Source organism: Magnolia sinica, chromosome 15 (assembly GCF_029962835.1).
Source record: "Magnolia sinica isolate HGM2019 chromosome 15, MsV1, whole genome shotgun sequence".
Classification (NCBI taxonomy): domain Eukaryota; kingdom Viridiplantae; phylum Streptophyta; class Magnoliopsida; order Magnoliales; family Magnoliaceae; genus Magnolia; species Magnolia sinica.
In genome coordinates, this window is record NC_080587.1 from 3,114,340 (window position 1) to 3,176,836 (window position 62,497).

The 62,497-nt window shown below is 40.2% G+C and overlaps 3 protein-coding genes and 2 non-coding genes across 5 annotated transcripts; 2 read left to right on the top strand and 3 right to left on the bottom strand.

Moving 5' to 3' along the window:
• Positions 1-4,011: 4,011 nt before the first annotated feature.
• On the bottom strand, positions 4,012-11,102 carry LOC131228084 (putative disease resistance protein RGA3). The gene is made up of 3 exons (XM_058223915.1): positions 10,469-11,102; positions 7,675-10,423; positions 4,012-4,263 (listed from the first exon to the last, which is right to left on the bottom strand). The coding sequence occupies exons 1-2, from the start codon at positions 10,910-10,912 to the stop codon at positions 7,721-7,723; spliced, it is 3,147 nt and encodes a 1,048-aa protein (XP_058079898.1). The 5' UTR covers positions 10,913-11,102; the 3' UTR covers positions 4,012-4,263; positions 7,675-7,720.
• A 5,342-nt stretch (positions 11,103-16,444) lies between these two features.
• Positions 16,445-17,803, bottom strand: LOC131228085 (uncharacterized). The gene is made up of 2 exons (XM_058223916.1): positions 17,199-17,803; positions 16,445-16,730 (listed from the first exon to the last, which is right to left on the bottom strand). The coding sequence occupies exons 1-2, from the start codon at positions 17,801-17,803 to the stop codon at positions 16,445-16,447; spliced, it is 891 nt and encodes a 296-aa protein (XP_058079899.1).
• Positions 17,804-26,285: 8,482 nt separating this feature from the next.
• On the top strand, positions 26,286-27,931 carry LOC131228086 (putative disease resistance protein RGA3). Its single transcript, XM_058223917.1, has 3 exons — positions 26,286-26,838; positions 27,151-27,560; positions 27,677-27,931. Exons 1-3 carry the CDS (start codon positions 26,286-26,288, stop codon positions 27,929-27,931), a joined length of 1,218 nt encoding a protein of 405 aa, XP_058079900.1.
• An 8,371-nt stretch (positions 27,932-36,302) lies between these two features.
• On the top strand, positions 36,303-36,409 carry LOC131228453 (small nucleolar RNA R71). Its single transcript, XR_009162956.1, has one exon. It is a non-coding gene; the product is annotated as a small nucleolar RNA R71 (small nucleolar RNA).
• A 3,630-nt stretch (positions 36,410-40,039) lies between these two features.
• Positions 40,040-40,146, bottom strand: LOC131228254 (small nucleolar RNA R71). Its single transcript, XR_009162766.1, has one exon. It is a non-coding gene; the product is annotated as a small nucleolar RNA R71 (small nucleolar RNA).
• Between the last annotated feature and the right edge of the window lie 22,351 nt (positions 40,147-62,497).

Below are 62,497 nucleotides of genomic sequence, written 5' to 3' on the forward strand. Positions count from 1 at the left end.
TTTCCGGACAAAATGGGCCTTGGTAGCATTAGGGAGGCATAACTGTCAGCCTAAGTCCGGCCTAAGATTCATAGTTCTATTCTTTTCAGTTTTCTACATGACAGGTTTCCCCCGGGTTTTTTTTTTTTTTTTGTTCCCTTGGCGGTTGAGGTTTCTGTACATGGTTCAACTTCTATGATATAATACTCGAGATTTTAAAATAAAATTATTTAAAAAAAAAAAAAAAAGATTCATAATTCTATTTATGTCAGCATATTTATTATGGTGAGTCCCCAGCATACAGTCCAATTGAACTCTAAACTCTTGTTGTGATACCAACTTGTAATGCTTCAAATTTCAAGGGTCGAGCACGTCCTCTATACCCGCTATTTTGAGAGTCACTTTTGCCTATGGAAGCATAATTTATCTGTATGGTTCATACTAATCAAGCAAAGCAAAGGGCTAAACAAAACTACGTAAAATAATGAAGTACCAATGTGTACAAACCACCAACCAAAAAAAAACAATGCATCCACATGTCCAAAAATCACAGGGTCCACTTAGCTAAAGACCTAATATACACGTTTAAAATGAACACAAAGTGTACTACCCCTGCCTAAAATAATACTACACTAATCTAGCACTCCGAGAAGATAGCACTACAATTGATCGTCTACCACCTGAATATACGAGATTTCCTCAACGACGTCCGCATACTCCTCGTATGCTGCTTACTCGTATATATGTTGCTTCCTCTAAGGTACCTGCATCAATGAAATCTTCTAATTGGAATTTTAAAACACCATCTCAGGTGCGTGTTATCAATCACATCAGGCTTATAGAATAATAGTTATACACCTCAAACAATTCCCTAGGCTAGTTGTTTAAAGCATAAATGCCATGAGGTGTAAATGCATTGCCTGGGATCAACCACAACATAATATCTTTCCACGGTCATTATACCACCACCACAACAACAACCAAGTTGGGAGACAATGATTCAAATACGACACAACTCACAATACATGTCATGGTATGCATGATTAGCTAAGTACTTATTAGTCCAAATTCAAACAGTATTTTATTGAAAACAGGATACCTCTACCATATCACAGACCTCTATCTGAATCACGTGGTTCGAAGCAGCATAAAGCGGCTTCTTACCCGTGCCCCTTGATCCTAATGAAAGTTTATTACTCAACAATCCTCACATGCACGATTAATCACAGTCGACTCATAGCCCTTAGATAATCTCATATATATATATATATATATATATATATATATATATAGAGAGAGAGAGAGAGAGAGAGAGAGAGAGAGAGAGAGAGAGAGTCATGCTCATCTGTGCACCTATGCATGTGCGCACCTTTGCACACATGTCATGGGTGTCTAATCCGAACGGTCCATGTGATGCAGAATCCCATAGGTCCATGTGATGCGGAATCCCATAGAACCCCAAGGGACAAATTTTCACCCCAATCTAAAATTCTACCAAAGAGAAATGCAAATCAAGGGAGGAAATTGTTTTCAATTTCATGGCCCACCAAAGTTTTGGATGAAAGTAAAAATTGCACACGTGAGGTTTCATGAGGTGCCGCTTCAAGTGGACTGTTCAGATTTTGGAGTCACATCACGTATGATGGGTTCTCAAAAAAGTTCGCACTGAGTTACGTGTGCATTTGGCGTGTGCACGCCCCCACGCGCGGGGAGAGAGAGAGAGAGAGAGAGAGAGAGAGAGAGAGAGAGAGAAGCAGATTCATTCATTCAGTGGCACACTTATAAATTGAGTAAATCTGTAGGTTGAATATTCATATGCACTGTCTATCATTTATTTTTCAGTGGGGCCCAACTAATGAATGGATTCACCGATCTTTATGCTAAATAATCTTCAAGGTGGGACATACTATTTAATTAATTTGTATGTCATATATATTTAATTTACATAGTAAAAGAAAAATAAAAATAAATTTAAATTTACTTCTAAATATGCATGAATTAATATAATACATATTCAAAAACATACTTTAATCATAACCTTACTCTTTCTCTTCTCTTTTGCTAGAGCATGATCGGCATCATACATGTGAACATATGCAAGATCCAAGCCATCCATCGAGTTGGTCCCACTGTGAAAATGACATCTACTTGTCAAATCCTCCACAGTTTAGGTTCGCAGCTAAAACCTTAGCAGAGTTTTCAACGCCATTTGCCTGTTCTTAAAACTGTGCCCCACCTAAATAATGGAGCCCTGACTTTTGTAGAAGATCTTCCAGATGGTCAAATCAAATCCATCCAATGGATCTGGATCTGTGCATTTTGCCTCTGTATTTACACTAGCAATGTATTGTAACTTAAAATTTCCATAAAATGTAGGTAGGTATGTATCCAATGTAAAACGCCCACAGTTGAAGGTTGCTGCTACATGACAATCCCATCATGGTAGGGTTGTCAATGGGTACCCAATGGACCCAACCCGATTTAACGGATCTAGGCCCAATTACTCGGACCCATTTAGAAATATAACAGGTTTGGATCCACCACTTTGGATCCGGTTACAAAATTAGCTCTACTCGGTCCCAGTCGGATCCACCGTTTTGGACCCGGTTGAGACCGGGCTTAAGGTGGGTCTGATTAATTTTAATAATATAATACTCTATGTGTGTATGCTCACACACAAGGTTCAGCTAACTTAGAAATTAGGGAGTAATTAATATTAAATTAAAGATTATTTAATGTTAATAAATAATCTATTAACAAGGTCGCATAGACCTAGATTTTACTAGGGCTGTCAATGGGCCGGGCCTAGTGTTGGTCTGGCCAAAATTCTGATTTTACTGACCCGAGCGTGGCCCATTGACACCCCTAGATCTTACCCGAAAAGATGAGAGAGAGAGAGAGAGAGAGAGGCTTTGAAACTCTCGGCAGGATGGTGGACGATACTCAAGCATTTAGAAATTACTTGAATATTGTGTATATAATATATTATAGTTCGTATTAAACCGTCTAGATTATGTATATTAGCTTAATCTTATTATTATCTAAAAATTACTCTTATTTGGTTATCTGGCTATCAGATTAATGGACAGTTATTGGACGGCTGAAAATGAAAAATATCATGCCTTGTTTGAAGAAACTAGGGTCCATGAACCAGAGGTTACGTGATTGGGTTTCCTCAGCTATGCGGCCCACCTCCAAATCAAGGTAAGCAATCATACATTTTATAAGGAAGAAAGATCATCGGCTCACAGCATGTCAATGCGCATGCAGAAAATGGCTATTCAAAAATCTACATTTTGAAGTGCCTCTGAGATTCCCGCCAACCGTTTAGATGATGGGAGATGTGTGTCCTCAACATTCTGGGTGTTCCCTGTGCCAGTACTATTCATGATGCCCCACTTAATTGGCAGGCGTATGCAATGTTGAGATGATCTGGACCATTCATCCGATGGACCTCACTTTGATTAGCCTAGCCTAAAACGTTTGACCAATCCATGGTGGTTCGCACTTTATGAATTTTCAGATTATATTGTGGTCTAGGGTTGGGTCTAAGCACTTGGGTTAACGACAGGATGGGCTAGACAGCAGGGGGTCAAATTCTGGCTTGATTCAGGTGGGCCTAGTTTTCTATAGAGGCCCCTGATTTTGAAGAATGGCTTTGTAATAGAAGCCTTGGGTCGAGCATAGGCCTGGATGTTCGTAAAAATTGCAAGCCTTTGTAGTATCATTGATGGGAGATACTACAAAATATCACACCCTCTTAACTGTCAGAATGGGCCTGTTATGTACACAATTGGCAAGCCAGCAGTCGGATTGGCTACGATCATCCTTTAAAAAAAAAAAATTAAAAAAAAAATTAAAATTATTTGATGCATCTTATATTAATCTAGGGGCCCAAGACATGTACGCAGTAGCTTGCTGAAAAGCAGACCCCACCTGTATCATTTCTGGGCCGAACAAAACCTTTCCACCCACGATCAATCACAACACTTAATTAACAACATATTTAGAATAGTATTTACTCTTCAGACCACTTCCTATATGTGTGAATTGGATTTCTCAGAAATAGAATTTTGAGCACTTGAATTTACATGTTTGGATGGAGAATTTCTATACTGCGGGTACACAGAGAACCATAGAAATCAAGAAGCTAAGAAAATGTAGAAGATCAATGCAGCCCAGCTATCAGTTCAAAAGATTGTAAGCTGGCAAATCCTTAATGCTGGAGACGTCTTCCAATGCTAGCTCACGCTCCAGCTGCGGTAGTGTCGATTTCAAAACCTCCTAGAAAGATGAGGAAGACAGATCAAAGAGAAAAAAAATCAGGTAAACAAAATTTCAAGGGAACCCAATTCCTTTAGGGACACAAGGATGAATGTGATGAGGTCAATCACCGTCTTCCTCAAGGATAACTAATTCGAATCCATGAAGCTTCTTTGGACTCTTTTGGAGACTACTCGAATCCACAAGGAAAAATCAAGAAAATAGAAATAATATTCTAGAAAATTTGTAAATTGGTTAATTCTTGAATAAACAAGTTTACACCCCTTTAAATAGGGATACTAAGCCATGAAATAAGTTCCGGAATTAAATTACAGCTAAAACTCCTAGAAATCATGACTTACTATAAATAGTAATCTTACAATTTACAGACGGTCATGATTCCTACAACTGCGCATGGTTTTTAGCTAAAGATAGTAAGTGTTCTATTTGGCTGAACCCTGATGTTCCCCTAACTATTCTAACCACTTTTCATGTTGACGCAGCTCCTGGAGCCCAACAATGAAGAGTTGTACTTAAACTAAAACTTGCTATAAATAGTAAAAACAAAATTAAATTGGGAATTTAACTGTTGAACTGATGGGCAAATTTGGTGATGGCAAATTCATTAACGCATTCTACCCAAAATTATATATGGTATTTCGCAAATTCGGCATTGGAATTCCACCGTTTGCGATATACGTCATCCAGGCTAGGTTACTCAGGTACATTTTCCAATCTCCAACTGGGCCCTTTCTGATCCATCTTGACCATGAAACTGGCCACGACCCGCTCTACATCATCTAGGCTAGGTTACTAAGGTACATTTTCTGCCTTCTCTTAAATGGGGTGATGGCTCATCTACCGTTCATGTGGGTACTGATCCAAACAATCCAAATTGTGGACCATCCAATGGAGGTCATGGAATGGAGATGATCAGAGGTATAGATTCAACGATTGATATAAGATGGTTAAGATTCATCCTATTGATGTGATTTCCAGGATATGCTCCATCTACAACAGGACCCACGATTTGGATATCTATAGACACAAATGTATGCCATTTGTGTGCCTGATAAGATCAAGCCACTGTCAATGAAATGGAGTGTCACAGCGGTGCTTACATTGAATTCCATATAAGAAGCAAGCTTCACAAGCCACTGAGCATTCATCATCTGAAATGACACAGAGTAGAGGTTATCAAATGCCATTTCATCTTCTCCAAGCATCTCCAGAAGTCGAACACCTGTTAATGAAGTAGTCTTGCCTGCAAGAAAGTTCCAACCATACGTGATTTTCATTTTCAATGAACACAGTCACAGGAAGACATTTTTAATGTGGGTACCCAATCAACCCGACCCGATTTTAATGGGTCAGGCCAGGTTTGGGTATCACTTTTTGGATCCAATTAAAAATCGGTCTAGGCAGGTTTTGGGTTGGGTCGAGGCAGTTTTAATAGTAAAACTATGTATTTTTAACATGCATTGATTATTCCAGTAAGAAATGAGTTTCCCTATGCTGCACACGTGTAAGAGAGACTATTTATACACATCATGCATCCCCCAAAGCAGCATGCTTGTGTGAGATCTAATCCATCCAGTAGGTAGGCCTAATCATATAAATGCTCTTGACTGTCCCAAAGCCAACTCCAAATTTAGATCCAAAGACTCAATGGGTACCTCGAATCCGATAAGATCCAGGTTTTTAAGAACCAAACCAGACATAAAAGGACCCAAACCTGGCAAGAACCGAGCCTGGTAAGCCCAGGCGCAGGTACTACAAGACCCAACCCTTTGACAGCCCTACCTGTTTGGGTGCCACTTAAAAATGAGTTCATTGCATTTTAATAAATAGTAATTATGTATTAGAGATCATGATTGATGCTTATTAAGATTACCTTGCTAGAAAAGAAATGGGGCGTTCGATAGCATTGACATACATCCAATACCTGCCGAATGACATTGAGTGCCATCTCAAAAACAGTCCAGCAATCAATTAGAATTTTTTCAGATTTTCTCGATGTGATTGAGTTGTCGATATCGATGCTATCGACAGATGCTCAATGGAATTGAGTGGATTGTCGATGACATTGACAAACCCTATTACATAAAAAGTTAAGACATCTGACAACATAGAGTGAGCTCAGATGAAAATGGATTTCTTGCCAAAGCCTGTTGTAGGTTTATGTGCTTGGACGCTAAGTGAGGCCCACTGTGATGTTTGTGAGAAATCCACCCTGTCAATCCATTTTTCGAGCTCATTTTAGGATATGAGACCAAAAATAAGGAAGATCTATAACTCAAGGGAGCCACATCGAGAGGAGAGGATAACAATAGGTAAAGAAATTCCAATCATTGAAATCTTACGGGGTCCACCTTGATATTTATATACTATCCAAACCATTCATAAAGTCATACCCATTGGAATGAACTGAAAACACAAAAAACCAAATTCCTAATATGAAACTCTTATGGCCCTACGATTGTCTCAATTTCCTCTCATGTGGCTCACTTGAGTTCCGGATCCTCCTCATTTTTTGTCTTATATTCTAAAATGAGTTGGAAAATCAGATGCATGGAGTGGATTTCGTTCCTCTAAGTGTGGTCTACTTGATCAACAGATAAATTACAAACAATCAAGTGGGAAGTAGGCATTTTGTAAACGGGCTGGGCTGGTGGGGTTGGGTTTCTCTGGGCCTGGGCCAAGCAAACCTATCGAGTTGGGCTTGGGCCTCCTGTGCTAGAATGCATGCTTGATTGCACTGGCCTGGCCCGACCTAACTCTCTCGAGTTGGACTTGGGCCTCCTGTGCAAGATGCATGCTTGGCTTGGGCCGGGCTCAGTCCTTGAACCTTAAAGTGTCAGATTGAGTGGAGCATCGCTTGACTCGACCCTAACCATGAGGCCCACCGTGATTATGTACTTTAATCAACGCCGTTCATCCATTTTGAAAACTCATTTTAGGTGATGATTCCAAAAATGAAGCAGATGCAAATCTCATGTGGACCAAAATATAGGAAACAGTGGTAATCGACCATTAAAAATCTCTCCCGGCCACAAAAGCTTTGGATGAATCTAATATTTGTGTAGTCTCCTCATCAATGTCCTTGTGACCTTCTCAACAGGTTGGATGACAAATAAACATTCCGGTGGCCCCATGATGTCTTTAATGATGGGAAATCAATGATGACTTTTTTTTTTCCCTGGTATGATCCACCTAAAATTTAGATCTGCTTCATTTTTCATTTTTTGGGAACATGTCCTTGGATCGGGGGATCATCTGATGAATGATAGCACGAAAATAGCAGCAACTGAATTATCCAAACTCTTCAATTGGTGGTCATCAAATGGATGAATTATCCAAACTCTTCAATTGGTGGTCATCAAATGTATATCTATATACTCTGTATCTAAGAGAGAGAGAGAGAGAGAGTACCTAGTTGGAACTTGTCCACTTGATGGATCATCTCATCTTCAGTGCCTCATTCGATTCTGTCGGCGTCAATCCAGATGTTTGGGATGTGTGACGCTTTGCTCCGATACTTCCTTGTGCATTTATCCGCCAGCATTGGATTGCCAGAGATGAATAAATCTTGGAGACAGGTAAGGCCCCACAACCCTTGAGGCAATGACCGCAACTCGGGGCAGCCGATGATCTGGAGACTCCTAAGAGACTTGAGTTGTCCCAAATCATCAGGAAGAGACCTCAATTTAGAGCAATACGCGATGGTAAGAGTCTCTAGTGACTCCAATTGTTTCCATCCATAGGGGAGACACGTCGTGTTCTCTAAATTATGGATCTCAAACGTCTTGAGGCTTGGGAGGTTCGGTAATGGCCACGAAATCTCGCCACATCCCGAGATGTCGAGGGACGTTAGACTTTTCGGGAGGTGTGTCAGCAGTGCCTTCAATTTCCAGCAGTCGTAAATTCTTAATGAGTGTAGAGATGGCATTATCTCTCTGTCTTCTAATCTCAACTCCCACTCCTCCAATTCATACATGTCACTGAACTTGAGCTCTTCCAGCTTTAGGAATGCCACCCGGTTTATGTCCCCACCACTGCTATTCCCGTAAAACTCACTTCCCACCCGTTTTACAAGACCTGCCTTTATTTCAAGGTATTTAAGCGAAGGTAGTCTCCCTAGCCCAGGCAACTGTGTACACTTATTGCAATCTATTAATCTCAAGCTGAACAAATTTGAGAAAGATGAATCTCCTATCCAGGTTGGGAACTTGGAACCAATGTATCCCTTAATTTTCAGCTCTTCTAGGTTTGCAAGGGACGGCCGGAGGGCTTCAAGTACATTTTCCATCCTCTCCACCTCACCATTTCCTGACATTTCAAGAGCATCATCTGGTGACATATTTAGAGACAATACGCGAAGTTGTAACTTGTTCTCCAGTTGTGCTTCCTTAGCCTCATCCACGCTCCCTACTCTCTCCAAGTGATCTATTTGTAGCTTTCCTTGGAGAGAGTCAAGTCGCATCAGCTCTCCAATCTTACATCCCCCATTGCCTCCAACGATAAACCTACTCAACGTTCGAAGGGAACTTATTCTCCCCAACCCTTCCGGTAAGTGCTTTAGTTCCTGTGTGTGTTCAATTTCTAGATGTCTCAAGCGGACCATTGCACTCATCCCACTTGGCAGTCTCTGGAGTTTTCTACAAAAATTCAACTTCAAGGTCTGCATATTGCTGAGACTACTCACTGATTCCGGCAACTCAACTATCTCTGAACAAGATAAGTCAAGATATCGTAAATGCTTCAGCAACCCAATTGAGCTTGGCAATTCTTTAATACGGAAATCAAATGCCCTAAGGGACCTGGCGCATTGGAATAAATGATCAGGGATGGTATCAATTTCTGACTGTCCGGTCTGGAGGAGTGTTAGCAATTTTTTTGCATGACATAAAGGGGTAGGAATGTGTGAGGTTTCCCTGGTGGCAATAAATGATGAATGACGGATTGTAAGTACGGAGCTGGTGTTTCCATTCTCAAAGATGCAACATTCATTCTTTGTAATGAATTGGATGAGATCGTGAAGGAGATCATGTATTGTACAGCTGACTTCATAGCTATATCCCACTTTTTGAAACAAAGACTGCGCCAGTAATTCGTCGAAGTACTCTCCTCCAATTGCTTCCATCTCTCTTTTTCCATCGGGCTTGATGAAACCCTGAGCTAACCACAACTTGACCAAAGTATCCTTCTCCATCAGATGATCCTTAGGATATACTGAGCAATATGCAAAACACTGCTTCAAATGGACAGGCAAATTATAATAGCTCAGCAACAAAGCCGGTAAGATACCTTTCGCGATGTCTCGTATTTCCCATGTTTGGCTTTCCAAGATGTCCTTCCAATCTTGTGTGGTCATCTTGGAACGCATGACGCTTCCAATTACCTTTAACGAAAGAGGCACTCCTTTACACTTCTTCACTATCTCTCTTCCGATCTTTTCCAACGCCCGGCAATCTTCCACTTTCCTCCCAGCGAAAGCTCTGGTTCTGAACAGTAACCAGCTATCATCATAGGATAAACCTTTCAATTCATGCATGTAGGCAGACGGCATGCATGTATTTGCAACCTTCTCGCTGCGAGTGGTGACCAAAATTTTACTTCCAGGAGCACCTCTTTGCAAGGAAAGCATTAATTTCTCCCACCTCTCACTATCATCGTTCCACACATCATCAAGCACAATCAAGAATAGCTTGCCCTGTAATGTTTGGATAAGCTGCTTTTGCAATGAGTCTAGCTGAGAATCCGGTGGACTTGTCCCTACGGCTGCTTCTATAATTGCTTTTGTAAGATTTATGACATTAAAATCATCAGAAACACAAACCCATGGAAACACATCGAAATGGCTCCTCACCCTTTTATCATTGTGGATCAATTGAGCAAGAGTCGTCTTGCCCAACCCGCCAACGCCTACTATCGAAATGACATGAATCCCTCCCTCCTCAGAACTGCTCCCGCTGACCAACTTGCTTATTATTTTATCTTTGTCTCTGTCTCTCCCGAGCATCTTCGATTCATCTACGAGCGAACTAGTTTGAAACTCGGCCTTGTCAGGATGACTACCTCCACGGAAACTGTGAATCTCCGTAAAACTGAACTTACTTTTGTCAGCTGCAATCTGATCCAGCTTCGCACTTACTTCTTTTATCTGTTGCGCAAAATTTCGCTGTGATGCAATTTTGTTGGAAATTGTGGGAAAAAAGGTCCGAACCTTATCTCCAATGCTGCGATTATCAGTATCATCACCGTTGGTCCATGATTCATGGGCCAACCTTATCCAATCTTCTAGACCGCAACATGTAAAGAGTGAAAATAACCACCTACATGCCTGGTTTTCCATGCGCTGCCGATCATCACCATCGTTTGTCTCTGATTCAGGTTCTGGCCATGGAATCATCTCATCTAGCAAGTCCTCCACATCGTAAGCCACGTCTTTGAGCTTTTTTAACCAAAGTTGCATGCTTTCGTTGTGAAATTGGATAATTTCTGCATCATTAAGAAGTGCTTGAATGGATTCGAACGTAGAAGATATCTTTTCAAGTTCTGCTTGGGCACCACCAACCGAATCAACCTCTTCCCCGAGTTTCTTCATAACATTTGAAACAAGTGCATCTCGAATTTTCTTCATAACCATCGAAACAAGCGAATCTGCCATTGTTTCAGAACACGCACAGAGAGAGAGAGAGAGAGAGAGAGAGAGAGAGAGAGAGAGAGAGAGAGAGAGCTTTGAAACCCCTGATAAAGCAGAGATAGAGAGAAAACTTTGAAACCCCAGATAAAGCAGAGACAGAGAGAGAGCTTTGAAACCCCAGATGAAGCAGAGACAGAGACACAGCTTTGAAACCCCAGATGAAGCAGAGAGAGAGAGAGAGAGAGAGAGAGAGAGAGAGAGAGAGAGAGAGAGAGAGAGAGAGAGAGAGAGAGAGAGAGAGAGAGAGAGAGAGAGAGAGAGATCAGATTGTAGGAAATTGAGAGTGAGAGAGTGATCAGATCTCAGGAAATTGAGAGGGAGAGTTCGATGATGGAAGAAATGGTGAGAGATAGAGATGAGAGCTAGAGAGAGAGGTATGATTGCAGGAAATGAGGAGAGAGAGAGAGAGAGAGAGAGAGAGAGAGAGAGAGAGATAAGATTACAGGAAATTTAGAGCGAGAGTAGCAGGAAATTGAGAGGGAGAGAGTGATGATCGAAGAAATGAGAGAGATGAGAGATGAGATGGTAGGAAATCTAGAGAAAGAGATATGGGATATGAGATGCCACGAAAATTGAGAGAGAGATAGACAGAGATACTTCAGGAAACTGAGAGAGAGAGAGGGATCAGATCGCAGGAAACTGAGAGGGAAAGCGATGATCGCCGAAGAAACGAGGAGAGAGATGAGAGAGAGGGTTGCGAGTCAAGGATTCTTTGAATACTTAAGAGAGGCTTGATGCATCAATCTACACCGTCCAACAAAACTCCGTGGGACCCGCAGAAATGTCCGTGTAAAATCCACTCTGTCCATCAGTTTCTCCACGTCATGTTACAATTACAGCACAAAAATCAACCAAATCCAAGATTCAAGTGAGCCGCAACATAAGAAACAGTAGTGGTTGTGCGGCCATGTTTGGAACCTTAGTGGGGCCCACATAGGATTTTGAAGAGTCTGATCTTTGTGCTTTCCCCTTCTTTCTAGTGGGAGTCACCTTTTGAACGGGTTGGATTGTACATAAACATCATATTGAGCCCAGAAAAATTCAATGGTGGACGTTGCTATCCGTCACCAAATTTTTAAATAAAATGGGATAATTTTGTAATTTTGCATCCTTGCGCAGGAACTTCCGAAATCCGCGTCCATCAATTTCTAATTAATTGTTTTGTCAAGTGCCAGCGCATCGTCCATCACGCTCTGCCAGAGTATCAAAGTTCACGGGGGAACAACTCCGTCGGTAGTTGTAACACCCAACGTCATTTTGGGCAAACCGATAGAGTCTGTGATAGTTCACCACCGTTTTAAAAACAGAGGAGACTTTGACCGTACACATGGCTTAGTTGCAAAGCAATCCAGATCGTCCAAATCTCTGATCCATCTGGAGATGAAGCCCGAGAACAAGACACTGACAGATGATAGTGCCCATCTTTTTTCCTCTGTTTTTTTTGTTTTTTTTTCTTGATCAGTGATTTTAGAGATATACTCCATCTAAAACATCTAAAACGTACCCCAGCCCAGTTACATGTGGTGGTCAAATGGTGGTGAACTATCATAGGAAACTAGTCGTTTGGTCAAACCATTCCCCTCACCAAGAGAAAGATGCCTTTCAGCCAAAAGGAATTATATTTATATGATTCATCGCATTCACATTTCCACAGTGTACATCGATTTTATGACAATTCGTGCCTATAATCTTGCAATCTAGACCATTGATCTGTTGTGTAAAATCATGGAGAGATTGCTATATTAAATATTTTATTGATAGGAAAATCATAAGGTTTTGATTAGTGGTCCACAAATAAACGCTTAAAAAGAGAAATGCAACAAGGATCTAGAAAGCATCTAGATTCAAATGAAAAAGGCCTTAATATTGATAGTCTGAATCTTTCAAACCTGAAGAATTCTGATTCAAGCAATATCCATAGCTAAAATCAATAGACCAATGGCTTGGATTACCAAAAAATCATTCCTACTTGTGAGATTTGAGAAGCATGTGTACCGTACAAATATGCGGGCCAGGTATCATTTAATTCCTCAACCGATAAAACAGGAAAGCTCACATCTAACAGGTTTCACGGAAAGTTTCTATCCGTCCAGTGGATATCTTATGACCTACTGTATATTTGAGAAATCCATGCCGTCAAATAGGTTGGTCCCACTATTCTAAATGAAATTGAAATATCTATTCTCATTCATTGACTGATGTGGGCCACAACATGGAAAATAATGTCTGGACGCTTGTAAATAATAAGATACAATCATCGCCCAGTAAATTAGTGTATGGGACTGATTTTTCAACAGAGTAATCATGATAATGAGCCAACCTACTGGACAGTTTAGATTTCACACATACATGACATATTGGAAGCTATTATCTTAGTGGACGGAAACTTATCGTCCAGCGGATTGGACGTGAGCTTTTCTCCTAATAAAATACTGCATGTTGACTAGCGAAGAGTTTCCAATGTTAGCTTTGCACCATTTAGACTATATTAATGTGGGCCCCTTTTCCAATGGAGCATATTTCTAATATCACACTGAATCACTATCAAGCAATGCCAACAATCCAACTAATAGCTATCAAATGAATTTAAACCTTGACTAGCCAGTAGTCCGATTTCAAAGGAAAAAAATAATCACACGGCTAATATTATCTTCCTAGTGCAATTTTTCGGTTGAAATAAGTTCAGGTTGGGTGCCTCGCAGAAAGTCTCGAAGGGTCTGTTTGGGCAGTGGGATTAGAAGGGATTAGGTGGCATGGGATTCATATGCTCCTGTGCCAATTCAACTCCATGTTTGGGAAGAAAGGAAAAGCTTGGATTTACATTAAATGGAATTGCATAGGCTCCCGTGCCAATTTCACTCAATGTTAGCAAGTTGTTGTAGGTCCTACCATGATGTGTGGATTATATCCACACCGTCCACCCATTTATTGAGATTATTTTAGAGCATGGGCCAAAAAATCAGGTAAATCCAATGCTCAAGAGGACCCCACTATAGAAAGCAACGGGGATTGAATACTTACCGTTGAAAACTTTTTTGGGGCCACATAAGTTTTGGGTCTACCTCATTTTTAGGCCCATGCCATAAAATGAGGTTATAAAACAAATGAACAGTTTAGATATAACACATGTGTGTTATTCTCAGTAATTTCAAATAATGGTGGGTATATCCATTCAATGTACCACTGTATTATCAACAAAGGAGGGCATTAATCTCATCCCATGGCAACAGGGGACAATCCCTGCCATGGGTAATAATTATGTTTTTTAATCTCATCCCACCCAATCCCATCTAACCCCCACTGGGCTGGGTGGGATGAGATTCATCCGGTCGTCTGCCAATTCCACTCCATATTTGGGGAGAATAGAAAAGCGTGGAATTACATTAAATAGAATTGCATTGGGTCCCGTGTCAATTTCATTCAATGTTAGTAAGTTGCTGTAGGTCCTACCATGATGTGTGGGCTATATCCACACCGTCCACCCATTTATCGAGATTATTTTAGAGCATGGGCCAAAAAATCAGGTAAATCTAATGCTCAAGTGGACCCCACCATAGAAAGCAACGAGGATTGAATACTTACCGTTGAAAACTTCTTTGGGGCCACATAAGTTTTGGATCTACCTCATTTTTAGGCCCATGCCATAAAATGAGGTTACAAAACAAATGAACAGTTTAGATATAACACATGTATGTTATTCTCAGTAATTTCAAATGATGGTATGTATATCCATTCAATGTATCACCGTATTATCAACAAAGCAGGGCATTAATCTTATCCCACGGCAACAGAGGACAATCCCTTCCATGGGTAATAATTATGTTTTTTGAATCTCATTCCACCTAATCCCTTCTAATCCCACCGCCCAACCAGACCCTAAAGCAGATTTATTGTAACCCTCTTGCAAAGTAATTTAAATACTGGTAGGTTGTGAATATCGTCTTATAAACTGTGATATTATAACTCGCCTTAAGTTTATCTTTAAGTGATTAATTTTCTATCTTTCCACATCAATCTTTACAAGTGTAACATAAACCCTAAAATTTTAATCATAATAAGATACATAATTTTTGTTGTTTGCGTGCCTTGAAAATCATATGTGATTAATGTGGGTCCCATTTCCAATGGAGCATATTTCTAATATCACATTGAATCACTGATCAAGCAATGCCAACAATCCAACAGATAGTTATCAAATGAATTTAAACCTTAACTAGCCAGTAGCCGAATTCAAAGGAAAAAAACATTGGAACCTACTCGCTGGTCAACAACTAATATTATCTTTCTAGTGCAATTTTTTGGTTGAACTAAGTCCAGTTGTGTACCTCGCAGAAAGCTTTTAGAGCAGATTTATTGTAACCATCTTGCAAAGTAGTTTAAATATTAGTAGGGTGTGAATATCGCTTTATAGACTGTGATATTATAACCCATTGTAAGTTTATCTTTAAGCGATTAATTTCCTACTTTCTGCATCAATCTTTACATGTGCAACATAAACCCTAAAATTTTAATCATAATAAGATGCACAATTTTTGTTGTTAATGTGCCTTGAAAATCATATATGATTATCTTATCAATTAAATCGAAGACCTTCTCCATAGATCATGATGATCATGAGTCCTATGCGGACATGTTATTATTGTTATAACCAATTACAAATATAATCATACATATATATAGGTTAAAGAGAGGGTTTCCCTTGTCGTCTTTGAAAAGTTGAGTTTGAGCACAATCGCCACTGATCTCAGTACCTATTTTACGGCCACCTAACAGATTTTAGGATGAGCTGGTGGTTATTCTAATGTGGTCATCCTACTTAAGAGAACCAATGACGAATCGGATGAGAGGTCTCCATTATTATGTTTGACAATGAGTTGATGCGTTTACCCTTATAAAAAAAAAAAAGAAGGTGGGATCAGGCCACCACCAATTTATAAATGAACAAAGATATATAGCCTTTCGGGCTGGGCCTAACAAAAAGGATTTGGACACAGCCTATCATATGAGATCTATACAAGGCTAAACAGAAAACAGAGAGAATGAAAGCTTTGGGAAGACAAGTCTGCAACTGGAGGAGCAGGAGGGGCAGATCAAGGTGAGCCGAGACACCGAAGCAAGGCTGGACATCATCGCGCAATTTAAACACGACTCAGCAGCAAAAAAAACCCATAACTGCCCTACAGAGGAAACAGAGCATCAAAGCCGAACCAACAGGTTCAAAAAAGAGTTGCAAACAGCACAAGCCTGCCAGGCAGGGAGCTAGCCCACGCCCATCTTAGGAATGGATTTCCTGATGAGACCCAGGCCCACCTTATCCAGAGTCATAGAGCCTCTAATCGACCGAGGGAGCTAGGCAGGGGAGAGAAAAAAGGAGTTGGGCTTCCCACCACTAGCAATCTTGGCCAAGCCATCCGCAACTGAGTTGCCTTCGCGAAATGTGTGAGAGAAGCGGAGATTGAGAGACTGCGAGAGACTTTGAACAAACCCCACCTGATACTAGATGTTCCAGGTATCCGAAGAAAGAGAATTGGAAGCCGCATCATGTAAGGTTCTTGAATCAGTTTCAACTTCGATATTGGATAGCTCCATGTCTTTACAGATCTCTATGCCATCTACCATTGCCTGAGCTTCCGCAACGGTATTAGAGACTAGGCCATATTTGTTGTGGAAAGCGAAGATCAGCGACCCATGTTCGTCCCTACAAATACCTCCGCCACCACCTTCCCCCGGGTTACCTCTAGCAGACCTATCAACATTCAGTTTCAGCCATCCCCTACTTGGCCTATTCCAAAAAACTTGGAAGGCTGAGGACTAACTGAGGGCGGAGAAGCTGTCAATGCCAAAATACTACAAGATGGCAGCTTCACGGGCAGAGTTCCTGTTATGGTCAGGGAGATTGGATCCTATCTCAGCCAGCCATTTAGAGACTCTAAAAATGATATTAGGAGAGGATGGCTTAATATTTTCAATTCTGGTGGCATTTTTGCTTAACCAAATCTCCCAAATAATGAAAGAAGGGGTCGGGCCACGAAGGAGTTGAGCTTTGAAAAATCTAGTCAAAATCGATGCCCATTGAAGAATTTGACTATGCACTGTCTGATTGAGGACACGCGAGACATGGAATAGGCCAGCAAAATGATCCTAGACCTTTGACGCAATGGAGCCATGAGAGAACAAATGGTCCAAGTCTTCTAAATTTGAGGAGGCGAGAGAGGGGCCAGCTGTGTGAACTTCAACACAGCAGGAGCACCTGGACGCCAAACTGATTCCAAGTCTTTGGATGACTGAGTCCACTAGGACTACATCATGCATTACTTTCCAAAGAAAGATTGCTATCTTAGGAGGGACGAATTTGTTCCAAACCCACATAGGCCAATGCTGTTTCGGGCGGTGATTTCGCGTAAGGTTCCAGGCAGATCTGAAGGAAACTTTACCTGAAGGGGACAATGTCCGGATGAAGCGATCTTTTCTGTGAGAAGGAGAAATACCACTATTGACGATAGCTTGGACAACAGGGGGAGTGACAAAATTATCAATCAACTCCCAGTTCCAGGTTCCAGAGGGAGTCCAAAAATCTTTAATCTGGGCAGTCTTCTCAAGCTCTGATAAAGGGTGAAATGAAGCTCCCAATAGTAGACCACCACTGGTCCAGTTCTGGGACCAGAAGCAAGTGTTTTCCTTACCGATTAGCCATCTCGAGTTACGAATAACGGGAAGCATGAGGTGTTGTATATCTTTCCAAAGGTCGGATCCCTCTAGCTTGATCTCACCATTTCTGTTAAGGAACTTGGGAAGATATTTAGCTCCAAAGAAAGTGGCCCAAAGTGAGTTCCCTTCCATGAGTTTCCATGCCATCTTTGACGCAGGGGAGGACGTGAGGTCGAGCACCGTCTTCCTCAAGAGGATAACTATTGCGAATCCACGGAACTTCTCTGGACTCCTCACAGAGACTTCTCGAATCCACGAGGAAAGAAAGCAGAAAATAGAAATAAATTCTAATAAATTCGAAATTGATTGATGAATAATTGATGATTGCATAATGTGTGTCCTTACACCATTAATATAGAAAAAAATAAACTAAAATTCGTAATTACCAAAAATAGCAAAATTCTAACTCTAATAAAAATCCTAATTCTAATAAAACTCTTCTAAGGCCTAATTTCTAAAAATAAAAATTGCAAATAAACTTTCTCTAGAAGAGTCCTAGTATAACTAAAAGTTATTTATAAAAGGAAAGAAAATCTAAAACTCTAAAAAATATTAAAAAATTCAGAATTACTAAAAATAGTAAAATTTTTCTAAAAATTCGTTTTTGAGCTGAAAGTGCACGTTTTCTGACGAAACGGACAGATGCGACCCACTTTGTGGGTCGGTTCACCTCGGATGGCCCGTTTCAGTAAAGATTGATAGGTTGTACGCCCCATAACGATACCCGGATCAAAAGTTATGGTTAATTCACTGTCCATCTTCTTTTGGCTCAACCATGCTGGGAACGTATCTGTGATACGTTCTACATCAGACCCCTCCACTTGAAAAAAACTCGTCCTCGAGTTACGCAAGAGACTTGGCACATGAGTCTGAGATAACTTCTGACGCCGATGTTCATTAGCCCTTTTTTTGTACTTGGCATTAAGCTCTTGAGCTGACACAATACATGTACTCATGTTTTCCTTGACTTGACTAATATTGATCAGTTCCTTCACATCTGTCTTCAAGATCTCATATTTTTTCTGATAATGTGGGCAATTAGGCAGACTTGCCCCTGAGACAGGATCAACGTGATTTTGTATATCTCGTATGGGAGGCAACTTATCGGGGGGTTCATCGAGCACAATCTCCTTGAACTCCTGTAAAATTGACTTCAAATCTTCTGGGATATTCACAGGCTCCATATATTTTTCATTTTCAACTAATGAATATATATGTTTTGTTTCCTCAGATTGTTTGACAAAAGCCTGTTCAGTTGTGAGAGACTGTTCCTCAACTTTAGAAGTCTTGGGTTGGTTTTCCATTCCTATAGAGGTCACATGTTCGCCACTGATGAATCCTGTGGTCTGTTGCAACTCCGTTTTGACCCGGTCACCTCTTGCCGACAAATAATAGGATTTCTCTGCATAACCCTTTAATGATTGGTTATCTTGCCAATAATTTTGATTTTGTTGGAATAATACCTGATCATAATTGGTAGGGAAGAATCGCATGCACAATAACTTCTTCATCCGCGACCACATGCGGATTGACGCCTTCATCCGTCTCGTTCGCTCGAGTTGAAGTTATTCCCACCAATCTGAAGCTCTGCCCGTCAACTTGTCGGCCACGAGTTTAACTTTCTTTTCTTCCATTATGTTCATGTAGTCGAAGAAATGTTCAACTTTAAGCAACCAATCGAGGAAGTCCTTGAAGTAGAGTTGACCATTAAAACTAGGAAGATCGACTTTCATCTTGAATTCTTGGTCCATCCGATCCATCTGATCAATGGCTCGTCTAGGATGCTGTAAAATCATGTCGCTAGATCCCACTTTATCAGGAGTGATTCTGTAGTTCACTGATAGCGTTGCCCTACGATCAATATGATTACGAATTCTAGCAATTGTTGATGGTGGATCACCACCATGAACACGGAGCTGCCCTAGGGCCTCCGCCAAACGATCCGCCATGCGATCGATGGAAGCCTGCAGCCCTTGCATGGCTTGCCGATTCTCTCGTCGTGCTGCTTCGAAAGCTGCCGCCGTTAAAGGTAAATTTCCTGGAACACCGCCCATGGGATTGTTGCCCGACCCGTCGTTAGAAGCCATCTATCCGAGGAAAAACCTCGCTTTGATACCAAACTGATGCAGGGGAGGACGTGAGGTCGAGCACCGTCTTCCTCAAGAGGATAACTATTCCGAATCCACGGAACTTCTCTGGACTCCTCACAGAGACTTCTCGAATCCACGAGGAAAGAAAGCAGAAAATAGAAATAAATTCTAATAAATTCGAAATTGATTGATGCATAATTGATGATTCCATAATATGTGTCCTTACACCATTAATATAGAAAAAAAAAACTAAAATTCGTAATTACCAAAAATAGCAAAATTCTAACTCTAATAAAAATCCTAATTCTAATAAAACTCTTCTAAGGCCTAATTTCTAAAAATAAAAATTGCAAATAAACTTTCTCTAGAAGAGTCCTAGTATAACTAAAAGTTATTTCTAAAAGGAAAGAAAATTTAAAACTCTAAAAATATTTTAAAAATCGGAATTACTAAAAATAGTAAAATTTTCCTAAAAATTCGTTTTTAAGCTGAAAGTGCATGTTTTCTGACGAAACGGACAGATGCGACCCACATTGTATATCTTTCCAAAGGTCGGATCCCTCTAGCTTGATCTCACCATTTCTATTAAGGAACTTGGGAAGATATTTAGCTCCAAAGAAAGTGGCCCAAAGTGATTTCCCTTCCATGAGTTTCCATGCCATCTTACAGCAAAACGATTGCATGAGATGGACAACCCTCCTGATTCCAAGACCGCCCTCTATAACTGGAAAGCACATATCCACCCATTTCACCCAATGCCACTTCTGTCTTCCTTCATAGCATCCCCAGAAGAAATGAGAGAAAGCTCTCTCAATCATGTGGAAAGCTTTCCTAGGGATATTAGCCGTTGAAAGCAAGTGCATGGAGAAGCTAGATAGCACATGCTTGATGAGGACCAGTTTAGCTGCTTGGTTGAGAAGTTTCATCTTCCATCCTGCAACTTTATGCTCAATTTTCTGGATTAGGGGAAGAAAGTGAGCCATACACATTCTGCCTTTGATCAGCGGGATTCCTAAATAGTGCAGCGGGAGCATTTACCCTACCTTGTATAAAAGTATTAGTATCTACGGATATATAATATTATTATCAGACCCGTTAGAAACTTACATCAAAAGATCGTCTTTAGTCTTTATATTTGATGACTCACTGTACCTAATTTAGATTATAGGTACTTGCTTTGACTAATCTTGAGACCCAATGACATGTGAGGAGATCAAATGTATAATTTAATGTGCTTTTAGCTTGCTTGATTCATATGTGGGTGTTGTTGTGCCTATGAATTAGAATATGGTTAAGGTTTATATGATCCAACAAGTGATCAGCTTATTAATTAGCTAGGAATATTATTACGGATGTGATCTCGCAAATTGAACCATCCATCAAGCGATTTTTCGTTGACACCAACACTTGAAAGGTTCTAAATGCAAATATCATATTAATTTTGTTTTAACCATTAAAAGGTTTTAGTCATACTTAATGATAATTTTGAGTTAAGATCTTGTGGTCTACCACTTGTTTTTGTATGTGTATTGGATTAAAGGTAGATGACCACAATGAGTGAAAGGATTAGGAAATTTTGAATACATAGTTATGCAAGATTACAGACTTCAGATATAGTATAGGCTAATACCAATTAGAGTGGTGGAGCAACATGGTGGTATCTTTCTCTAAAACCCTATCTCTTCTTTATAAATAAATACCATGCCAAAGGGATAAAGAGCGCCTTTTAAAATCTAGCCCCCTTGAAAAGAGAAAAAAGTGAGAAGAGAGAGAGACAGGAAGAGAGAGTTAACATCTCAGCTTTCCTCATCCACATGTGCATATGTATGGGGCCTACTTATGGACATTTTAGACCTGACCTAGCTTGGCCCACCTCAGGCTGGGCTTAGACTCGATTATCAGGCCCAAGGACCCGGTTCAGGCTTATACTTTCAGCCTGTTTTTCATTCAGGCCGGACTTGGACTTAGTCATCCAAAAGCCCGATAACCCAGCCCAGTCCGATATTTTTTCAACACTTAAAATCCCTTTATTCCTTAGTTGGAAAGCAATCCAGCTTGTCCAAATCTCCTCCCTCCAAATTTCTTACCCATCTGGATATGAAGTGCAAGAAAAAGACACTGACAGAGTTGTTTGGTTTTTTTTTTTTTGTCATTTGAATTTGGATTGCCCAATATTTTACTTTTAACCATCCATTAAATATTGATCGATTGGACAGTTAAGATTTCTTGATCCTTGATTTTAGAGATATGATCCATCCACAAGTGACCCACAACTTAGGTGGCCCACCATTGTCAAATGGTGGTGAACTATGACAATAATAAAGCCGTTTGGTCAAACCTTTATCTTCAATCCTCATCAACAGAGAGATTCTTTCCCGCAGAGGAATTATATGATACGTGGCACTTATCTTTCCACAGCATACATCGATTTTATGAGAAGTCGTGCATAAAATCATGCAATCCAGACCATTGATCTCTTGTATACAAACATTGATAGACTGTTATATCAAATATTTTATTGATAGGAAAATATGAATGCTTTGATTAGTGGTACAAAAATAAACGGTTGAAAAGAGAAATACAACAAAGATCTAGATTCAACTAAAAAACCTTCTATATGTGATCTTTAAAAGTAGAAGAGTTTGAAGCACGAAAAATCACAGTTAGAATCAATTATCAATGGCTTGGATTACCAAATCATGCTACCAAATTGTGAGATTTGAGAGCGCATATGCACCGTGCAAAGATGCGGACCAGGTATCATTTAATTATTCTACCGACAAAAAAGGAAAGCTCACATCCAACAGCTTACACACTGTCAATTGATATCCGTGCAGTGGATATATTATTATATATAGTGTTTTTGAGTAATCCATACCGTTCAATAGGTTGGTCCCATAATTTTAATAAAACTACATAATAATCATTACCATTCAATAGATAAATGGGTCACACAATGGAAAATAATGTCTGGATGCTGCTAAATAATAAAATATAATTTTGGCCCATCAAATAAATATATGGAGCTGATTTTTTATATAGAGTAATCTTCATGGTGATTCTACATACTGGACAGTTTAGATTTAATACACTCTTGACTTATTGGAAGCTATTAGCTTGGTGGACGAAACTTACTGTCCAACCGGTTGGACGTGAGGTTTTTTCCAAATAAAATAGTGTACGTTGACTACTGGGCTGTTTGATTTTCCAAATCCTACCTAAATATATTTAAGGGCTGTTTGATTTTGTAATTACAGTGGTAATTCAATGTAAATGGGTAATAATTATTTACCTTTTTAATTTCCAGCGCCTCACTTCATCCAAGGAAAAAACATGTTATGTGTGGGGCCTACCATGATATTTATGTCTTATCCACACCGTTCATCCCTTTAGCCAGATCATTTTAGATATTAGCCGAAAAAAGAGGCAGATATAAAACTCAAGTGGACCACATCATAGGATATAATGAGAATTGAGCTCTTGATTTTGAAAGATTTTTTAGGGCCCTGGAAAATTTGGATCAAACGGATATTTTTGTTTTCCTTTTATTTATGAATATGTAACCTTAATGTTAGATGACAAATAAACACCAATGTTGGACCCAAGGAAAAAATTAACTTTCAACTGTTGATGTCTTTATAATTATTGTTTCTTAATATGTGGCCCACTCAAACTTGGGATTTACCTCAATTTTGGACTCATACCCTAAAATGTACCATTAAAACAAGTCAAGCTAGTCATAATTACCTTTTTTATTTTCACCAACATTGAATTACATCTCGAAAATCGGTCTAAAAAATTATGTTGTTAATGATTTGAACTTGTGGGTCCCATGGTGATGTATGTGACTTATCCATACCATCCAACCTTTTTAATGGCACATTTTAGGGAATAGGTCTAAAAATATGCCAATCCCAAAGTTGAGTGGGCCACACCTTAAGAAAAAATGATTGTAAAGTCGTCAACTATGAGAAGTTATTAATTTTCTCCCTAGGGCTCACATTGATATTTATTTATCATCCAACCTGTTCATAAGGTAACAGAGTCATAGATAAATGAAAAACAAAACTATCATCTTGATCCAAGACATTTTGACAGTCCAAAACTTTTAGGACCCTTAAAAAGTTTTTAACGGTAAAAGCTCAGTTCTCATTATTTCTTATGGTGCAGTCTACTTGAGCATTATATCTGCTTCATTTTTTCACTAATACCCTAAAATTAGTTTGCTAAAGGGATGAACAGTGTGGATAAGACACGTGTTTCATGGTATAAGGCTTTTTCTTTCCTTAGGTGACGTTAGAGTGCTATGAGTTAAGCGGCTGTCAACACCACTGGTAATTCAAAGGTAAATAATTATTATTTTCTCATTGTTCCGATGCTCATTTAAACATGTTTACTTTTTTAACATTAAAATACATGTATGTTGCTTATTCAAGAGTCTATCTGTGAAATATGTGCCAGCTACGTACATTTAAGGTATAAATTATTCAAAAAAAAAAAAAAACAGAAAAGCAAATCCAAAGCTCAAGTGTATCAACCCCACGTGAAAAAGTGAACTGAACACCTACACTTAAAATCTTCTCGAGGCCACTGTTTTCTTTAGTGTGAGTCATTTGAGTGTTGGATTTGCATTATTTTTCGGCTCATCCCTTCAAATGTTCTGATAAAAAAGATGGATGGCGTGGAAATGTAATATACATCACGGTAGGCTCATAAATTTAAACGAATCCTTTTAGACCAGTTTTCAAAGAAAAATGTCAGCGTATTTTCAAAACAGTGAAAAAGGTAATAATTGTTTATTTATCGTGTATTTGCTAAAATTTAAAAAATCAAACGGTTATAGTAGTTCTGCATTATCTAGACGATATTAAATGTGGGTCCCATTTCCAATGGAGCATATATCTAAAAATCACACTGATCCAGCAATGCCAACCATACGACTAACGGCAATCAAATAGATGGTTAAACGTAAAATAACCAGTGGTCCAAATTCAAAGGAGAAAAACTCACATTGCTAATATTATCTTCCTGGTGCAATTTTTCAGATGGTTGAGTAAATTATTGGACAGTTTGGATTCTTGAAGAGTCATCATCATTTTGCAAATGGTGTAGAACTCACATAAGAATCTAGACCAATGATCCAAATTAAAAAGAAAAAAATAAAAATAAAAATCATGACAGCTGAGATGCTTCTCTTGTAAGCTGTAATACATGAACAATTCAAAAGCTTCTCTTGTAAGCTCTTCCAACGCCTATAAAAAAGGGCACAACTGAAATAGATATACACACACCAAAGCTCTGCATCTCTATTTCTCACCGTTCTCTCCTCTTCATCCCATTAGCAGCATGGCCCATGCACTAATCACCGTTGCATTGGAGAACTTGGACACCATCATTCAAGACAATGTGAGCTGGTTGGCCAGTGCTGCCGACAATCTCCAATCTCTTTCCGCGACATTTGCATCGATCCTACCCGTGCTTGAAGATGCAGAGATGAAACAAGCAAGCGAAGTGGCAGTGAGAGAGTGGCTATCAAGGCTACAAGATGTGGCCCACGACGTAGATGACATGATCGATATATGGCGGATAGATTCTCTCATATCAAATGCCCACAAACATGGTATTGCTAGATTAACAATCATGTTTGAATTCATTTCATTTGATTGATGGTTATTGGATCTGATTAACATGTTTTCACTTACAGGTATTTGCGCCGCCAAAAGAGCACGTTCTTCCGCATCAAGTGATCACATCCAACAGATGGTAAATGAAATTAAAGAAAAACTAGACCAGCTCGCCAATGAAAAGAACATGTACCAATTTAAAGAAATTCCAATGGCTGGGATGGAAGAATTTCTGGTGGTCCCCTCAACTACCTACGAACCAGAGATTTTCGGCAGGAACCAAGATGTAGAATGTATAGTAAGCAAGTTGGTTAGTGAAGATTGTCCTCTCATTTCTGTAGTTGGAATTCGGGGAATCGGCAAGACAATGCTCTAGGCTCATCTGTAACGACGAGAGGGTGAAGAGACACTTTGATAAAACAATTTGGGTCTGTATGTCGGATGATTTGGATGTGACCAAGCTCACCTATAAGATCATACAATCTTCAAACTGGTCCTGCAACGATCCATCCAACTTGGACTCAATGCAGCGGAGTCTTCATCGATGTTTGGACGGGTCGCAGTTTTTACTAGTGTTGGATGATGTTCGGAATGAAGACGAAAGCAGAATTCTAGCCACCACTGGCCGCCTCAAAGCTGCAATGGTTGGCCGCCTCAAAGCTGCAATGGTAATGGACTCTGCTTACATATATGATTTGGATGCTTTATCGGAGAGCAAGTTTTGTCCTTGTTCTATTCCAATGCTTTTGTTGGAAGGGGAACGGAAGTGGAACCGGAGCTGGAAGGGATCGGTAGGGAAATTCTTAAGAAATGCAAAGGCGTTCCTCTTGCAGTGAAGAAGGTAGGGTGTCTCTTGCGCTTCAAGAGAACAGAACAAGATTGGCGATTGGTCTTGGAGAGTGAAATGTGGGATTTATGGACATCGAAAGTGGCATTCCACCGACACTTTGGTTGAGCTACTGCCATTTGCCTGCGCATTTGAAGCGATGCTTTGCATATTGCTCTGTATTCCTGAAAGACTGTAAGATAGAGAAAGATAAATTGATCAAGCTGTGGATGGCCCAAAATCTCATCCGACCCAACAGAAGGAGAGCGGTGGAAGATGTCGGCAAAGACTACTTCAATCATCTAGTAGGCTGCTCATTGTTTGAAAGTATAGAAGACGATGACGTTGGTGTCATCACCTTTAAGATGCATGATCTTGTGCATGATCTCGCTTATTTCGTCGCAAAAGGGGAATGTGGCAGTTTGGAGATTGGGAAGCCAGGCCGCCATCTATCATTGATTCTTGACGATGTCGTATCATATGATCTCACCCCATTATTCAGTGTGAAGAAATTGTGCACGCTCTTACTCTCTGCACCAGCCGAAGTCGAGGCCATCCTCGACAGTCTATTCCACCGTCTGCTTCATCTCAGGACGTTGGATCTAAGTGGCTCCTTTCCTCAAATATTGTCAAGTTCAATTGGTAAATTAAAACGATTACAGTGCCTTGATCTCTCCTGGTCTAACATAATCGAGTTGCTTGAATCGGTGACTGACCTCTGTAATCTACAATCCTTAAAACTCCAATGGTGTAACAGCCTAAAGAAATTACCAAGTGGAATGTATAAAATAGTTTGCCTTAGACATCTTCAAGTTCAAGGCACTTATAGCTTGAGATTATTACCAGAAGGATTAAGGAGATAAAGCTCCCTTCGGACGTTGGATATGTTCGTTGTTGGGGGCGAGGGTGGTGAATGTAGGATTGGAGAACTGAAAGACCTTAACCATATCGAAGGGGAGCTGTCGATCAGGATCTTGGAGAAAGTAGCGAGCGTGGATGAGGCCAGAGAGGCAGAGTTAGAGAGGACATCCCACCTTCGTAGCTTCTCTTTACATTGGGATGTTGGTCCTAAGCCAGTGTTTGATGGTATATTAACAAGTTGTGAGATGAAGATGCCGAAGCTAGGTTTCGAAGAGTTGGGGAGGCTGGACGCCATATTCGAAGGGCTTCGACTACCTCAAATGAATTTGAAAGAGTTGGAAATAATCTATTATCCTGGTTCTAGGTTCCCTAGTTGGATTGGCAATCTGTTCTTCGCCGGCCTAATCAGGGTGACACTATCACATTGTGAAAATTGTAGCCAGCTGCCTGCCCTTGCGCATTTACCGTCTCTTCGATATCTCTATATATCGGAGAGTGATGAGGTAAAGATGGTGGACCGTGAGTTTTGGTGTAGTGGAAGTGACAATGGCAAGAGTTCGAAGAGATTAACATTCCCAAAGTTGAGGAATTGTCTTTCGAATCACTGTCAAATTGGCAGAAGAGGGAGTTGACAGTGGAAAATGACAACAAGGAGAACGTCGCAATGCCGTCGCTAATCAATGATTATCATGCGGTGCCCCAAGTTGAAGAGGTTGCCCCACCAGCTTCCTCAAAGCCTAAGGATAAAGTGACCCAGCTATCATGTCATCTTCCATCACTCAAAGATTTGGTTGTCGATGGCCAAATCTTATCATGGCCATTGCCGGACCTCTTCGGTCTCAAGTTTTTAACGGTACTGAACCTTCCAGTTTGAGTATTACTGCCTCCCAATGCATTGGGACATCTCAAGGCTTTTAAGAATCTTGCAATCCAAGGCTACAAAATACATATGTATTTGCCTGAAGGATTGGAGCAACTCGAGAGGCTTGAAATCAAGAATTGCTATGAATTGCCTGATGGGTTAGGACAGCTGAAAGCGCTTTGGGCTTTAAGCATCTGTTCACTCCCCAAGTATAGGGTTGTGATGTAGTAATAAACTCGGTAAGACCGAGGTCGAATCCACAGGACTGAAACTTGTACGTTATCTGAAACTAAGTAGAACTAGAACTAGATTAAGATGTGATCTAACCAAATATAATTTAGGGAATAATTGTGGAATAATTATCTAAAACTTAAGTAATTCAGAGGAAGGAAACTAGGGATTCAAAGGATCCACTTGTAGGGATCAGGGAGATCTTATGCCTGCTTCAAAAATCATGAAAATTAAACTGAACTTCTTCTGATATAATTTTAAAGAGATGACAGGTATATGAATTAGAATGGATTCCATCACCACACCATGCCCAGGAGACAAAGTTAACAAAAGAATTATACTAATTACCAACCAATCAACATGCCATGAAGATCAGGAAGGGTACCGTCATCCAACCATGCCCAGGAGACGATGGTGAACAACAAGGCTTCCTGGCGTCATAAAAAAAAGGAGAAAAAGAAATATTCAAAGCCATTGCAAACCCATTGTAATTTCAGTCACAATAGACCATTAACGACTAAAGACATTCCTTCCATAATCATTAAAAACCAAATTCAGTCCATTAATAGCATAGAATAGAATCTCCCATCTCACTATAGGCTTCACCTCTTAGCCCTAGCTAAGGGGTTTAGCCACACATGAATGGGCTAAAATAAACAAATAAACCAAAGAAAAAGAAGAAAAAGAAGGAACATAGCAAATGTGTTAAAGTCTAGAAAAACCTCTCTCCTCTTTCTCTCTCTCTCCTGTTCCAGCCTCCAGCTTCCTTCCTTCCTTCCACTTGTGCAGCCGTCCAAGCCCAACTCCTCACGTCCCTCCAAAACTGTGCTCCCCCCTCTGCTTCCACCTTCCTTCTCTTTATAGAACTGTCGTCGGGGAGAGATTTCCGCACTCCCTGCGGAAGTTTCATGAGCCGGAAGACTCCTTACTCAACACGGCCGGTGCGTAGGCGTTTCCGCAGCCAAGAAAACGGAAGAAGAAGTCTTCCACTTCCCTCACATTCTTTCCAAATAGCTAACGTACCTTGGGAAATCTCTGGACGAGGTACATGATGGATGGTTTGGATCATACCTCTGATCAGCTATAGTGGGCCAAAACCGCACGAAAATCCCGGCTTTTCCGGACGCAAAACAGAGTAGCGTCATTGACGCTGTGACGATGGTGGGGCCCACTTCACTGTTTTTTTGGAAAATCCAAGCCGTCCACTGCGTTCTACTCGAAAAACCAGGTGGGATCACTATTTTTGGACCAAATTCTATGTGGCCCACAATACCTTCTACTCCGCCGTTCATCATGCCTTTAACGGTTCGGATTCTGCAGCATCTTACCTGGTCTCAAGAGGCCACCTTGGTGAGGTAAATACCCCACCTATGCACACAATGGACGGTCCCGATTGATGCTTTGGAAGCGGAGTGGGCCCCACTGAGAGGAACCGGCGGACCCACGTTCGCTGCTGTGGAAGAGTCCGGATTTGAGAAGAAGGGTCGGTCAGCGCTTGCTGACCGACTTTTGAACATTCGGTGCACGCCCGGTGCAATTCAGTACATGCACACACGCTGTACATGTAGGTCCCACGGAGATGTTTGTGACAAATCTGCTCCGTCCATCCTCTTTAGAACCTCATTTACGGGGTTGAGACTAAAATTGAGACATATCCAAAGATCTGGTGGGCCCCAAATCATGATTTTAGTGGCTGATCTGTCCGTTAGGACACTTGCATAGGGATTAAACGGATGAAATTTGACGTGTACGGTTAATTTATGGTCCTCGGGTGATGTATGAATTTTCGAACTGAACGGATGGTGGGAACCCTGTGATCTTACATTCTGAATGTCTTTCGGGCCACTTGAGCTTCAGTTTCTCGATTTTCTTGAATCCCTGGCGTGCACATCCGTCGATCTTGGTCTCCTGGGGTCCGTTGCTTGCCTTGGTGATTTTAGACCGTTAAATCTCAGCTTTTAGCACCTTGTTTCAGTCCAAGCTTGTAAATACACCCTGTATCATAAACATGATTAAATCGGGCCGTTAAACAATACTATGTTTGTAAATTCTGGCAATAACTGGGGTCTGATATGCAATATTCGACCCTCAACACAACCCCCAACCAGCATCTTGCTAGTCCTGAGCATGGTATGCGAAAAATAAATTGAGAATTACAGGACAATTTTTACAAACTCAAGAGATTTATGAAAAACAATTCAGATACTCGAATTCTAAGATTCATGAATGTTGGCATTACTTTCTCCTGGAATCAAGCTCACGGTACTTCATAATCAAGCTCAAATATTAATCCATTAATTAGAACGATTCTAAATATTGAGTTCCATGAGTGTATAGTGTAATCTCGGCTTAACATTATTAAAATTCACTTCTCTATTTCAGGATATCATTGGTAACCACAAGAGAATTCATGATAACCAACACCTAAACCAAAGCTTGATTCATTCTTCCAGCTTTTGATGATTTTCACACTATGTCAACTTTTTTAAAAGTACAGCCAAGGAGGAGAATCGAATCTACACCTATAGGGAGCAAACCTATGGTAAAGACCGGTCGCCAAAAAGTTTATGAATGTCAACCTTAGGGAATCAAACCTTCACCTGTAGGGAGCAAACCTATGGTGAAAACCATTCGCCCAATCTTTTCAATTTCTCAAGTTGGTTCCTTTCAAGCTTAGTGATCACCAAATTAATCCTTCAATATCGAATAAAACCTTAATGTGTAAGCGAGATGTGACATGTAAAATTATAATTCACTCAATGTTTAAAACTTCTAACCATGGATTAATAGTTCTAACTTAACTGTGAAATTTAACAAATAGTTGAATCCAAGAGTCATCAATTCCAACATCACTTATCTTGTAATTCTAAATCCAAGATGACTGTCAAAATCGCTTCGAATTCATACGAAATTCTAGAAAAATTTAAAAATTTTCACAATTTCTGCTCAAGACTAAGAGAATACTGATTAAGAAACCTAATCTCCCACCCCCAACCTAAAATCTACATTGTCCTCAATGTAAAAGAAATAAGCATGCAATGCACATGGGACAAAATAAGTAAATGAGAAGTGATGGGAAGATAATACCTGAGCGAAAGAATCAAGGGGCTCCATAGATATCTACGTAAGAGCGGGTCAGTACAAGAGAGAAACCAACAAAAGTAAAATAAAATAACAAAAATAAAATCCTACCTATACCACTTTCGTAGGTGCTCTCGATTACATTTAGCGTATGCAACAAGCCTTTAAACCCCTAGGTTGCCCCTAGTGGACGAGTTGTAGTCTCGTGAGGGTTTGCAGTAATGTTACCCACAAACATTGAACTAACTAACGAAATGAAATGAAGAGCTGGGTTGCCTCCCAGGAGCGCTAAGTTTACCGTCTTCAGCCAGACAAATAAAGCAACTACCCTAGTCCTAAGAAAACAGGAAACCTACCTATACCTCCATCAGACTAGGAGATCAATCCTGGTAAACAGGATCAGTCAGAGGCATGGACATGTCCTCTGAATCAAATTTCTCGACAAATGGTTTCAATCGATGTCCATTGACTTTAAACTCCTTGCCATTGTCGGGATCTCTTATCTCAACGGCCCCATGCGGAAAAACAGTGACAACAATGTAAGGGCCGGTCCAACGAGATCGAAGCTTACCCGGAAAGAGATGTAATCGAGAATTGTACAAAAGGACCTTCTGACCAGGCGTGAATGATTTTCGCAAAATGTGTTGGTCATGAAATGCTTTCATCTTGTCCTTGTAAATTCTCGAATTATCGTATGCATCATTCCGGATTTCCTCAAGTTCATTCAATTGAAGTTTGCGTAGCGAGCCAGCGTTGTCTAGATTGAAATTAAGATTTTTGATCGCCCAGTACGCTTTATGTTCCAGCTCCACAGGCAAGTGACAAGCTTTCCCATAGACAAGTCTAAAGGGAGACATTCCAATAGGGGTTTTAAAGGCAGTACGGTATGCCCATAAGGCATCGGTCAATCGAATTGACCAATCCTTACGATCAGGGTTAACCGTTTTCTCTAGGATATGTTTGATCTCCCTATTGGAAATCTCGGCTTGCCCACTTGTCTGTGGGTGGTACGGGGTGCTCACCTTATGAGAGATACCGTATTTCTTCATTAAGCTCTCAAATGGTCTATTGCAAAAGTGTGAGCCTCCATCACTAATGATGGCTCGGGGCGTTCCGAATCGAGAAAGGATGTTTTCTTTTAGGAATTTAATGACCGTGCGATGGTCATTAGTTCGACACGGAATCGCTTCGACCCATTTAGTGACATAATTCACGGCGAATATATTGATTTCCAAAAGATTGGGGGAATGGTCCCATGAAATCGATGCCCCAAAGAATCAAATGCTTCAATGATAAGGATGAGATTCAAAGGCATCATATTTCGACGGACAATGCTCCCAATTTCGACAACGCTCACAAGCTTTGCAAAACTCATGAGTGTCCCTAAACATAGTGCGCTAGTAAAAGCCACACCGCAAAATCTTGGCCATGGTCTTTTTAGCAGAAAAGTGACCACCACAGCCTGAGAGTGACAGAGATAACATTCAGATGCTCATCGTCTGTACACATCTCCTTAGGATTTGGTCCGGGCAATATTTAAATAAATAAGGATCATCCTCAGAAAAGTTGCGCACCTCGGTGAAGAATTTCTTCTTATCTTGCGAGTCCACTGTGTCGGTATAGCACCCGTAGCAAGATAATTAGCAATATCGGCGAACCAAGGTGAATGGGAAACTCGAAACAGGTTGTTCATCAGGGAACATATCATTGATATGGGTCGCCTCAAGGGGATCAGAGGTATTAAGGCGAGAAAGGTGATCGGCCACAACGTTTTCTACTCCCTTTTTATCTTTAATTTTCGAATCAAATTCTTAGAGTAGAAGAATCCATCGTATCAAGCGGGGCTTAGAATCATTCTTAAAAAGAAGATACTTTAGTGCCGCATGATCTGTATAGATAATGATCTTGGATCCGATCAGGTAGGACCTAAATTTATCCAAGGCGAACACTACGGCTAAGAGTTCCTTTTCCGTAGTCGAGTAGTTCACTTGGGCAGGATTTAGAGTCCTACTCGCGTAATGAATGACGTAGGGCCTCTTATCTTTTCTCTGGCCTAGGACCGCCCCAAGAGCATAATCAGAAGCGTCGCACATAAGCTCAAAAGGAAGGCTCCAGTCGGGTGGCTGCATGATAGGTGCAGTGGTTAACGTGCCCTTAAGCTTGGTGAAAGCTTCCTGGCATTGCTCAGTCCACTCGTATGGAGCATCCTTTTGAAGAAGATTACATAAAGGACGAGAGAGGAGACTAAAGTCCTTTATGAATCGCCTGTAAAATCCTGCGTGTCCTAAGAAGGATCGCACGTCTCTGATGTTTTTGGGTGGAGGTAGGTTAGAGATAAGATCGATTTTTGCCTTATCTACCTCAATTCCTTTGGACGAGATGATATGCCCAAGGACAATTCCCTTCTGAACCATGAAATGACACTTCTCCCAATTAAGTACCAAGTTCTTTTCTTCACATCTTTTCAGCACACATTTAAGACTTTCCAAGCACTTGCTGAAAGATGGACCGTAAACAGAGAAATCATCCATGAAGACCTCTAGATATTGCCCCACCATATCGGAAAAAATACTTAGCATACATCGCTGAAAGGTGGCGGAGGCATTACATAGTCCGATTGGCATCCTTAGATAGGCAAAGTTGCAGTCGGGACATGTAAATGTGTTCTTTTCCTTGTCTTGGGGCTATCTCTATCTGGTTGTATCCCGAATACCCGTCAAGGAAAGCGTAATAGGAATGACCAGCTAGCCTTTCCAGGATCTCGATCAATGAATGGTAAAGGAAAGTGGTCTTTCCTCATGACGTATTCAACTTCCCGTAGTCAATGCACATTCTCCAACCAAGAGTGACTCTAGTTGGCACGAGTTCATTATTAGCATTGGCTACGATGGTGATTCCAGGACTTCTTAGGGACCACTTGAGTTGGACTCACCCATTGACTATCGAGATATAGGGTATATAATACCCACGTCCAATAGTTTAAGAACCTCGGCTTTAACCACTTCCTTCTCGTCTACATTATGGTTGCCGAACGATTTTTGCATTATCCTCAAGATATATGCGGTGAGTACAAATCGAGGGATCGATTCCCTTGAGGTCCGCTATCGTCCATCCCAGGGCTCCTTTATGCTCAATGAGAGTAGATATGAGCATACTCTCTTGTTCTTTCTCTAGGTGGGCAGAGATCACCACCGGGTATGTCTCATCTTGACCTAAATAGGCATATTTCAAATCAGAGGGCAAAGGTTTTAGGTCAAGCTTCGGCGGCTTGAGGTTAGACGGTAGAGGCACTACATCGGTTTGTGGCAATTCTTCAAATTGTGGCCTCCACCGGTTAACTTCAAGTACCGGTGCAGTATCAAGCAAGGCGCACGTCTCCCTAATCATGTCATCATCAAAATCATGGGAGTGGGCCAGGCACGTCTCTAGATGGTCGGAGGATAAGGTTAGAGGTGTCGTATCTTCCACGAAAGAGTCAATCATGTTAATGTCGTGAAAATCGTCATCATCCTCGAAGTTTCTGCCGTTATTGAAAAATATGTTTGACTCCAATGTCATATTTCCAAAAGACATAGTCATGACACCATTCCTGTAATTGATAATTGCATTTGAAGTGGCAAGGAATGAGCGACTAAGAATGACAGGGATCTGAGTGCTCATGTTATTGATGGGTTTGGTGTCCAGGATGATAAAATCTACAGGGTAGTAAAATATATCAACTTGGACCAACACATCCTCAATTATCCCTCTTGGTACACGAACAGAGCGATCAGCAAGTTGTAGTGTGGTTAGGGTGGGTTTTAATTCACCCAAACCTAACTGTTTGTATACCGAGTAAGGAATCAGATTGACGCTCGCTCCTAAGTCAAGAAGTGCATGATCAATTCGATGGTTCCCGATTACACATGATATGGTTGGGCTACCGGGATCTTTGAATTTCTGTGGCACGTCTTGCTTTAGGATGGCACTCACTTTCTCAGTCAAGAAAATTTTCTTTTGAATACTTTGCCGTCTTTTGGTCGTGCATAAGTCTTTCAGAAATTTGGCATATGAAGGTATCTGTTTCACGACATCAAGTAGAGGAATGTTGACTTTCACTTGTTTCAACACCTCTAGGATATCCTGAGAGTTAGAGAGAGGTTTTGGTGAAACCAACCGTTGGGGGAATGAAGCAACTGGCTTTTTTAGAAGTTTCGGTTCTAATTTTTGTGCGGCATCACTAGATCCATCATTTTTGTCGTCTTCTGGTTTCTGAGGCTTTTCGGGCCTAACCGGAAGAGTTTTATCAATGATCTTTCCACTCCTAAGAGTGGTGATGGATTTAGCGTGCCCCATCTGATTTGAAGAGCTGGGATCATTAATCTCGTACTGCGGTTTAGGATTGGGGAGAGGTTGTGCAGGAAGCATCCCCTTTTCTATAACCGTCATACGAGAATCTATCTTTTGCATAAAATCTGTAATTCCCCGCATTGCCTGAGCCAGCTCTTGTATGGAATTTTGAACCGGTTCCTCTTGAGGTTTCACTTGATTTGGATTTTGATTGAAGAAACCTGGAGGAGTAGCCGTTTGTCCATTCCTCCAACTAAAGTTTGGATGATTTTTCCAACCAGGATTGTATGTATTGGAGTTAGGTCCAGTAAAAGGTCTTTGATAGTTGTTTACGGCATTGGCTTGTTCATTCAACACTCCTCGAAAGGCGGGTATTGTAGGACAATTTTCAGTTGTATGAATGTTGCAATCACAGATGCCGCAAACAATTTCATTGACCTTATCCTTCTTTCCTTCCATGGCCTCAACTTTCTTTATGAGCATAGTTACTTTACACTTGAGATCATCCTCTTCTTTCAAGAGATATAATCCACCTTTCTCCTTTAATTGAGTCGGCTTAGACGTGGTGTTCGACTTTGGGTAATAGTCCCAAGATTGTGTTTTTTCAGCCAAACTGTCGAGGTAGTCCCATACCTCGTCGACATCTTTATTAATGAACTCTCCATTACACATTGTCTCGACCATTTGGCGCATGGAAGATGTCAGTCCATTGTAGAAAAAATTTGTAATGCGCCACGTTTCAAATCCGTGTTGTGGGCATGAACTGACCAAATCTTTGAACCTTTCCCAACATTGGAAGAATGTTTCATCTTCCTTTTGGGCAAAGTTCATGATCGCTTTTCTGAGGGTAATCGTTTTATGATGTGGGAAGAATTTTTTTATGAATTCCCTCTGCATGTCGTTCCATGTGCCAATGGATCTAGGACGCAGTGAATGTAACCACGTCTTAGCTTTCTCTTTTAAGGAAAAAGGAAAGAGTTTCAGCCTAATTGTATCCTCAGATACATTAGGAAAACATAATGTAGCTATAATCTCATCGAACTCTTTCAAATGTAAATATGGGCTTTCTGATTCAAGTCCATGGAATTTGGGAAGGAGTTGGATAACTCCTGGCTTGATGTCCATTTGTCCTGTGTTTTCAGAAAAAATCATGCATGAGGGCGTACTCACTCCCGCCGGTTGTAGATAATCTCGTAAAGTACGAGGCGGGGGTGCCTGATGCACCTCAAAGGGGCTCGAAAAGGGTCCAAAATGCAAGATCACATGTTTCCCGCCATCCGATCAACTCAAAACTTCATACACGTGATGGGGACCATAAATGAACCGTACATATTAAATTTCAGCCATTGACAATCTCGGGAAGTGGTCTAACGGCTAGATCAGCCCCTTAATTCATTAAGTGGGGCCCGCTGGATATCTGGATATACATCAATTTTGGTCCTGACGGTGAAAATAATATGAGAAAAAGGATGGACGGTGCAGATTTCTTAAAAGTATCATAGTGGACCCCATAGGTATAACGTGTGTACATAGTGCACATGTGCACCCCCGTACACCGAACGACCTAAGTCGGTCAGCGCTGCTGACCCGACTTCTGTTTTTCAAAAACGGCAGTTGCCGTTTCTGCACCGCGTAACGGACGGAAAGTCCGTTTTTGCGGACCGCTGTGGTACGTCACCCGTACGGCCGATCCAAGCCGTCCATCGTGTAGATGGGTTCGAGAACTACAAAACCATGCTGATATTCCACTCCCATGCGGACACACGTGTGCGGTACAGAGGACACAAGCAAGCTGCTCCATGACGTCCAGAATGAAAACAGCATGATTCCTTCTTTGGGCCGCGTCCACGCAAGTTCAAAACCATCCATCTTTGAACGAAATTTCGTCCTCTATCCAATGGACGGGGTGGATTTCCACGAAAACGCTTATGTGGGGCCCACCGAGCATCGCAGCGCCGGACGTGCGAAGGCTTATGCACGTCCGCGAAGAGCCGACTTCCGGGCGGTTGTGGCCCACCATCTTCGATCAGATGGAAGATCTGATCCGTCCATCGTGTAGAGGGCGTCGAGAGCTTCAAAACCATGTTGATATTCCTCGCCCATGCGTACACACGTGTGCGGTGCAGAGGCCAAAAGTAGACTGCCCCGGGCCGTCAAATCTGCTCTTTTTGTATTTTCTTCTCTGGGCCGCACTAATGGACCTTCAAAACCACCTATTCTTGACTGAAATTTCGTCCTGAATCCAATGGACGGGGTAGATTTTCCAGAAAATGCCTCTGTGGGGCCCACCGATCACGGCTGCGAAAAATTGCACTTCGAGTCCTTCTACGACTCTGCCACCGACCCCAGCCATCCAGCAGCTATAGAAGGAGAGTTTTGGACGTGGGAAAGGCATTCAGAATGAGGGGATTCCAGATCTGGAGCAAGGCAGAGAAGAAAGATGAAAGAAAGGAGAAGAAGGAAAGAGAGATCGATTGGTTTGGTGTTTAATTTTTATGAATTTTATTTAATATTTTTCATAGATTTTATGGGTCACTAATCTCTCAGCTAGGGCTGAGATGAAGCCCCTAATTTGATTAGCTCTTGTATTGGTTGATTTACTTTGAATTTCAATTAATTTGTTTCTTTCTTTAAGTGGGCTTTATGGGTTTAAATTCTATACTTCTCCATCTATGAACTTGACCAAAGTATATATATGGATGTTGTTTGGATGCTTATTATAGGTGCTTGTGTCTGATCAAGAACAGGTTTCCTATAGAGGAAGAAACAGGATGCTTTAATGAATTGTACATCCCTTATGCCCGACCAAGGATATGGGATATGTCATTCATGGCATTGCTTAAAGGAATTAGACAGTCTGTATGCCCGATTAAGGACACAGATTGTGCTTTCTCTATTTAAGTGGTATCAATCTAGATCAAGGTGAATCAACAGACAAAACAAGGGTTAGGATAATTAGGAGTGGATTCGAAAGTCCTAGTGCTCTCTCTCTGATTGAATTTTCTTCCCTGTTCTTAATTAATTATTTTTCATAAAATTGTGCTTAGTAATTCATTCCATTATTTGTTGGATTAGTTAAGGAGAATCATAGATTTGAATTGTGACGACCAGTCCTCGTGGGAACGATCTCGTAATACGTACCGTATCTACATCTGATTCGTATACTTGCGAGTTTAAAAATCATTTAAATCATGTTGGTTTAAATAAAACATCAAGTTTTTGGCGCCGTTGCCGGGGACTGTTTCGGTCCAATTGGATTTAGGATTCTCTCTTATCATAATTCATAGTCTTAGGTTTTTTTACTAACTTTAGGTTAAATTTTTTTAGAAACTAACCTATTTCCTGTTTTGTAGGGACCTGACATAAACTACTAATTTGGTAATCTCTTTCCAAATTTTCTATTTTCTTCTAATATCTATTTTTAAAATTAAGGTTTTATTTTTTATTTTTTTAGGAAGTTTCTATTTCTAGGCTATTTTATTTTTTTTATTTTTAGAAATTTCCTATTTTCTAATTCTAGATTCTGATTCTTCTTTCAAGTAACTTTCTATCTTCTAGTTTAGGTTTTATTATTTTTAGAAGAGTTTTTAGGTTTTATTTTTATTTTTAGAAAGTTTCTCTCTTATTTTCTAATTTCCTATTTTTTAGAAATTTTTCCTTTTTAGAAACTAACTTAGCTTTTATTTCTAAGATTACAAACTTTCTTTTTTTAGAAATTAACCGTTGCTTAGGATTTTTTTTCTAGCATTAATTTAGTAAATTTAATTTATTTTTGTTTTCTTTTTGTTTACAGGAATTAAGGAAGGAAGCTGCTAACATTGTCTTCAAAAGGAGGAGCTCTCTATTCTTCAGACATCAATCATCTCCTTTCCCGGGTTCTTTCTTCCCATTCTTATTTACATAGTTTTAACTTGTTTTAGAATCTCATAGTTTCTAGGTCTAGTTTTATTTCTCTTAGGTTGCTTCTTTGTTTAATTTTCTTTCTTACATTGCAATAACATAGTTTATGCTAGGACGTAGGTCTCTGAATTTAGAACTAGCACCGTTTGATCCTGAGATTGAAAGAACAATTCGTGAACGATTGAGAAATAATCCTGTTGAAATGGCGAATGAGACTGAAGTTAAAGCTCTCAAAGATTATTCAGCTCCTGTCCAATTTAATGCGCCTTCATGCATAGTGTTGCCAACTACTACGGCAGCACACTTTGAACTTAAACCTGGAGTCATACAATTGTTGCCATCCTTTTATGGATTGGACAAGGAGGACCCATATCATCATGTGAAAGAATTCTTAAACATTTGCTCCACCTTTAAGTTCCAAAACTTCTCAGACGATTCGATCCGCCTACGCTGTTTCCTTTTTCTTTGAAGGATAAGGCGAAAGCATGGTTGAATTCTCTAGAAGTTGGATCTATCACTACATGGGACCAACTGTCTAAGAAGTTCTTAAACAAGTTCTTCCCCGTTCATAAAACCAATGCCCTCCGTAGAGAAATTACTAACTTCACACAAAAAGAGGGCGAGCACTTTCATGAATGTTGGGAAAGATGGAAGGACTTGCTTCTTAAATGTCCTCACCATGGTTTTGAGAAATGGCAACAAGTTCAATACTTCTATGACGGTCTGACACCACAGAACCGTCGCATGGTTGATGCCACCAGTGGAGGGTCATTCATGACCAAAAGTGATGTCGAAGCATGGAACTTCTTTGAAACCTTGTGCGAAAATTCCCAGCAATGGGATTATTCAAATAGAGGTGACAAAAGTCCCCAACCACAAAAGAGAGGTGGTATATATGAGATAGGAGTCATACCAGAGCTGAGTGCCAAGCTTGATAACCTGACAAAGAAAGTTGATGCTCTGGTATTAAATAATGGACCACCACAAACAGCTCAAGTCGAGGCATATGCCACATGTTCCAGTCCTGCCCATCCTATGCAGTCTTGTCCATCTGGTGCAGCATTCCCAGAACTTCTCTCTGAACAAGTTCATGCTATGAACACTTTTCAAAAATCTGGGAATGATCCTTACTCGAACACATACAACCCAGGGTGGGCTAGACATCCAAATTTCTCTTGGGCAAAAGGACCACAACAAGGAGGACCATCGAAAATCCTCCCATGCAACCGCACCTCCAAGTTGGCAGTCAACAACCTCAACAATTTCCACAATATCAACAACTGCCTACACAATCAAGGAAACCATCTCTTGAGGATACACTCCATCTTTTCATGCAGAGTTCTCTCCAATTCCAAAAAGACACCCAACAAACCTTACTGGCCAACCAGCAAAGCTTACATGCAAATGCACAATCCATTGCCAAGCTGGAAGTACAAATGGGTCAACTAGCTGCCACATTGAGTGAGAGAGAGAAGGGCAAGTTCCCTAGCCAACCTGAGGCTAATCCAAAGGGACAGTATGAGATTGGCTCTAATTCCAACCAAGGGCAATATCATGAGCAGGCTAAATCGATCACTACCCTTAGGTCAGGCAAGCAGATTGATAAGAATAGAGATGCCTGGGGATGAATCAAATTCTAAAACAGAAGATCAAGATGAAGCAGAGAGCCATACCAATGCATCCGAAGTCCAAAAGCTCTCTGACTCTCCAAGAGCCACGAATGTGCCACCTTATGTGCCCAAAGCACCCTTTCCTCAACGTCTGGCACCAATAAAGAAAAGAAATAACTTTGATGAAATCTTGGATGTGTTTCAAAAAGTGCAAGTCAACATCCCGTTGCTTGACGCTATCAAGCAAGTCCCTGCTTACGCTAAGTTTCTTAAAGATTTATGCACTCAAAAGCGTAAGCAGAATGTTCATAAGAAAGTCTTCCTTGCAGAGCAGCTCAGCTCCATGATTCAACATAACACCCCTCCTAAATTTAGGGATCCAGGAGCTCCCACCATTTCTTGCGGCATAGGAGATCATAAGATCGGGAAGGCATTACTTGATTTAGGGGCGAGTGTCAATTTGTTACCATATTCGGTCTATGAGCAGCTAGGACTTGGTGAGTTGAAACCGACTAAGGTAACATTACAACTAGCCGATAGATCTGTCAAGGTGCCCCGGGGTGTTATTGAAGATGTGTTAATCCAGGTTGATAAATTTTATTTTCCAGTGGATTTCATAGTTATAGATACTCAGCCGGTCCAGAATCTTCATAGTCAGATCCCAGTCATTTTGGGTCGTCCATTTTTGGCCACATCTAATGCTATTATCAATTGCAGGAATGGAGTTATGAAATTGTCCTTTGGTAACATGAATATTAAACTCAATGTTTTTAATGCAGGACAACAACCCTCAGATTTGGATGACATATTTGAAGTGGACATGATCGAGAGCCTTGTGCAGGACTCCTTCCGTACATCTTTTGAAGATCCTCTTGAGACCTGCTTAGCACAATCGGGCATGGATTTTGACATTGATAGTCCCATCCATGAAGTCAATGCATTGCTCGACTCTACTCCTATATTGGAGACTGAAAAATGGAGAGCGAAAGTGGAACCTCTTCATCCCTCTGAGACTCTTCCTGACAGCACAGCTTGTAACTCTGAGAAGACAAAGGCGAGCAGGCTGCTTAATGTTCTTAGAGCATATAAGGCAGCAATTGAACGGAAGATAGAAAAATTCGGGAGTATGCCCCCTGCATGGATGGATCATGTTGTGGTAATGTCGCATAACAAGCAAAGGAAGCGTGATCCTAACATAGAAGAAGTCGTTCGAGAAGAAGTCCTTAAATTATTTGACGACAGTGTCGGTTGCCTTACTTCAGATAGCACAGTTCATGGGAACTCACATCACTTATCCTAGGATCGGTTAATGAAAGTGTTGAGGTAATTTCTTTGGCGGACCACTGGTTATAAAGATTATTTCATTCATGGTCCGTTCTTGTCTGCTGAAGACGTTAAACTTAGCGCTCATGGGAGGCAACCAGCCTTTTGCTTTATTGTATTGTTTTTTTATTTCATTCATTTTCATTTTTCTTAGTTAGTTACTTCAATGTTTGTGGGTAACATTACTGCAAACCCTCACGAGACTACAACTCGTCCACTAGGGGTAACCTAGGGGTTTAAAGGCTTGTTGCATGCGCTAAATGCAATCGAGAGCACCTGCGAAAGTGGTATAGGTAGGATCTTCTTTTGTTTTTCTTTTTGTTATTTTTGCTTATGTTGATTTCTCTCTTGTGCTAACTCGCTTTTACGTTGAAATTTTTCACAAATTTTGAGAAAGCTTCTTGATTCTCCATCCAGGTATTATCTTTTCATCACTCCTCTTTTATTCGCGTTGTCCCATGTGCATTGCTTGTTTATTTCTTTTACATTGAGGACAATGTAGATTTTAGGTTGGGGGTGGGAGATTAGGGTACCTAAGATTAGGGTACCTAATCAGTATTTTCTTGGTCTTGAGGAAAATTTGTGAAAATTTTAAAATTTTTTCTGAATTTCTATTGAATTCAAAGTGATTTTGAAGGATAGTTGTGATTTTAACATTATAAGATACATGATGTTGGTAACTAATGACTCTTGGATTCGGCCATCTGCTTGATTTCACAGTCAATTTTGAATTGTTAATCCATGATTAGACGTTGTAAACATTGATTGAGTCATGATTTCACAAATCACATCTCGCTTGCACATTAAGTTTTGGTTCGATAACTGAATGATTAACTTGGTAAAAAGAAGAATTAAAAGGCTAAGTCACATAATCTTCACCATAGGTTTGCTCCCTATAGGTGTAGATTTGACTCTCCATAGTTGACTTATAAAAAATGAGGCGACGAGTTTTCACCATAGGTTTGCTCCCTGTAGGTGAGGATTTGATTCCCTTCCTTGGCGTACTGTTCATAAAGAAAATCAAAAAATAAATAAATAAATAAATAAATAAAAATAAAAAATAAATTTGAAGGGTTAATCTAAAATGCTAGTGTTGGTTGTCAAGAATTCTGTTGTTAATTACCAATTTTAGCATGAAATTGATTATTGGAACTCTTAATGATTGTAAGCTGAGATTATACTATACACCTGTGGAACTCAATGTTTAGGAATGTTTTAATTAATGGATTAATATGTTGAACTTGATTATGAAGTTTACTGTGAGCTTGATTTCAGGAGAAAATTCTACTTACCATTCATGAATTTTAGAATTTTCACATCTCAGCTATCTGTTCACAAGTCACTTGAGTTTACAGGAATCGTCTTTTATTTCTAAAATTATTTTTCGCATGTTTTGCTCGGGACTAGCAAAATGCTGGTTGGGGGTTGTGATCAGGGTCAAATATTGCATATCAGACCCCAGTAATTGCCTAAATTTACGTACATGATAAGGTTTAATGCCATATTTTAATCGTGTTTTTATTACAGGATGAAATCAGGAGTGTGTACTGAAAGATGATGTTAAGAACATGGATTTGGCGCTCCAAAATTACCAGAGCACGGGATGGACTCCAGAAAACCAATAGTGAAGATTTTACACACCCGGGATTGAGGAAAGCAAGGCAAAGGGGCTCGAAAAGGGTCCAAAATGCAAGATCACATGTTTCCCGCCATCCGATCAACTCAAAACTTCATACACGTGATGGGGACCATAAATGAACCGTACATATTAAATTTCAGCCATTGACAATCTCGGGAAGTGGTCTAACGGCTAGATCAGCCCCTTAATTCATTAAGTGGGGCCCGCTGGATATCTGGATATACATCAATTTTGGTCCTGACGGTGGAAATAATATGAGAAAAAGGATGGACGGTGCAGATTTCTTAAAAGTATCATAGTGGACCCCATATGTATAACGTGTGTACATAGTGCACATGTGCACCCCCCGTACACCGAACGACCTAAGTCGGTCAGCGCTGTTGACCCGACTTCTGTTTTTCAAAAACGGCAGTTGCCGTTTCTGCACCGCGTAACGGACGGAAAGTCCGTTTTTGCGGACCGCTGTGGGCCCCACCAGTAGGCCGATCCGAGCCGTCCATCGTGTAGATGGGTTCGAGAACTACAAAACCATGCTGATATTCTACTCCCATGCGGACACACGTGTGCGGTACAGAGGACACAAGCAAGCTGCCCCATGACGTCCAGAATGAAAACAGCATGATTCCTTCTTTGGGCCGCGTCCACGCAAGTTCAAAACCATCCATCTTTGAACGAAATTTCGTCCTCTATCCAATGGACGGGGTGGATTTCCACGAAAACGCTTATGTGGGGCCCACCGAGCATCGCAGCGCCGGACGTGCGAAGGCTTACGCACGTCCGCGAAGAGCTGACTTCCGGGCGGTTGTGGCCCACCATCTTCGATCAGATGGAAGATCTGATCCGTCCATCGTGTAGAGGGCGTCGAGAGCTTCAAAACCATGTTGATATTCCTCGCCCATGCGTACACACGTGTGCGGTGCAGAGGCCAAAAGTAGACTGCCCTGGGACGTTCAAAACTGATCTTTTTGTATTTTCTTCTCTGGGCCGCACTAATGGACCTTCAAAACCACCTATTCTTGACTGAAATTTCGTCCTGAATCCAATGGACGGGGTAGATTTTTCAGAAAATGCCTCTGTGGGGCCCACCGATCACGGCTGCGAAAAATTGCACTTCGAGTCCTTCTACGACTCTGCCACCGACCCCAGCCATCCAGCAGCTATAGAAGGGGAGTTTTGGACGTGGGAAAGGCATTCAGAACGAGGGGATTCCAGATCTGGAGCAAGGAAGAGAAGAAAGAGAAGAAAGAGAAGAAAGAAGAGAGAGATCGATTGGTTTGGTGTTTAATTTTTATGAATTTTATTTAATATTTTTCATGGATTTTATGGGTCACTAATCTCTCAGCTAGGGCTGAGATGAAGCCCCTAATTTGATTAGCTCTTGTATTGGTTGATTTACTTTGAATTTCAATTAATTTGTTTCTTTCTTTAAGTGGGCTTTATGGGTTTAAATTCTATACTTCTCCATCTATGAACTTGACCAAAGTATATATATGGATGTTGTTTGGATGCTTATTATAGGTGCTTGTGTCTGAGCAAGAACAGGTTTCCTATAGAGGAAGAAACAGGATGCTTTAATGAATTGTACATCCCTTATGCCCGACCAAGGATATGGGATATGTCATTCATGGCATTGCTTAAAGGAATTAGACAGTCTGTATGCCCGATTAAGGACACAGATTGTGCTTTCTCTATTTAAGTGGTATCAATCTAGATCAAGGTGAATCAACAGACAAAACAAGGGTTAGGATAATTAGGAGTGGATTCGAAAGTCCTAGTGCTCTCTCTCTGATTGAATTTTCTTCCCTGTTCTTAATTAATTATTTTTCATAAAATTGTGCTTAGTAATTCATTCCATTATTTGTTGGATTAGTTAAGGAGAATCATAGATTTGAATTGTGACGACCAGTCCTCGTGGGAACGATCTCGTAATACGTACCGTATCTACATCTGATTCGTATACTTGCGAGTTTAAAAATCATTTAAATCATGTTGGTTTAAATAAAACATCGAGTTTTTGGCGCCGTTGCCGGGGACTGTTTCGTTCCAAATTGGATTTAGGATTCTCTCTTATCATAATTCATAGTCTTATCACTCCTCTTTTATTCTTGTTGTCCCATGTGCATTTGGGCATGAAACACTCACAGCCCTCAACTAAATTCAAAGCCTAATCCTAAGAAAGGAAAAGAAAATCTAGGAAGAAAGAGAGAGTTGGAAAGAAATTACCAAATTGGAGTCCTAAGTTAAAAACTTGCAAAATAAAACAGAATAAGTTAGATTCTAAAAAGAGAAGAACAATCCGTTAAAAGAAAGATAGAAGTGAACTAGCTTCTAAAAGAAGAGAGCCCTAAACTAGAAAGTAAATTAAAAAGAGAACTGAAAAATAGAAAGTAGAGAAGGAGTGTACCGAATTAGAAATCTCTATCTTAAAGGCATACAAAATAGAAAGGTTATTTTCTAAACTAAAATTCTACAATTAGAAAGTAACTAAAAATAATAGAAAGTTAATTTCTAAAAAGGGGAATAACTAACCAAGTTTCTAAAAATAAACTATTTCCTACAAATTGGAAAATACTAAAATTAGAAAAATTTAAGATTTAAACCTTAATTCTAAAAACAGAAAAAGTAGAGAAATTAGGAAGGAATTACCAATTTAAGAACTTATGTCAGGATCCTACAAAACAGGAAAACAGGTTAAGTTCTAAAAACAATAGAATAAAATAAAACAAAAACTTTTATCCTAAAGTAAGTAAAATCTTAATCCTAACATAATTCTAAAACTAATCAATTTCAGAAAAACGTAGCCGTCAGTCCCCGGCAATGGCGCCAAAAACTTGTTCACTCCCCAAGTATAGGGTTGTGATGTAGTAATAAACTCGGTAAGACCGAGGTCGAATCCACAGGGACTGATACCTGTACGTTATCTGAAACCAAGTAGAACTAGAACTAGACTAAGATGTGATCTAACCAAATAGAATTTTAAGGAATAATTGTGGAATAATTATCTAAAACTTTAAGGAATTCAGAGGAAGGAAACTAGGGATTCAGAGGATCCACTTGTAGAGATCAGGGAGATCTTATGCCTGCTTCAAAAATCATGAAAATTAAACTGAACTTCTTCTGATATAATTTTAAAGAGATGATAGGTATATGAATTAGAATGGATTCCATCACCACACCATGCCCAGGAGACAAAGTTAACAAAAGAATTATACTAATTACCACCCAATCAACATGCCATGAAGGTCAAGAAGTGTACCATCATCTAACCATGCCCAGGAGACGATGGTGAACAACAGGGCTTCCTAGCGTCATAAAAAAGGAAAAAGAAAATATTCAAGGCCATTACAGACCCATTGTAATTTCAGTCACAATAGACCATTAACGACTAAAAACATTCCTTCCATAATCAGATAAAAACAAATTCAGTCCATGAATTTACATTAACAGCAAAGAGTAAAACCTCCCATCTCACTACAGGCTTCACCTCTTAGCCCTAGCTAAGGGGTTTAGCCACACATGAATGGGCTAAAATAAACAAATAAACCAAAGAAAAAGAAGAAAAAGAAGGAACACAGCAAATGTGTTAAAGTCTAGAAAAACCTCTCTCCTCTTTCTCTCTCTCTCCCGTTCCAGCCTCCAGCTTCCTTCCTTCCTTCCACTTGTGCAGCCGTCCAAGCCCAACTCCTCACGTCCCTCCAAAACTGTGCTCTCCCCCCTCTGCTTCCACCTTCCTTCTCTTTATAGAACTGTCGTCGGGGAGAGATTTCCGCACTCCCTGCGGAAGTTTCATGAGCCGGAAGACTCCTTACTCAACACGGCCGGTGCGTAGGCGTTTCCGCAGCCAAGAAAACGGAAGAAGAAGTCTTCCACTTCCCTCACATTCTTTCCAAATAGCTAACGTACCTTGGGAAATCTCTGGACGAGGTACATGATGGATGGTTTGGATCATACCTCTGATCAGCTATAGTGGGCCAAAACCGCACGAAAATCCCGGCTTTTCCGGACGCAAAACAGAGTAGCGTCATTGACGCTATGACAATGGTGGGGCCCACTTCACTGTTTTGTTGGGAAATCCAAGCCCTCCATTGGATTCTGCTCAAAAAAACAGGTGGGAATCACTATTTTTGGACCAAATTCCATGTGGCCCACAATATCTTCTACTCCGCCGTTCATCATGCCTTTAACGGTTCGGATTCTGCAGCATCTTACCTGGTCTCAAGAGGCCACCTTGGTGAGGTAAATACCCCACCTATGCATACAATGGACGGTCCCGATTGATGCTTTGGAAGAGGAGTGGGCCCCACTGAGAGGAACCGGCAGACCCACGTTCGCCGCTGTGAGTGAATTTCAGATTTGAGAAGAAGAGTCGGTCAGCGCTTGCTGACTGACTTTTGGATATTTGGTGTACGCTCGGTGCAATTCAGTACATGCACACACGCTGTACATGTAGGTCCCACGGAGATGTTTGTGACAAATCTGCTCCGTCCATCCTCCTTAGAACCTCATTTACGGGGTTCAGAATAAAATTGAGACATATCCAAAGATCTGGTGGGCCCCAAATCATGATTTTAGTGGCTGATCTGTCCGTTGGGGCACTTGCACAGGGATTGAACGGATGAAATTTGACGTGTACGGTTAATTTATGGTCCTCGGGCGATGTATAAATTTTCGAGCTGAACGGATGGTGGGAACCCTATGATCTTGTATTCTGGATGTCTTTCGGGCCATTTGAGCTTCAGTTTCTGGATTTTCTTGAATCCCTGGTTTGCACATCCGTCGATCTTGGTCTCTTGGGGTCCGTCGCTTGCCTTGGTGATTTCAGACCGTTAAATCTCAGCTTTTAGCACCTTGTTTCAGTCCAAGCTTGTAAATACACCCTGTATCATAAACACGATTAAATCGGGCCGTTAAACAATACTATGTTTGTAAATTCTGGCAATAACTGGGGTCTGATATGCAATATTCGACCCTCAACAGCATCTCGGGCTGCTTTGGGCTGGTATCTTTGCTTGAGTAGCTGCGGTAACTACAAGCACTTGAAGAATTGGAGATTTCAGTCTCCCCCAAGGCTAACAGAAAGATGCAAGAGAGCGGTTGGGGAGGAGTGGCCTAAGATTGCACACATTCCCGATATTAGGGTCGATAACAAGAGGATCCAATGGAGTTATCTCTCTCTCTCTCTCTCTCTCTCTCTCTCTCTATTTTTATTTTTTATTTGTTTCTTTATTTTCCTTGTATTATGATCAATTAACGATGAACTTCTTGATTATTAAATGAGGTTGGATCCAGTACAAAGCTTTTAATGGTATAAAAATGGGTGTCAAAGTACAAGTGTGTTTAACTGCATTTAAGTATGTCTAAGGGAAATTCCTAAATGAATGTATTTTGGGCTTGTTTAGATAGCAAATTACAACTATAATGATTTGTAAAAGTGTAGTATTTACAAATTACAATACGTGTCTCCTGATTAACTGATATTTTGATCGAAAAAATCCATAACATTGTTGAGATGTAAAATCAATAAAAAAAGATTTTGACTCTTATGTTTGAATAGAAATTTTCTTTTGTAATGTATTGAAAAATAGTAATGATTATAAATTCATTTATTGATTTATTATTACATCAACATTAGCATATTTACGTGCTAAATTATATGTTTTAAGCAAACATGGTGAAATTATAATGATGACACTTTTACATTATAATGCAGTTATAATCTGTTATCCAAAAAAAGCCCTGTTAAAGTAAAGTATACTTAGATATGGGAAAGTTAGGTGATTGGTCTAGACTACTCTAGAGGGTCTAATCAAACTAAATGGACTGTTATAGCCATTAGTTTTGCATTGAAATGTTGATTGGTGACCATTTATTTTTATCTTCGACCATCCGTTTGAAGGTCATTCATGTGGCTAGTTAGTCCTTTTCTTGTGCTCTCCAGCCATGAGCCATGGATGGAACACGAAAGATGGATGACTTGAGCCACTAGCTATGGACCGAATGGGTCCATCTGTATTTATCTGGCTTTGGCCTGGACTCAGGGTGCATTGTGGCCATTTGTTGAGGAGAAGGTAACCAATGTGCCATACAACAACATATGTGGATCTCAAGCCAAACTATCCAACCCATCGGCTCCATCATACAATGAGCAATTATAACCATGTTATTGGTGGCCATTAAATTTGAAGCCGGAAGGGAAATGATTGATGCCACAAATTCTAGGAGATGACCAGATGGTTAAAATGGTGTCATTAATATTGTATTGGGACTATGTGCCATCCACAATGGGGCCCTTAATTTGGACTGTTTAAGTTTATATTTGTGTGTTCCAAGATCTTATATTAATATTTACACATTGCATTTTGCCTTAGGGGCGTTTGGATTAGAAGTTATTTTAGATAAGCTATTTATGACACAAGTACCTTATCTTGGTTTTTACTTATTCAACAAATAAGTATGTTTAGTAAACAATATACTTATCATAAATTAAAAATAAATTTTTTAAAAAAAGTAAAAAAATTATGTTTAGCTTCCAATGTCAAGAGTATTTATCCCTCAAGTTTACTTGGTCCCCCTCATATCCACCATCCATCATGTGGGGCTAACCTTTAATGTGGATTATTCATTGTATGAACCCCGTCTATGATGTGGGCAGCCCATCATGCGGGACCCACTTTGGATGTGGGTCATTCATCATTAGGAGTCGACCTTTAATGTGCAACATCCATTATGTAGGGCCCACCATCAATTTTATTGTCCATAATGTGGAGCCCACCTTCAATATCCACCACCCATCATGTAGAGCCTACCTTTGATGTGGATCGTCCATCATGCGGGGCCTACCTTGGATATGTGTCACTCATCATTAGGATCAACCTTTTAATGTGTATTATCCATCATGTGGGGCCCACTTTGATGTGGATCACCTAGCATGTGGGGCCCACCATTATTAATTGTCCATCATGTGGAGCCCGCTTTTGATGTGGATTGTACATCATGTGGGCCCCACCTTCAATGTGTTGCCCACATGCGAGGCTTGCCTTGGATGTGAACCATATATCATTAGGGGTCGGCCTTTGATGTGTACTGTCCATCATATGGGGACCACCTGTTAGAAATTAAGTGTTTCTTGTACACGACGGAGGATAGAAGAATAAGATAACAAGACGATCAGATCTATTAGGTTCAAGGCTCGAGTTGAATAGTCAATTTCTCAAGACAGATTTGTTGCCCTTTTTCTGGAAGTTCCAACAAGTGCAAACGAAGGAAATCTGCAAATTGTCTTTATGATACAATGAACTCTCAATCCAAATTTCAACACAAAAATTTGCACATTTAAGTGTTGAATAAATCTCTATTTTTGACACTGATATGCCTTTAAGACATTTAGAAAAAACTTAGCAAGAGATTAGATTAAGAATAATTGCATAGAAGATGATATAATATTAAGAATTAAGAGTATTAACTTCTAGATTATAGCATCCAAGATTTATATCAATTGAAAGGTTATGGATTTCTTCTTGAAGAGATGATAATGTGCATCTTCAAGGAATTCATACCCATTCACAGCAAACAATAGCCTTTTATGAAAGGACATGACTCTTTGTCCTATGGCGGTTATTTCTGTACCCATTCAAACATAAATAGTTATCCAACAGTAAAAACTATATCCACATAAGTAACACGTGGCATAGGTGTCACATGTACAATCATGTGACAATTACTCTCAATCAACAAAAAAGTAATAAAATATCAAGGTAGTCCCTAGTTCAATTCCAATTATAGCATGGCCCAAAAAGTTTGGATCATGTGCAGACTAAGGCTCTTATTACTCCTTGCGATGATGCGCATGTTCTAAGTGCACCTAATAAAGCACCCAAGCAGTCCTACAACTCACGCCGCGCACGCGCGTGGGCAAAAGGTGCTTCGTACCATCCTCGAGAAGATTTGAACCTGGTTGCATAAGCAAAAACCCCTTCTATTACTGACTGGCTATACACACTATGTATGGAAAGTTTAAATAATTTATTTATTTATTTACTTTATAAAAATAACTTTTATTTTTGAAATTTATTTTTATTCTAAAAAACACAACACCACCTTCAATGTCCATTGATGATCATGTGGAGCTCACCTTTAATGTGGACTATCTATCGCGTGGGGCCCACCTTTGACGTGAGTTGTCTATCATACCCACCCATTTTGGATATGAGCTATCTATCATTAGGAGCCGACCTTTGATGTGGACCATCCATTATGTGGACCCACATTAATATGGGTGATCCATCATATGTGGCCCACCTTTGATGTGGAGTATCCATTGTGTGGGCTTCACCTTCGATGAAAACAGTCTAACATGTGGGGCCTCCTTTGATATGAACTAGAGAGAGAGAGAGAGGGTGAAGAGTTAAAAAGCTTTAAAAAAATTACCAAGATAAGTGACTTTAAGTAGATTAGTTACTATTGCAATTGTGTAGTGAAAAAAGTAACTTAATGACCCTGGCATACGTTAAAAACATAAATTAAAAAGTAACTTATTTGGTGGTATCCAAACAGGCCCTTAGGGGGCATTTAGATCATAAGTTGCTTAAGATAAGCTACTTATAGCACGAGTATTTTATCTTAGTTTATAGTTATTAATAAGATAAATTTGTTTGGTAAACAACATACTTATCACCTTCTCCTCTCTTTCGTCTCTCTGGTGCCTTTCTTCAACAACTATGAAAAGTAGAAAAGCTAAAATAAAAAAAATAAATAAATAAAGTAATTAAGTAATTTTAAGTAAAAAAGATTACTTATAACTAATCATAAACCGAACTTACTAATCTGAAAATCAGTAGCAATTTGCACACTATAGACTCCCCCTTGATTAGGGGCCAGATCTCTCACATGCACCATGGTGGCATATGTACCCTCAAAGAAAGAGTGGGGCCTACAAGGGATCATCAACAGCCTCTGAGGGAACTCATCCCATCATCAAAACTTCTCAGGGCTACTTTTGTTTATGCGACAAATTTCTAAAGCGTATAGTATGCCTGACAAGGCACGTATTTGCATGATTGAAACCTCCCATTAAGTTATCAAATTCTGCTCAATACAATCATCAAGAGGCCCACCAGTAAGTGAAACTTACCAACGGTCTAGATTCCATCATGGGATGTGAATTACCTACTACATCATATCACAAGAAGTTCTTGTGCTCATAAGTTAGGTGGGCCCACAGTGATGTTTGTGAGAAACCCAACTGTTCATTCATTTTGCCAGCTTATGTTAAGACATGAGCTAAAAAATGAGGCATTTCCAAAACTCAAGTGAGCCTCAAGAGAGGAAAATGTAGGTGGGGAAATGAAATGCTTACCATTGAAACCTATCTGGGGTATATGCCATCCATACTGTTCATGAAGAATTGAAGACACAAAAATATTAGCCTGGTCCATAACTTGTTTTAGGAATTTTTCAACAGCATTCAATCCTCACGGCTTCATAACATGCAGCCCACTCGAATTTTGGATCTGCCTCATTTTTGGGCTCATGTGATCCTAACATGATCTGAAAAAATAGATGGACAGGTTGGATTTCTCACAAACATCACAGTGGGCCCCACTTTGCTTCTGAGTGCCTTGTTGCAAGCCACATGCGTCGCCAGGTATCTGGCCCCATTCTTCCACTTGCAATGTCAAGCTAGTTTTAAATTAATAGACCTCCAGTTCATTTCTGTGCAAAATTAAATTCCTACCCTTCCCAAACAAGAACCTATTCTAAAATGCAAGCTGATATTGTGTTTTGGCATTGTTGGCATAAGGAAATTCATTTCCTCTTTAAAATGTTTATTTTTCATTTCAATGACATGAGTTAGATGAATTGTAAATTTGGGAGAAAAGTTTTTTTAAATTCCCTAATTCAAGAAAGAATCTAGATCCGCTGCTTGTCATAAACAAAATTTTTTTGTTTGTTACAATGTGATTGGGTCACATAATCACATACTGCCTATAATGCATTAGTACTGATAAAACATAAAATTCCTGTTTGTAGCAGGCAGAAAATTGAGATCATTCAAGAAATATTTTTTAATGTATTTTCATGGTACAAAAGTACCAATACCCAAGCAATTAATATCTTACATGGCCCACTTTTTCGGACGGCATACCTCGGTTATTACAAGTAGTGGATGCAAAGATCTCCATAGTTAGAAGGACGGCATAATCAAAACCTTTTATCTCATGCACTTGCATCCATTTTCATGTGCAGCATGTGCATCACTGAACTGTACCCTATAAAGGAGAGTGGGTCTTCACTTTATCAAGCCAATGGTTTAATGATCCAACCCATTGATTTGATGGCTTAACATCAATGCTCCATTCAATGCCTGGGAGATCTTGTCATCTAGTTTTTGGCGTCTCCTTGTTTGAATGTGGCTCATTGCCTCATGCATTTTTTTTTTTTTTTTTATAGCATGGTTGCTAGCACCTATCATCTTGGTGGGTCAAAAATAAAATTGCATATTGCACCTTTCAATGCGCGTGGCACCTGATAATGGGCCCCACCTTGATGTATGTGACTACATCCATGCTGCCCATCTGTATTGAAAACTTAATTTAGAGTATGATCCAAAACATGAAGCAATCCAAATCTCAATGGACCATAGTAATTGACTATTAAAAACTTCTCGTGGATCAAGATGGTATTTGTATGGTCTCTTGCTATGGGTCTTTGTGACTGGGATGACAAATAAACATTATAGCAGACTCCATGAAGTTTTTAATGGTGAGGATTCAATTGCAATTGTTTCTTATAGTGTGGTCCACCTAAGATTTGGCATGCTTCATTTTTTGGATCATGCCTTAAAATGAGCTATGAAAATGATTGGACGGTGTGTATTTAAGGCACATGCATCACAGTGAACCCCGCAATTAGGGTCCCACCCACCTGGCCAGATCCAGGGTCTGGCCTAATCCACTCCCTCCTAATAAGGAATCTGCCACAATGATAGTACGGTTGATTTTGATGGGCCATCATGGGAATAGGCCTCATTATTGAGGGTCAAATATTGCATATCAGACCCAGTTATTGCCTGGATTTATGAACATGGTACCGTTTAATTGCTCATCTTAATCGTGTTTATGATACAGGGTGTATTTACGAGCTTGGACTGAAACAAGGTGCTAAAAGCTGAGATTTAACCCTCAGAATTCACCAAAGCATGGAAAGGACCCCAGGAGACCAAGATCGACGAATTTACACGCCAGAGACCTGAGAAAATCGAGAAACTGAAGCTCAAGTGGCCCGAAATTGTTCCAGAATGCTAGATCACAGGGTTCCCACCATCCGTTGGGCTCGAAACTTCATAAATGTCCTAAGAACCACAAATTAACCGTACACGTTGAATTTCAGCCCTCAGATCCTTGTGGAAGAGGCCCAATAGCCAGATCAGCCCACAAATCGTTAAAGTGGGGCCCGCATGATATCTGGATATGCTTCAATGTTGGGTCCAACCCCTTAAATGGGGTGGCACAGTGAATGGACGGCATGGATTTTAAATAAGCATCATGATGGACCCCACATGGGGGTTCGTGTGCACAGTGCATAAGTGCACTCGCTGTGCACCAAGAAATTGAAGACGGTCAACAAGGCGTTGGCCGATTACAACTCAAAAACGGCAAAGCCGTTCGCTGTTTGCAACAGAGACTTGCGGACGGACCTTAGTGGGCCCCACACAGCAGTTATTCGAAGGATCCGAACCGTTTATGAGACTCACACCGCCAATCTCACTTAGGCCTAGGTGGATAAAAATTCAAAAGACTCCGGAGGTCCGTTTTCGATCATGAAAATGGACGATAGACGGTAGAAGAGAAACATTGGTGGACCACACCAAAACTCGACAAAAACCAGCCTATTCTGACCGAAAAATCGAGATAAATCCGGTGGACAGCTTGGATTGATCATTTGAAGCGTATTATGGACCCCACCATCGGACAGCGTACGTGCGTAACGCACTCTGTTTCGCAGCCGGACGCCGTCTGGCTTTCGCGGCGGGTTGTGCACTCTTGGGGGCGATCGGACGGCTGATCTGAACCGTTCATCATGTAGGTCTGTCAAGAAACTCCCAGAGGACGGTCTCCTTTTAGAAAGAAAGCAAGAAAAATAGGGGTGGGAGGCTCCGAATTTGACTGCGTAAGGTTTATTCACGCAGCCGACTCGTCTACGGACTGCTGTGCGTAAAGAGAGCTTCCGCAGCTGACTCGTCCGCGGACTCCGGCCCTCCACCGCCCCTGGATGTATAAAGGAGAAAAACAGAAGAAAAGTGGGGGGGATTGAAGGAGGAGCGGTGGCTGGAAAGAGAGGAAGCTTGGACGATTGGAACGTGGGAGAGAGAAGGAAGCAGCTGTGGGTTTCCTTCTTTCCTTTATATTTCTTTTGCTTTATTTGCTTTGTTAAAGGTTCAGCCCATTCATGTGTGGCTAAACCTCTTAGGTAGGGCTAAGAGGTGAAGCCTGTAGCGAGATGGGAGATACTATTTCATGCTTTTAAATTTCTGAACTGAATTTGATTTTAGTTGATTATGGAAGGAATGTTTTTAGTCTTTAATGGTCTGTTGTGACTGAAATTACAATGGATCTGCAATGGCCTTGAATATCTCATTTTCCCTTTTGATGTATATGACGTCAGGAAGCCCTGTTGTTCACCATCGTCTCCTGGGCATGGTAGGATGATGGTACCCTTTCTAACTTGTATGCATTGTGATTGGTTGGTAATTAGTTTAATCCTGTTGTTTGCTTTGTCTCCTAGGCATGGTTAGATGATGGAATCCATTCTAATTCATATACCTTTCATCTTGTGAAGACTAGATCAAGTAGGTTCAGTTTGATTTTCGTGATTCTTGATGCAGGCAAAAGATCTCCCTGATCCCTACAAGTGGATCCTCTAATCCCTAGTTTTCTTCCTCTGAATTCCTTAAGTTTTACATTAATCTCTCACCATTATTCATTAAATTCTATTTGATTGAGATTACATCTTTTGCTAGTTCTAGATCTAGTTAGTTCCAGATCACGTACAAGTTTCAGTCCCTGTGGATTCGACCTCGGTCTTACCGAGTTTATTACTACATCACAACCCTATACTTGGGGAGTGAACAGCCAAGGCAGGACAATGATAGTCATTCTCTTAGTAAAAACCAATAGGATCGTTGGGCGTCAACAATTTGGAATTGGGCTTCTTTCTGGAATTGAATTCCTAAGTAGAGGCCAAAATATTTTGTGTTTGGCAGCCTGAAAATTCTAAGTTTTTGGAATTGGATTCTTAAATTGAGCCTTCTTTTCAAATCCTTGAGGGATGTTCACCTGCAAATGTCAGCTTACCATTTTGCCTTGTAAATTATAGCTTACAAAATTCAAGGTTGCCATACTTATTATGAGAAATGCATTACTTACAAGAGAGGCTCAACATTTTTGGGAGCCTCAAGCAAGTCATAAAAATGTAGCTTTTTAGTTTAAAATTTTTTTTTAAAAAAAATTTAATAAATTCAAAATTAAACCATAAATTTGCTTCTTGTCTTTTTAGATACAAAATTACTAATTAAACTTTTGTATTCAAGTTTACCTAATAAATCAATTTCAATAGATAAAATTGCTAAACTGTTTAATCTATCTTGAAACATAATTGTTCATAAATAATTTTTTATAATCTTTAGTTTTGAAAAACTTTTTTTTGAAGATGCAACTGTAACAGGTATGGTAAGTAGTATTCTATATGCAATAAAACAATTTGGAAAATAATCTAGTTCTTTTATTAGATTAAGTATTTCAATTGGAGTATTAATTTTTATTTTTGCAACTTCTTTGAAAACTTTTAATTCCGAAAATAAATCCAAACAGTTAGAAAATTGAAGTTAGAATTTAATTTAGAAAATTGACGTTAGAATTTAATTTTTTGAGAATTTAATTAGCAATAAAGTAGGTAATTGTGGTCCTAGGTTTTAGGAAAAAAATTTATTAGGAATGATGCTATTATTTTGAAAAGAGACGATAGAGTTAGACTATTATTATTGATAGTGTTAATTTCTAAGATTTGTTTTTTATTTTAAAATTCAAATTTGTAAACTAATTTTTAGATATTTTTATTTTGTAGGCCTTTCAATAAGTTTTATTTCAAAAAATTTAGGCTTTTTTTCTTCTTTTTAATTTTAATTTTGCTATAATATAGGACTTTCATAATTAAGAAAATTTAATTTTGCTATAATATAGGGCCTTCATAATTAGGGTGCCTTAGGCGATTGCCTCACCTGCCTACCCCTTTGAGCGGCCCCTAATTACTTAGCGAATGAATCATAGCGGGTGTTGTCAAATATCTTCAATCTGACTAAGATCAAGGGTTTATCGATACCATCGACATACCACTCAATACCATTAAAAAAATTTGAAAAATCTCAGTTGCTCGTTAGGCAGTCTTAGAGTTACTACTCGATGCCATCGAAAGTAGCTTTGATGTCATTGACTGGTCTTTAATGGTTGTTGATGCCATTGTAGGTTCTATCGACAGCACGTGCAGAACTGCGTAAGTGCACAATTTGTTTCTAATTCTGATTGCGATAGTATATATATCGAGCGTAATCGAGATTAGGATATTCGAAGTGAATGTTAAAACGTTCTTAAGGTGTTCCAGAGCAAAATTAGGATTTTGAGAAAGAAATTTGGGGTTGTTTTAATTAGAAAGTACATCCATCTCTTATAATACTATTTCATAGTAGATTACTTGTAACTTTGTGTCCTCTTTTTTTTTTTTTTTTTTTTTCTACATGGGTTTTTTCTTGTAAAATTCATGTATTCTGTGTATTTTGTTTATATTCAATTTCGTCATGTTTGATTGAATTCGAGTTTGCTTCCATGCGATCCCCAAGAATAAAACCCAAATGTGCAAATTTTGCATGCTTGTATAAGATTTTGATATTTCATCAATCAGTCGCATTCATAATGTAACTTACATGTGGAATTGAATGGGTGGTGAATCATTTTATGTTGTTCATTTCTTATAAAATTTTGAGCTAGTCAAATCATTAGGTGGAACACTTCTAATGCACCAAAACTAGACTGTCAACCGGTGCGGTTTTGGCTAGTGATCAGCGCTCCGTCGGCACCACTATGCTATATGTGTTTAATATGGGCTGTTGATATATTTTTTCAGATTATTTGAGGGTTTGATCCAAAAAATAGTAGGATCTAAATCTCAGGTTGTAACATCCTGGATTTTTCACTGTTTTGGATTTCCAAAAATCCTTGAAATTATTTTTGTAATTAACTTATATTATCACTTACTGACCATTAGCACTCAATGTTAGTTTATACATGGGTGAAACCAGTAAAGAACCGCACAAGTCTGATTAATCAACCGTAGGAAGCCAACGAATCCGCCCGATCACTTGAACATCAAGTTTAGCCCCATGATTCACTCACAGAGGGCCTAAATCTAACCGACCCATCGCTAATAAATCAAGACAATCATAGCTAAATTAAAAATCCAACCGAAGCCAAGTCAGAGAAGACCTGGATCTTGACTAATAGACAAAATCAACCCCGTTACTCTTTTAGCCTAAAACCAACGGTTTAAAGTAATCATGACCAAATCTCCACTTTCACTAGTTATAAATAGGCCACAGTATGAACGTAGTTAATCCAAACCCTAATCATTGCCCACAAGAAATCTCAATACCTAATTCATTACAGAAATGCCTCGATTTTCTGAACAAGCTCTAGACCGCTCGTTGGTGGGCCACTAGTCTCAAAATTATAGAGTAATGTCCGTCTTACTAGGCTCGACGTCCATCGCAGGAGTCGAACCTAATAGATCGAATTCCAGCACTCCTCGACACGTATCTGGCGTTTGCACGCGATCTTAAGTCAAGTCCTGCATACCGAAGACGGCTCGACCCAAAACTTGTATCTTAGCGATCGCGCCATCGCCGCGGTTCCAACACCGCGACTCGCGCACCGAACCGATATACAGGTCAGAATATGTGGGCCTGCGTTCAATTCGAAGAAAACGTCGCGCGTTGCGAATATTTAGGGAATGTCTATGATATGTCCCATCAATCAATGTCAAGTACAAGTCTTACCCAAAGTACAACCAACCCATCCCCACCTTTTCAAAAGTCCACTCTCTCTCTCCACCTCACCATTCCCTTTTACAATTTTCAAACTCACCCATACCTCTTTTACAAATATTTCAAACTAAACCATACCCTCCCATCCCCTTCCTTACATCATCCCATCCATATCACTCCCATCATCTCACTCTCTCTCTCATTTCTCAAATCTCTCAAGCAACCCCAAAAACTCCATACATCTAAGCCTCTCCAAGCCTTCCCAAACAACAAGTGTGGCTCACCCTCTCATCTCTCATCCCCACCATCAAAACCCCATCAACCTCCATCAAAGACGAAGGCAAGGAGCTTAGGAGCCTAAGGGAGCAAGGAGAAGGCCTAGAGGTGGGTGATCCATCGTTAATTTCCATTAAGGGCCCACTTATGATGGGACCCACTTGATGTATGTGTATGTGATTAAAGAGGGGCCCATAGTGGCAGGGTCCCTCCACTCCACTGATCTCTCTCTCTCTCTCTCTCTCTCTCTCTCTCTCTCTCTCTCTCTCTCTCTCCTTTCATTGTGATGGTGTGGATCCCACCAATATGTGTTATATCTACCCCATCCATCAACATTAGATGGTGTGGCCCACCCTATTGCAGGTGATGATCTATACCATCCACCGTTTAGATGGACCCAATACACCTTTCTTTATATATTTTATATTTTATATTTTATATATATGATATATATAATATAATATATATTGTATATATATAATATAAGATATATATTATATATGTATATAAATGCAGGTGGGCCACGTGCATGTGGAGCCCCACCATGACACTTGTGTTTGCACCGTCCAGCATCCAGGAACGCTGGACATGGGTTGGCTAACATGGAGTGCATGCACTGACGTGGGTGTGTACCTCAAGCTAACAAATATATACATATATAAATATATAATATAAAAAGTACTTTTGGAGTGGACCACTCATGTAGACCCCACCTCGATGTATGTATATAATCCACGCCGTCCATTTCATTGCTCAGCCTATATTAGGCGTTGAGCCAAAAAATGAAGTTGATCCCATTTTCTAGCGGGCCATACCATAGGAAATAACGGTATTACCATTGAAACCCACTTTAATCCTTCTATTCGCCAAAAACACGTTGCATATTGGTCTCATTTCGTCGATCATGGGCCATAGAATCTAATGGCTGGAGTGGATTCATCTGATGCAGGCCCCACATGGGAAAAATCGTAGAATTTGTCATTTCAAAAAAAAAAAAAACAACAACACATGAGGTAGCACCTGCTCTGTCGCTGTCAGTGGGCGGGCAAATGGACGGGCTGGCCCTCACGGCCTAGCTGTGGGCCCCACCGTGATGCGTTTCGAACATCAACTCCATGCATTTGATGGGTCCCCTCAGACCAGGAGGCCACCCCAAAAATCAGCCATATATGGAACTCAGGTAGGCCACACCATCTAAATCATGTGAAGACATGCCTAAAACATATAAAATCACTTGGTGGAGCCTACCTGAAATTTAAATGCAGCTGAAACCTGGTCTGAACCCTTAGCCAAGTGGGACGCACATAATGGGTGGGCTGGATTTTTGAACCACATCAGGGTGGACTCCCTGTCCATGTGGCCCTATCAACAGGTTGTATGGCAAATAAACATTACAGTGGGCCCCCTGGTCCACGTGACCTTATGGACAGATTGGATGCAAATAAACAGTACAGTAGGCCCCATGTCCACGTGACCTTATGGACAGATTGGATGCAAATAAACAGTACAGTGGGCCCTACCCTGGTCCACGTGACCTTATGAACAGTTGGATTGCAAATAAACATTATGTTGAGCCCTAGGTTGGGTGGAAAATAAACATTATGTTGGGCCTTAGGTTGTTGGAAAATAAACATTATGGTGGGTCCTACTTAGAACCCACTTATGTATGTATTGTGTCCACACCTTTCATCAGTGTGGACCTCCACCATGAAGTATGTGATTTATCTATGCCTTCCATCCCTATGGGACCTACCGTGATGCATGAGTTTCATCCAAATCATCCAACCATTTTGGAGATTATTTTAAGGCCCATTGTTGAGGCCCATCTTGATGTATTGGTGGCCCTTGTTGAGGCCCACCTTATATATATATATATATATATATATATATATATATATATATATATATATATATATATATATATATATATATATATATATATATATATATATATATATACACCATCTCTAGTGTCTAGGCCCTGGTGCGGCCCATTGATACGGCCCACTTGATGAATATAAGGCCCATATGATATGGCCCAATTGATGTACTTAAGGCCCAATGGGGTGCAATTAGGTCCATTGCAATGCGTGATTCCT

Excerpts from the sequence above, each read along its gene's own strand:
- LOC131228084 (XM_058223915.1), bottom strand. The coding sequence starts at position 10,912 with ATGGCAGATTCGCTTGTTTCGATGGTTATGAAGAAAATTCGAGATGCA. Across the intron at positions 10,424-10,468 it reads ATCGCAGCATTGGAGATAAG|CGAAATTTTGCGCAACAGAT; the intron begins GTTCGGACCTTT and ends ATTGCATCACAG.
- LOC131228085 (XM_058223916.1), bottom strand. The coding sequence starts at position 17,803 with ATGGCATGGAAACTCATGGAAGGGAACTCACTTTGGGCCACTTTCTTT. Across the intron at positions 16,731-17,198 it reads GGAATCAGTTTGGCGTCCAG|GCCAAGTAGGGGATGGCTGA; the intron begins GTGCTCCTGCTG and ends TTTTTGGAATAG.
- LOC131228086 (XM_058223917.1), top strand. The coding sequence starts at position 26,286 with ATGGACATCGAAAGTGGCATTCCACCGACACTTTGGTTGAGCTACTGC. Across the intron at positions 26,839-27,150 it reads AATATTGTCAAGTTCAATTG|GGGAGCTGTCGATCAGGATC; the intron begins GTAAATTAAAAC and ends ACCATATCGAAG. Across the intron at positions 27,561-27,676 it reads ATATATCGGAGAGTGATGAG|AAGAGGGAGTTGACAGTGGA; the intron begins GTAAAGATGGTG and ends TCAAATTGGCAG.